The sequence below is a fragment of a genome, unplaced genomic scaffold (assembly GCF_019419815.1).
Source record: "Pyrus x bretschneideri cultivar Hongxiangsu unplaced genomic scaffold, Pyrus_bretschneideri_v1 Contig274, whole genome shotgun sequence".
Taxonomy (NCBI): domain Eukaryota; kingdom Viridiplantae; phylum Streptophyta; class Magnoliopsida; order Rosales; family Rosaceae; genus Pyrus; species Pyrus x bretschneideri.
Genome location: NW_025999584.1, coordinates 1 through 72089, shown reverse-complemented (window position 1 = coordinate 72089; position 72089 = coordinate 1). Strand labels below are relative to the sequence as shown.

At 37.1% G+C, this 72089-nt stretch overlaps 3 protein-coding genes, 2 long non-coding RNA genes and 2 pseudogenes across 9 annotated transcripts; 6 read left to right on the top strand and 1 right to left on the bottom strand.

The window, feature by feature from the left end:
• Positions 1-6125: 6125 nt before the first annotated feature.
• On the top strand, positions 6126-6887 carry LOC125479094 (receptor-like protein 18). The gene has a single exon (XM_048588127.1). The coding sequence runs from the start codon at positions 6126-6128 to the stop codon at positions 6885-6887; it is 762 nt and encodes a 253-aa protein (XP_048444084.1).
• A 4788-nt stretch (positions 6888-11675) lies between these two features.
• On the top strand, positions 11676-14080 carry LOC103929505 (uncharacterized protein At2g27730, mitochondrial-like). 4 transcript variants are annotated; one of them, XM_048588122.1, is made up of 4 exons: positions 11676-11896; positions 12102-12179; positions 13784-13812; positions 13922-14045. In XM_048588122.1, coding segments are annotated over exons 1-4 (267 nt in total). In that variant the 5' UTR covers positions 11676-11737; the 3' UTR covers positions 13923-14045. The 4 variants fall into 4 exon arrangements, with proteins under 4 accessions (XP_048444079.1, XP_048444080.1, XP_048444081.1 ...); XM_048588123.1 differs by lacking the exon at positions 13784-13812 and having other exon boundaries at positions 13922-14080; XM_048588124.1 differs by lacking the exons at positions 13784-13812; positions 13922-14045 and adding an exon at positions 13590-13779.
• Positions 14081-32698: 18618 nt separating this feature from the next.
• LOC125479097 lies at positions 32699-32809 on the bottom strand (annotated as a pseudogene).
• A 12956-nt stretch (positions 32810-45765) lies between these two features.
• On the top strand, positions 45766-48801 carry LOC103929509 (receptor-like protein 6). Its single transcript, XM_048588125.1, has 3 exons — positions 45766-47726; positions 47770-48333; positions 48492-48801. The coding sequence occupies exons 1-3, from the start codon at positions 45766-45768 to the stop codon at positions 48799-48801; spliced, it is 2835 nt and encodes a 944-aa protein (XP_048444082.1).
• An 11960-nt stretch (positions 48802-60761) lies between these two features.
• On the top strand, positions 60762-61563 carry LOC125479093. The gene is made up of 3 exons (XR_007259810.1): positions 60762-61004; positions 61188-61331; positions 61436-61563. It is a non-coding gene; the product is annotated as an uncharacterized LOC125479093 (long non-coding RNA).
• A 287-nt stretch (positions 61564-61850) lies between these two features.
• LOC125479091 lies at positions 61851-63418 on the top strand (annotated as a pseudogene).
• Positions 63419-68892: 5474 nt separating this feature from the next.
• Positions 68893-70908, top strand: LOC125479092. 2 transcript variants are annotated; one of them, XR_007259809.1, is made up of 3 exons: positions 68893-69006; positions 70114-70208; positions 70720-70908. It is a non-coding gene; the product is annotated as an uncharacterized LOC125479092 (long non-coding RNA). The 2 variants fall into 2 exon arrangements; XR_007259808.1 differs by having other exon boundaries at positions 70695-70908.
• The last annotated feature ends 1181 nt before the right edge of the window (positions 70909-72089 follow it).

Genomic DNA, 72089 nt, shown 5'->3' with positions numbered 1-72089 from the left:
AACGAGAGCATAATCAAATTACAATTTTAGCACATATTTGTTTAATAATGGAAATTTTCTAGCTTGCCCCCTGAAAAATTTCTTAGACTAAAGAATAATGTATATTTCTTCGTTTATAAAAATTTAAGTCTTTAAGCTAGCCCACCTAATGAAAATTTAAATATTTATGTTTACATTTATGGTCATTTAAGTTGTAACCGCAAGTCATTGGCTATTTGCTTCTTGTGTAGAGGAGGTTTAATAGTGATAGTATCTGCCACTTTCACTTGAGGATGTATTAGTACAGCAAGAAACCCTTATTTAATGCAAAAAAAAACCATCATTCAATGCCAAAAGTCCATTATTTTTTTTTAATAAATGATATTATCTACGTTAAGGAGGAGGAGGTGAGCTTAGCCTCACAATGGACTAGCAATAATATGGTTCAAACTCGTCTTTGGCAAGAATTGAACTTAAGACTTCTCACTTACAAATGAAGAGGAATACCACTAGACCGTACTACTAAGTGGCTAAAAGTCCATAATTTTAAGACCACACACACATACAAGGAGGAGCTATATTTGTACGCAAAACTCTATAAAGTTTCTTGTAGGTGTTGTTCCTTTCCAACCATGAATGTGAATGGAAAGCACTCAATCATAAGGCTTACCAAAAGTAAGAAAATGTTGAAAAAAAATAAAAACTATTGGAAATTAAGGTGAACCTCCTCCATCCCAAGAAGATGCATTTGTATGGGATTCCAAAATAGTTCATTGAATTTAAAAGAAAAAGAAAAAGCATTGGAGTGGGATTCTAATCCCATGGAAAAGGCTTTTCTGAAATTCGAAAGGAAACGGAAAGTAGAAGCCAACAAGAACTCGTTGGTCCCTCGCCAACTGTCAAAGTTGTCTCCTAAGTTGGTAGAGGATACTTTGAGCTCGGTCCAAATATCAAAACTGTGGTTGCTCAAGGACAGGGAACATGCCGTGTTAAAACCTTTAATCATGAAGGAAAAGATGTCTTCATTTCGTAGTAATTACATGTCAGGTAATGGATGAAGATGACGAACTACAGTGCTATTTATAGACGTGAATGAAGGCAAGCATTCTGAACTCTGAAGTTGCAAAGAAGCAGCCAAACGGCTCCACCTTCTCCCTAAGTCAAGTCAATTATCAGCTCCTATCACACGGACAAGAGTCCCATTCCAGGAAGAGATGAGCCGCAAGAAAAAGGGAGAAGAGGCCCAAAACTCAAAGTTTAATTGGTGGTTTATCAAAAATATCCATCAATTTTATTTAACGATGAGGTGGTATAAAACAGCTAAATCCCACACACACACATACCCCTTCTTTTATATCCGATCACAGGCAAAGAAAAATTTAAACGAGGAATGCAATGGATTAAACCCATGGTCCTATCAAATCATGTTATGGTGACAGAGGTCTCGAAAGCAAAGGCATACAACGCAAATGCCCATTAGTTGTATTTGAAGGATAATAGTGGTACAAAACCACGAAAGCTTTTGGTCAAACTCTCATAAAAGACTTTGGGCAAACCAATGAAAAGTTTTTGGGCAAACCAATGAATATGAAATGTGTATCATGATTAGTAGCTTTTGGTCAAACTCTCATAAAAGACTTTGGGCAAACCAATGAATAGTTCATTGAATTGCAACCCTATGAGTGGCTTGATCCCTCGCAAAGGGTACGTGGGCAATCTAGGGCACGACCTAGGTGCAGCCGCAAAATCAAACAAGCATCCAAATCTCCAAATTACGATTTATTCATATTGGAATTAAAGGGTATTTCTTGGTTAACAAATGATTGTAATTAATAGATGCATAGTCTAGACATGATCGAACTCAAATTAATAAAACCCTTTTTGCAAAAACAAACTAGTGTGAAATCGTGTTGAGTAACTTATTTGTATACATCTTGTGTACAATTTTTTTTTCTTTTCTTTTCAACATAGTAGATGGTGGGAAAAAAATGGGACCCTACTAATCATGATACACATTTCATATTTGAAAAGTTTTACACACTAACGTGTGGAACCCTTACCACTAGTCTATAAAAAAAACCTCTCTCACAACTTCACCATCATGCTAACATCGAAGAGTGCAGAACAAAACACAATGGGATTCAGCCGGTGCTTGTTTGTATCCCATATGTGTTATATACTCTCAAAAGTTGTGTTGGTTCTTCTCATTGTTGTTTCATCAGTTTCGTCATTGCAGCAATATTGTCACGACAAGGAGAGGTCTGCCTTGCTGCAATTGAAGGGAAGTTTCATCATTGATAGATCTGCCTCGTTTTCTCATGACGCTTATCCAAATATTTTGCAATGGAAACTAGCTGAGGGACGAAATGGCAACTGCTGTGCATGGGATGGCATTGTGTGTAATGAGAGGACGGGTCATGTGATTGACCTTAATGCTCTATCAACTCCAACAGCAGCCTTTCCCGGCTTGTTCAACTTCAAGTGCTGAACCTAGCTGGCAACAACTTCAGCTCCTCTCGAATTCCTACTAGCATTAGGAATTTCCCCAAGGCTCATGTATTTTATTCTCTCTTCTTCTATCTTTTCTGGCCAAATCCCATTCCAAATTTCATAATTGGCCAAATTGTCGTCCCTTGATCCTTCTTCGAATCAGTTAACCAGTCCAATTCCTTCTCTAGGAAATCTCACCCATCTCACAGAACTTTCTCTGTCTTTGAATCAGTTTATCGTGTTATGACCAAATTATTACTAAGGTTTTATGCTTTATTACCATGAGGAATTGTTAATATGCCAGCTGGCATTTAAAAGTGTAGAGGCTCTATAAAAGGAGCCCAGCTCCCTCAAATGTGGTAGATCAGAATTTACACAAAAGAAATATAAACAAAAACAATTCAAGAGCTTAGCTCTCTCTCTTCCTTCCCTTTCCCTCTCTATCCTTTGTGTTACTTGCAAGTTGATTAAGGGCTTAGAGATTTGGATCTTATCAATAGTATCATCCTTCTCGAATCCTGGTTTCCCTCCTGTGCATGCCCACCCAACCCGTCTTCCTACCATGGATGCATGTTCTTAATTCCAGATATGCCCATTGCAATCCCAATATCAGCAAGTTTCAAAACAAGTGCATCATTCAGTGGTTTCAAAGCACTAGTTGACATCTCATGAAGAGCTTGCACGATATAGGCCCTTAAGTTATCATCCAGTAGTACAACAATGCCATCAAGCAACTAAACCTTGGTGCTTTTCTCAAGCAAATTCTCTACAGCACCCTTCACTAGCAATGACTCCTCCCCTGAAACAGAGTTGACAATTACACCTGTGGATTTCTTATCATGATCAAACTCAAGGGTTGCAATTCGACATTCAAATTCACTCCACTTCTGGCAACAACCAAGCAAATCCCTTCCATTTGATGATTCCGCACCCTTGGACTCTTCGGAAATGACCATCTTCTCAACTAAAAACTTTGGAAAGGGAATGGCAGTGCTCAACCTATGATATTCAAGTAGCAAATGTGTCGATTGGAGCTTATGGATAAAACAAGGACCATGACTACAAACCAAATGGTAGTGGCAAAACTTGTAGCTTTGCGTCCTAGGCCTATTATACTACTAAAGTTTAGGGTGGATGGAATTATATACAATCCACTTGATGGTGAAATTCTTAACTGGCCAACTGGTCAAATGGATGCTAATCTTCAAATGATCGCAAAGGTAGCTGATGTCTGCAATAATGCTAGCATTGCATAAGCAGAACAGAACTATGTTGACCATGAAATGCCTACTGAGGCAGCTCCGAAGTTTTTAGTTGAGAAGATGGTCCTTTCTGAAGAGTCCAAGGGTGTGGAATCATTTAATGGAAGGGATTTGCTTGGTTGTTGCCAAAAGTGGAGTGAATTTGAATGCCTAATTACAACCCTTGAGTTCGATTGTGATAAGAAATCCATAGGTGTAATTGTCAACTCTATTTCAAGGGAGGATTCATTGCTAGCGAAGGGTGCTATAGAAAATTTGCTTGAGAAAAGCACTAAGGTTCAGTTGCTTGATGGCACTGTTGTACCACTAGATGATAGCTCAAGGACCTATATCATGCAAGCTCTTCATGAGATGTCAACTAGTGCTTTGAAACCACTAATGATGCACCTGTTTTGAAACTTGCTGATATTGGGATTACAATGCGCATATTTGGAATTGAGAACATGACCATCACAAGGGAATGTGTTGCTGCTTTGAAACAAGTTCCCACATCCAAATTTTTTTAGCCTTGAGGACAAGGCTAATTTTCAAAGGGGGGAGTATTGTTATGACCCAAATTATTACTGAGGTTTTATGCTTTATTACTGTGAGGAATTGTTAATATGCCAGCTGGCATTTCAAAGTGTAGAGGTTGTATAAAAGGAGCCCAGCTCCCTCAAATGTGGCAGATCAAAATTTACACAAAAGAAATATAAACAAAAACAATTTAAGAGCTCAGCTCTCTCTCTCTTCCTTCTCTTTCCCTCTCTATCCTCTGTGTTACTTGCAGGTTAATTAAAGGCTTAGAGATTTGGATCTTATCATACCGGTCAAATTCCTTATCTAGGAAATCTCATCCACCTCACAAAACTTGATCTGTCTTTTAATCAGTTAACCACTCTAATTCCTTCTCTACGAAATCTCACCCACCTCACAAAACTTGATCTATCATGGAATCAGTTAACCGGTCCAATTTCTTATCTAGGAAATCTCATCCACCTCACAGAACTTGATCTATCTTGGAATCAGTTAACTGGTCCAATTCCTTATCTAGGAAATCCCATCCATCTCACATAACTTAATCTGTCTTCAAATCAGTTAGCTGGTCCAATTCATTCTCTAGGAAATCTCACCCACCTTATAGAACTTGATCTGTCTAGGAATCAATTAACCGGTCATTCATTCTCTAGAAAATCTCATCCACCTCACAAAACTTTCTCTGTCATCGAATCAGTTAACCGGTCCAATTCCTTCTCTAGGAAATCTCATCCACGTTATAAAACTTGATATGTCTTCAAATCAGTTAACCAATCCAATTCATTCCCTAGGAAATCTCACCCACCTCACAAAACTTTCTATGTATACGAATCAGTTAACCAGTCTAATTCGTTTTCTAGGAAATCTCACCCACATCACAGAACTTGATATGTTTGGGAATTAGTTAACCGGTCAAATTCCTTCTCTAGGAAATCTCATCCACTTCACAAAACTTGATCTGTCTTTGAATCAATTTACCAATCCAATTCATTCTCTAGGAACCCACCTCACAAAACTTTCCCTGTCTGTGAATCAGTTAATCTGTCTAATTCGTTTTCTAGGAAATCTCACCTACCTCACAAAACTTGATCTGTCTTTGAATCAGTTAACCACTCCAATTCCTTCTCTACGAAATCTCATCCACCTCACAGAACTTGATCTGTCTTCGAATCAGTTAACCGGTCCAATTCTTTCTTTACAAAATCTCACCCACCTCGCAATACTGTCTCTGTTTTGGAATCAGTTAACCGGTCCAATTCCTTTTCTAGGAAATCTTATCCACCTCACACTACTTGATCTATCTTTGAATTAGTTAACTGGTCCAATTCATTCTCTAGGAAACTCACCCACCTCACAAAACTTTCTCTATATTCGAACCAGTTAACCAGTCCAATTCCTAATTCCTTATCCAATCTCATCAATCTCGAGGTATTTGATCTACATGATAATAATCTGACTGGTGCAGTGAAGTTCCACATGGTGTTTCACAGTCACAAGGGCCCACCAAATTAGAACTATCTCGTAACAGTGAATTTTTTTTACAGAAACAGAAAGTACGAATGCAAGCCTACTTCCAAAGTTAAACTTTCTAGGATTGGGTTTGTGCAACATAAGAGAGTTCCCAAGTTTCCTACAGTATCAAGAAACATTGGTGTACTTGGACCTTAGTACCAAAATGGATCTTGAACACAAGCACAAAGACTTTGAAGTACATGGACATTTCTCACAACTTCCCTTCAACCATTGTCCAGCCTTCAGATGCCTTTCCTTGGGTTAACCTACAAGTTTTATTGCTCAGGAACAACATGCTACATGGAGCAATTTCACCGTTGATCTACAATCTGACTTCTCTTCAATTCCTTGATCTTTCCAACAACAATGTGTGGAATAATTCCCCCTTGTCTCGGAAACTTCAGCGTTGATCTGCAAGTTTTATATCTTGGAAACAACTCTTTCAAAATATACACCAACAGAAGCAATCTGACGTTGATTGATGTTAGTCATAACCAATTGCAAAGGCAACTACCAAGGTCGTTAGGGAACTACATGAAACTTGAGTTTATTGATCTGTCATACAATAAATTCAGCGATGTTTCTCCCTTTTGGTTAAGGGCTCTTCCAGAGTTAAAACTTTTGGCAATGCACCACAACGCGTTCTACGGTCCAATTGAGGAACATGATCAGGACAATGTTAAATATTTTCCTGAGTTGCAAATTCTGGATCTATCTTTTAATTGTTTCAGAGGCAAGTTTCTATGTCAAAAAATCTTTTCCGGGAATGTCATGAGGGGTGTCACTCGAAACCAACCAACATATATGAAGGTAGACAGAACTATGGAGACTCCTAGTCTTGAGCTAATCTTTTATGAGTATTACTCAATTGCGATAACTAGCAAAGGTGTGGAGAGATATTATCCGAAGATTCAAGAAGCCCTTGTAGCGATTGACATCTCAAGCAACAAATTTGAAGGGAGTATTCTTGAAATTTTTGGGAACCTAGAGGGGTTGGTGTCATTCAATATGTCTGGTAACCTCCTAACTGGTCCCATCCCATCATCTTTCGGGAATTTAAGATGGCTTGAATCACTGGACCTTTCACACAACAAGCTTTCAGGACAAATCCCTCAAAGCCTCACGTAGCTTACATTCCTTGAAATATTCATTGTCTCTGACAACAGTTTGACAGGTCCAATACCTCATGGAACCCAACTTATTTCATTCAGTAGCAGTTCATATGAAGGAAACCTTGGATTGTGTGGAGATCCTTTGCCAAAGAAATGTGGAGATCCTAAGGCTCCTCACCTGTCGACTTCAAAAACCGAAGAAAATTATTCAAGCTCGTTTGAATTTGATTGGAAATTTGTTTTGGCTGGTCTCGGAAGTGGGTTGGTAGTGGGAGTTTTTCTTTCTAATGTGGTGATCACCAAGAAGCATGAATGGTTTGTTGAGATTGTTAAAACCATCAAGTTGATGATAGGAAATTCGTAAGTCCACTATAAGGTTATGCATTTGGTGTTGTTTTTTGCTTGTTTTATATTATTTCTTTGTACTCCTTTTTAATGTTATGTCTTCCTTTTGTTTTATATTGTTTTTTGCTTGTATATTAGTTCCACAAAAGGTACAAACCCAGCTGAGAGGCGGCATTGTTCTGTAAGATGAAGTGAAACTGGTACCGGGCAGGATCGTTTGATATGTATGGAATAATAGAACAAGAATTTTATAATTCTATCAAAAGTAAACCCAAATTTAACAACAGATAGATATTAGAAACAGTTTAACTACCAAATATGCTAGTCAAGCAAAAACACAACAACTCACATATGAAATATCTGAGTTATCTAATATGTATTATGTGCCACTAATTCACATATTTTCTTATGTGCCATTAATTCATTACAATATATTTAAGTACAGACATTTCACTATACTAACTCAATAAATTATGATACAAAAGTTTAGGTACACTAATTAGAAGAAGTTAAACAAAATTAAAAAATTAAAATATGTATAATAATAAATTTGAAATTTATGTGACGACATTAAATAAGATATCTATTAAATATTAAAAAAAATACAATATAAATTTAAATTATGTACCCAATAAAGGACTAAAATGTATATGTACTCTAACACTAGATTTTTATTAAAGTTTAATCTTTTTTTAAGAATTAGAGTTCAAAAACCCCTAATTTGTTTTTCCAGAAGTTTGGGGGTAAAATTGGAAGAAGAGTGAGCCAAAGAAGGGTAATGATAATGAAGAGAAGAACAGCAGCAATGAAGGAATACTTACCAGCAGCAACAAGTATAGCCAATGCGATGGACAGCACCTGCACACTCGCAGCCTAGTCAATCCGACAGCCAAGACGTTGTTAGGATCTGGGTCATGTAGGAGATCACCCCATCTGGTGTTGCCGAATAAAGGCCGTTGATTCTTCCCCAAATCATCGACATTGCCACCACCGTCGAATCCAGTTCATTCATCTTTTCCTTTCTCTTCTACCCTCTCCTTGGAATTCGAAACCTGCTCCAACCGTTGCCGTTGTTCGCAAATACCACAAATCTTTTGGGCATTTTTGGGATTTGGGTTTTTGAGGGGCGAATGATAAGAGAAATTGAGATGGGTCTGCGTGTGAGAGCAGCCCTAAACATATTTTCCCGCACATCCAAATTTTCCAAGAAAACTGGGAAACCGAGAAAGGGCCTTTCCTATTTCCCCACAATATTTTTCAATTTTTGTGGGTTGGGTTTTGGGTTGTATGTGAATTGGGCTGAAGAATTTGGACTCAATTAAAAGTAGAGATTGTGGACTTTGGATTTGGTTGCAAACTTGCAAGAGCTTTCCGCTTTATTAGCATTTTCCATGTCGGACTTGGACCAGAAATCGAATATTAAGTATGAAACATGAAGTGATCGCATTTTCTAAGGTGAACTTTGGTCTGACAGCTACTAAACTTGAAGTTACGAATTCAATCAAACTGTGAAATTAATTTATGTGTGTGAAGAAGTACTTAGTTGGATTATCTTTGCTTGCATGGAAGTCATACCCAAGACAACTGGATCTACAAATGTCATATAAACAACAAATAAGGGCATGTTTTCAATCCTGTTGTTGGATGAATGCCTGTCTTTTTTTTTTTCTTTTTGAACAAACGACACTATTTACACTCTTATTTTGACTCGGGAACTAAGATATATATATATATATATATATATATATATATATATATATATTTGGATTGGGAGAGGCCACATCACCTTTGCTATGAGGCCACAAACATGACCTTCTTTGAGAAATAGGCTGCCTTACATATGTAAGGACTAAAACTATTGTAATACACACATAAATACCAATACACCACAGTGGATGTAGCTCGATTACAGGTGAACCAATCTATCTCTTAGGATATGGTTCATCTGACCCGCTTCAACTACTTGTGTCCACACAAGTTCTTTGATGACTAATCATATACTAGCATCAATAGCAATAGCTAAATTTTTTTTTTTTTTTCACTTTAAAAGATTTTCTTTTTGCTCTTGAACAACTTATGTCACGCTATATTATAATTAATGATTTATATATGAAAGCATCTTAAACCTTTAGGAGTTCTTATTTACAAAAGCTCAGGGAGTTTTGTAGAAAAAACAATGAATGTTTTGTGGAAAAAACAATGAATGTGAGCGGTTATGTGAAATCTATGTGATTAACTATAAGAAATTTGTGGAGAATTTTTTAATGATATAATCCATTTTTGGATGAAATTTTCACGGAATGGGCTTCATGGAAATAATATTAAACTTCAAGGGGTATTATTATAAACCACAAGGGATTTGTGTGAACATGGAAAAGGTAATGGTAAGGAGAGTAAATTTGTAGATAAAATTTTAGAAACTAAATGACATAGAAGTTGATGATTGATTTATTACTTAAGAGTTAATAAATGTGCTCATTCCTATTGGTGACATATCATTTAGTTTACAAATTTAGTCTTCCTAACATTACTTATAGAGAAAGCATCAAGGGATGCTAGTGTAATCAAATAAAAATTGTGAGGTATAGTTAGGGTTAATATTGTCACAAACCTGCCATTTTACGCTATGAAGATGATTTGTGGACTAAAGTTTCGGCGCATATCTAGTGAGACAAGCTTTTTCTTTTGGTAATTTGATCCAACGGCTAAAACTGTTATAAATTTTAAAGTGGGCTCCTGTTTGTAGCCGTTTGATCAAATTTTAAAAGCTCGGATTTGTGGCCGTGGTGGACTTGTTGGAAGGGATCCGGAGAGGATCCCTTTCCAATAAAGAATACATTAATAAATTAATAAGCTGTCGATTATTGACAGAGAGAAAAAAACTATTAATTAATTGATTATTTAATATGCACTAAATTAATAGATTTTTCTTGTTCTAGACACCATTTAATTTAGAGAGTTTTAACGAAAAGCTTATGATACTGTTCACTTTAACGAAAAACCACATTTTTACACTAAAAAGTCAATCTTGGTACTATTCACTTTACCATTTATTTTGTCCTTATCATTAAAACTCAAAGTTTTCAAGTCATTTTCATTAGTTTTTCTTTTAATTTATGGAGGGTTTGATTGTATTTGAGATCAATTGATTATTTCATGCCGTAATACAGTTTGAGTGGTATTTTTCTTTCTACAAAGCTTGATTGCTTAAAAAAAAATGCGGGAGTTCCTGCTCTTACTCAATAACAACTTGACAAATATTTTAGTTGTCTTTTCGAGTTTTAATTTTTCAATTTTTTTTAACACTTGTCAAATGTTATTGGTTGAGACTTGAGAGTAGCAGCTCCAACATTTTATTAAACAACTAATCTTTGGTTTTTTTTTTTTTAACTCGTAAATGAGAAGTTTTAAATTTGATATAGCGGTACAAACAAACAACGAACAAACTAGAAAAATACAAACGAACAAACTATATAGGGTAAATTACATTTTCATACCTCAGGTTTGGGGTCTATTTCAATTCCTTACAACATCTTCAAAACATTTTACTTTCATACCTTAAATACTATTTTATTTCAAAATAATACATCCGTTACATTTTCCATCAATTAATCCGTTAAGTGCTGACATAGCTGCCACATATATGCCACGTGGCTGCCAAACCGAACCCACACAGACCATGACCCCCCCCCCCCTGGACCTCCATATTTTTGAGGTTTTCAATGCGGGTAAGTTTCGAAAATACTTTGAGATGAGGAGTTTGAATTTGAGATGATTGTTGGACTGATTTTGTGGTAGATCCAACTAATCTCGGATTGGATTTTTAGGGGTGGGTGATGGGGGATGGAAGAAAGGGGTGGCCCGGGTGGGATTTTGGGATGGGTGATGATGGATGGGAGAAGAGGGTGGGTCAGGGAAGACGATTTTTGGGTTTTATTTTTATTTTTATTTTCCTCTTCTTCTTCTTCGTAGGTTTTTGGGGTTGGGGGTGGGAATTGGGTTTGGCCTTTTTTTTCTTCTCATTCTCTCCTTGTTGTTGTTGTTGTTGTTGTTGCAGGTTTAGGGATGTGGGGATGGTTGCGGGGAGATGGGATGGGATGGGATGGGTTTCAATTTTTTTCTTCTTCTTCTTCTCCCTCTTCTTCTTCTTGCAGGAGGTGCAGGTCTTGGGATGGGTTTCAAATATTATTATTATTATTTTTTTTTTTTAAAATTCAGGTTTTTTAAAAGGAAATTAAAAAAATATTTTTTTGCCACGTGTCAGGGATTTGGCAGTCACGTGGCATATATGTAACAACCACGTCAGTTTTTAACGGATCAATGAATAAAAAATGTAACGGAGGTATTATTTTGAAATAAAATAGTACTTAAGGTATGAAAGTGAAATATTTTAAAGATGTTTTAAGAAATTGAAATAGATCTCAAACCTAAAGTATGAAAGTCATAGTATAAGTTGCTCTGTTACTAATTTTCTATTAGCAGTAGAAACAAACAAACGAACAAACTAGAAAGCAAAATGCGATGGCGGCAATGAGATCCGGTGGGAGCCTGGCGGCGCTAACTCGAGCGTTGATCACTCGCTCCATGGAGTCGTCTCGGGGAGCCACTCGCTACTTGAGCGCAGGCAAAGGCAAAATCCTCAGCGAGGAGGAGCGCGCCGCCGAGAATGTCTACATCCAGGTACGCAACCCCAAGCTCTCTCTCCTCTCTTTTAATTTTTTTTATTTTTTTTCAAAACTTTGTTTTATAATACTAATTTTGCAATCAGATTTGAATCTGTGTTTATGTTATTATTATGTTTTGTCCGATCAGAAATGATATTTTGAATTACTGTGATCGAATCAACTTGTTCTGGCTTTTTTTTTTTTTTTTTTTTTGGGTGAAGAGAAAGGAGAGGGAGAGATTGGAGAAGCAGAAGGCTGAGAAGGTAAAGGCCGAGAAAGCGAAAGAAAATGCTGATAAGGTACGGATTAATTCTTTATTGAGGATATGTGGATTTTGCACTGAATGAGACTGGCACAAATTTACAGAGATCTGTGATTTCTTGCGGTGTCTGCGTACTTACGAGATAGTTGAAAACTGTTGTTGCGTAATTACAAGAAATGTGTGGTTTCTTGCTGTATGTCAGTAGTGAATTGTGCATTTTAGTAAGCAAGAACGCACACACATATAAAAATGACATTTGGAAAGTGTTCAATTTCAGAAAGTGAGGCATAGCATTGCGATGTTTGATCACTCGAGTTAGTGTTATAATATAATGTGCTCGGACATTACTGGAGGAAAGGACAGGGTATTGAGTAAATGCATAATAAGAGAGAGTTCCGTCTGAGTGATCAAAATGATGAGGCTGGGATTGGAGGACTGGTATTAATTTATGCCGGCTTGAGGTTTAATTGAATAGTATCACCTGGTTGTCTAGAATAGACTGACTAGCTTATCAAGCTTTTCAATGTTGTCTTATTTTTGGTCTCCTTGGCCCATTGGCACGGATGACCATGACCTACATTTCACCTGCTTAATTAGCCTTCACATCACAGTTTTGTCAATCTGTTTTTCTTAACCAACTTTGAGACTTAGGCTTACTATTGAGAACGTCTATACTTATCATTGAGGTTTCCTGCAATCTGATCTTAAAATGTCATTATTGAGGTACATGGCATCCATTAGGGAAAGCTACATTTTTCTCTGCATCTAGTTGCTTATTTATGAATGGGTTCAATCACTTAAAAAAGAATAATAAAAAGAAAGACAGATTGCAGCTCCTTCAACAAGCGCTTTCGATAACTTCAAATTGGTTGCTTATTCTAGATGAATGAGAGAGAATTGCTGGCTCTTGGGTTCTATGTTAGTCTTACAGATGACCTCAAGGGTAAAAAGTTACGGAACATAGGTTTATAGTGAAAAGTCTGCATTTTTTTGAAAACTAGATCATTTGTTTTCTTACAAAGTGTAGAGTATCCTTGGGAAGCAGTCCTTTACATAAACCTATGTGGCCTGTTTGATGGCCTATCGATTCTGCTTGAATACTAACAAATTACACCACATGTCCCTTTCACTTGATGTGGTAGAATATTTTGTTGTTGCATCTATCACGAAATTTTAACCACAAATGCTAGAGTAGAATGCATTTGTTTTTTAATCATTTACGGTTACTTTTATGTATGGGCCATGCTATAATGAAGTTTCTCTGTTACATGTCTGGATATGAGATAAACTGTTACGTATGAGTTCATATAATACTTTTTTTACTCATGCATCTTCTTTAAATTTTTCATGAATATGGAGCATTTTAAAATCTGCCTTGATGATGTCTTGTTCTCCAGTTCTTGTTTTCGGGGAAGCTTTTGTTTCAATTCTTGCATTGAATCTGCAGTGATGAAGTCTTGGAACGAGTCTGTTATGTTTTCTTGTCCTTGACTCCCTTTACAATTTGTGAAGATGATAGCGTATCTGTTGGATTGATTGTGTATCACCTAATGTTAAACTCTGTGTAATGTAATTGAAGTTTCTACTTCCCCATTTCAACTGAAGAATATCTTCTAATTCATAAAATGTTACTTCAAGCAGATACTTGTGCTAGTGATGAGTTTTGACTGGTTTATTCTAATTTTAATCAGTTATTACTTCTAAGACATTCTTCCTATAGTATGACTGGATTTCATTCATGATTTCAATTCCGCATACACGGTCGATTCTCTTTTGCAGAAGGCTGATGGGACACATTAAAAGCTGAAATGGTGATGGGCACTTTGGCAGTACTTGAAAAGTTTTTCCTTTGGAAGTAATCATGAATACTAACAGTGTATATAACTTCTATGAGAATCGCTCTGCGTTGAGTATCGGTGTTCTTCATGGCATCTATTCTTAAACATTAATGGGATAACTTGGATTTTCTATGATCTTCCTGTCTTTTATGTGATTGTTTTTACTCAGTTCCATTGAGTCTGTTGAGAGTGTCATTTTCTGCTCGTATCGTGTTCGTGGCTTACTTTGGTTCATAAAATTCCACATTTATGATGAAACTTACATATGTTACGCTGCGGGTAACGGAAATAGGATCTCATTCAAAATTCAGCTTGCATCGCATACTCTTTCTTAGTGATTTGTTTGTTTGCTTTTGGTTGATTTGCTTATTTTCTGCTGGAATGAATATTGACGAATTGCCTAATTGTTTCGAATGTAATAAAACGTTTTAAGCCTGCTAAGTTTTGGATAGTTTTGACTAAACGTAGTTGATCCTTGTGAAATTTATGTGTTACTGGTGCTATGGTTGAATTAGGTATAGTGATATCAATGTTTTAAAAACTCGCCTCGGGGCGCGCCTAGGCGCCCTTGGAGGCGGCGCTTCACCATTTTCGCCTCTGTTTTGTGGGAGTGGGCGAAATACTCGCTTAGGCTCGTCGGGGCGCGTCTAGGCACTTGAGGCGTCAACTGGGCGTCAACTAGGCGCCCCTTTTTCTTTTTTAGGTTGCAGAAATTTGAATTTCTTTTAGTTGTAGGGCTGTTTTTGAGTTGCAGACCAAGAAACTAGCGAAGGAGATGGAGATGGAGATGAAGATAGCAGCTAGGGTTTTTTTAGGTTGAGTTTGTTTTTTAATTTTTGTCTTTAAATACTCTATAAATACTCCACTCAACTCTTTATTTTCGTCATTTATTTCATTTTAAATACCTTATAAATACTCTAGCCCATTTATTTCATTTTAAATACCCTATAAATACTCTACTCAACCCTTTATTTTCCTCAAATTCCCATAATTATTGCTTTATATCATTTTAAATACCCTATAACTACTTCACTCAGCCTTTATTTCCTTTTAAATTACTTATAATTGCAACATTAAGCCTTTATTTTGCTTGAAATTTTCCTATAATTGTGACCACGCATCCTTATTTTTCTTGAAGTTCTCTGTAATTGCTTACAATAAAATAAATAATTATAACATTTTGAGACTATATGACATAGTTTCCAATTACAACTAGATTTAGTAATAAAGAAGATGATATTATCTTTGATTTAGTTATAGTTATATTTGTTTTTACAAAGTATTATATTGTTATAAATATGTTTGCATATAATATATATTTAAATTTTAGGTTCCATGAGGCTTCGCCTCACGCCTCACGCTTTTAATACATTGAGTGATATACATGTCCTGTGTTTGGGGTTTTGTGTTGATAGTGGGTGTCGGTTTTTGTGAAATGATTAAAATTGGGAAACAATTTTCACACCCTCGTATCCTTCTGAGCAGCCGGTTTATTTATGTCCATTGATTCTACGGTTAGAAATAAACATAGTTGTGTAATGGAAGAAAAATTGTATGTGAAAATCACTTCTCTTAAAACTTTATAGATGAATTGTTTGTCTTGGTATTGAACTCCCAATCAAATTTTTATTGTGGTTTCTGCATAAAGTTTTCAATTTTTAGGTTAATTTTGTTCGCGAAGCAATGGTACCTGAACTCTAGCTTAATCAGAGCTTTAGTTCCTGAACTAACAATCCGTGAGGTAATGTGAAGCAATGATTCGTTTTGCTAACTATGTTAGAACTTCCATTCAAAATAAAGGGTTTAGAGGGACAAAAAATGAATGAAGTTCTAACGGAGTTTGCCAAAATGATCATCGTTTCACATTATAATAAGTTTGGGAATCAATACTCACGAGTTTTTAGTTTGAGGACTATTGCTTCAATTTTTTCCTATTGAGTACCTTCATTAGTTCATTTAAGAAGTTTTTATTTTTTTATTAAGTGGAAATGATATTTTAATAGGAACTTAGAAGGAATGTACTCAAGATCTTGTAGGAAAACATCTTGAACGATATTTGGAGGGTCCTCGTCTCAAAGTACATTTTTTCAACGAGCACCCTTCTGATATCGTTTAGGATGTTAAGGCTACTCCGTTGCAATGACGTGACACATGGGCAAATTCCACCTCCTGCATACGGAAAACCCAAACTTTTCTTGCACATGAGCTGCTCAATACTTCAGATTTAATTATGGGACCTCTATATATCTTCCTATTAAACGTTTCCTAATTGATTCCGCATATCCGGTCACTCCTAACATATGAGAAAAACGTTCAAGGTACATGTACACAAGTATTTATCAAATATGGCAAAAAATCGACCTGTAATTTTAAAAGTATCTGTTTTTATAAAAAAAAAAATATCATATGTAGCCAAAAAGTCATTTCAATTGACACAAATATCCTTTAGTATAAAAGCAATGTTTCGGTTATATATGAGTCTTTAGTTGTAAATGATTTCATTGATATTTGGGTATTTTTACAGAAATAGAATAGTTTGATTTCTTCTTGTTTTGATATACATTTCGTCACACCAGTAAAAAAAAGTAAAATAAAATATGAGACAAGCAAACAAAAAACAGCAACGGAAAGGCAGGTTACGTTTATCCCTATATGTTGTAAACAACTGATTAATTTAAGGAGTCATATTTCTACATGCGGTATGAACTCTACAACCAAACTATATTCTTAAGAACGTAACCCGCAACCACAATCGGGTTACATTTAACTCTATATACTGTCTCGTATCTCTTTTGCAGAGTGAGGACTGATATTGAAAAACATTTCCTTTGTTTAGTAATCATGAATAATGATATTGTACATAACTTTTGTGTGAATCGCTTTGCTTAGATTATTGGTATTCTTCGTGACATGTTTTTTTAGACACCGATGGATAAATTTGAATTCCATTTAGTCTGTCTGAATGTGCGTCATTTTTTGCTCATATTATGTCTGTGCTGCCTTTTTTCACTGATCATTAATTTCCATATTTATGAATGAAGCTTTTATATGTAAACGTGTGAAAAACGCAAATAGGATCTCAACCAAATTGCTTCTTGTAGATCCGTTCTTGCAACGCATAGCGTGGTTCTTATTGATTTGTTGCTATGGTTTTGGCTTGCTTATTTGCTACTGGGAATCATATCGACGAATGCCCTAGTTGTCTTGTATACAATAGAGGATTTAGCCTGATACGTAGTATTATGTCTATTTCCTTTGTTCCGGGTTTTTGTGCAGATGGTAGGAGTGACTTTGTGTGAAATGGTTGTATTTGTTTAAATATGAAATTTTCCTTTCATCTGTGTTTAAGTTATCTCAGACTATGGTGATATTTGGCTATCACCCCAAACCTCTTACAACATTAGTCAGACGTTGAAGTGTCATTGAACTGGTTCAAACCAATATGAATTTATGGGACTCATGGAGTTACGTAACGGAGGAAATCTTAATCTGGTGTATGACCTCTAGATCGGCCACACATGCAAATCCCCCTTCCAATTTTGCATCACCAAGGCCCACTCTCGTAGAAAAAGTGTGAAGTGTCATAGGTCAAACACAAGAATCTCTATCGCTTACAAAGTAAGCCTACTTTCTTTGTCCTAATTGTGTGAAAATTACATTATTCCAACTTGGAACCTACCACTCTTATTCCTTAAAGACTTAAAAAGTAAACTATATGGTTTTTCCTCTATTTTAGGTCATGTGTCAATGAGTAACCCACCATTTAGACAACCCTTTTTCTAATTGTTACATTTTTTTCGCTAATTGTAAATGAATGTCTAATCCATAACTTCAAGACCGTTCTTCAAATCAACGTAACACATCAATCAAGATCCTCATATATATAAATAGTTGATTTTTCAAAATTGTTGAAATTTGATTAGTTCAACTTTCTCATCTTTGGAAATTTCTATGGAAGAATAATCCTCTGGATGCCAAAAAATCTTTTGGTATAGCCAACTAATACGACAGTCTTCATTCCTAACTTATATTGTATGCGTGTTGACTGCTGAATATCTCACATCGAACCAAATTGCTTCTCATAGTTGTAAATCCGTTCTTGCGACGAATAGTGCGGTTCTTATTGATTTGTTGCTATGGTTTTGGTTTGCTTATTTGCTACTGGGAATCATGTCGACGAATGCCCTAGTTGTCTTGTATACAATAATACTATGTTTGGAGGAACAAATTTAAGATTCTTATAAGGAATTTTAAAATGACTGAAATTGAAATAACGGGATTTTATTTTCTAGAATTTGAGAATTTTCTTGTTGGTTAACCTAAAAGAAGAATGAAATTGAATACAAAATTTTTTATTTTTAAACTCTCAATCATAGAAATTGAGAAATGATACTTATTTACATGGAATTTAAACTTGGGAATTGGAGGTCCCAAATTCAAGTTTTTTTTTTCTTTTCCAATTGGAAATTCTAAATTTCTATGTTTATGAATCCAAACAAGAGAATTGTTGTATGTCAATTTATAAATTCTTAATTTTACCCAAATTCCAAGTTTATTTCACTCATCCAAACATAGTGTAAAGGATTTAGCCTGATACATAGTATTATATATATTTCCTCTGTTCCGGGTTTTTGTGCAGATGGTAGGAGTGACTCTGTGAAATGGTTGTATTTATTTAAATATGAAAAACTTCTTTAATCTGTGTTTAAGTTATCTCATACTATGGTGATATTTGGATGTCGCCCCAAACCTCTTACAACATTAGTCAGACATTGAAGTGTCATTGAACTGGTTCAAACCAATATGAATTTATGGGACTCATGGAGTTTCATAACGGAGGAAATCTTAATCTGGTGTATGACCTCTAGATCGGCCACACATACAAATCCCCCTTGTAATTTTATATCACCAAGGCCCACTCTTGTAGAAAAAGTGTGGGGTGTAAGTCATACGCAAGAATCTCTATCGCTTACAAAGTAAGACTTCTTTCTTTGTCCTAACTGTGTGAAAATTGTATTATTCTAACTTGGAACCTACCACTCTTGTTCCTTAAAGACTTAAACTGTATGATTTTTCCTCTATTTTAGGTCATGTGTCAATGAGTAACCCACCATTTAGACAACCATTTTTCTAATTATTACATTTTTTTTGCTAATTTTAAATGAATGTCACTCTCCATAACTTCAAGACCGTTCTTCAAATCAACGTAGCACATCAATCAGGTTCCTCATATATGTAAATAGTTGATTTTTCAAACTTGTTGAAATTTGATTTTCTCATCTTTGGAAATTTCCATGGAAGAATAATCCTCCGGATGCCAAAAAATCTTTGGGTATAGCTAACTGATACGACAGTCTTCATTCCTAACTTATATTGTATTGTATGTGTGTTGACTGTTGGGTATCCCAAATCCATGAAGTTTCTTGATTCACCAAGCACCCATTCACGTCCAACTACACCCCAAACTACTGTGTTTAGTTTATGATTCATATTGTTTCATCTGACTAACATTCGAAGCAGGGCCGGCCTTGAGAATTTGGGGGCCCTATGTGAGCCTTCGAAGTGGGGCCCTAAAATTCTCTAATCTCCGGTTCTTTGTATATTGATTTGTATAAAAAAAAATCGCTAAATACATAAAAAGTTCTATTTTCACGTCAAATATCATTAAAAATTAATATTAAAAAAAAAAGATAAATATACAAACATTACATGATTCACGTTTTTAGACACAAATGTACTAAATGTTTGCAGTCAAGAGTTTAAGATTGAGAGTGAAGAACAATAAAACTTGATGATTAAGAGAGTAAATAACAATAAAACTTGATTAATGAGTATAATAAATTCAACGCCAATTGTTTCTCTTGTGTTTTTTTTTTCTTCTAAAATCAACATCACACTAACGAATTGAATATTAAAAATAATCCATTGAATAAAAAGTTATTGAAAAGAAAAATATAAAATTCAAAGTTTTGATTACCTTAAAGTACAATCTTTAAGACCATATGATAGTTGGTTTAAACATTCAATAGAAATGGAGAGAATGGGAAGTTAGTTAACTTTATATGCATTTTGGACAGATGGATTGGCAGTAAATTTGAAAAACAAGAAAAATCAAGAAAAATCTAGTGACTAAAAAAGGCAGCTTGGTGTTTCAAACTCAACACTCCAATGAAAAATGAAGCCAACATTTCCACTGCACTAACAAATAAATTATGATATTTTTTTTTTTTTTTGTATTTATATGTTAATTACAGGATATAAATTTTTTTTTTTGGGCCCTTCCGAAGTGGGGGCCCTAGGCGGGTGCCTACTTGGGCTACCTTAGGGCCAGCCCTGGGAGGAGGATCCCTTTACTACCATTTGTACCAATATTCAAATTAATGCAATATACAAATTAACTTTTGGTGAAAAAAGAAAATTTTACATATAATTTTCATTAATTTTTTAATGTAGTGTACTATATACTTAGCCACTAAGTCTAATTATCTTAGTTTAATTATATAAGATTATATCTTACAAGGTAATTCTTATTAGCACTTTAAAAATCTTATTTTGAACTCTAAACTTTCTATAATTAGAAAGACAATACATATGTGAGGAGTTTAGAATGTGATTTTTGAGTGCTAATAACAATTCCCATTTTACAATTCATAAGCCATCTCTTTTTCTTACACTCTTTGTAACATCCCGTCCCGAAACTAACGAAACGTACGTATGAATTTACGATTTTACCCCCTAGTTCGTTACTTTACGTGTAGTTTTGTGTTGTGTGGTGTTGTAGGACCACACACACTCATACCCTCTCTTTCTCTCCCGGGATTCCCTCACCCTTTGTCTATTCTCTATCTCTGTCTCTCTCTCTCTCTCTCCCCGAGTTCTTCTTCTTCTTTCTTCAACATACGAACACACACACAAAAATACTCAAACCTTCACCAATCAAGAAACCAATTACACCATTGAACTCGTGAGGTTGTGAGGAGCACAACCATACCAATTTCAGGTAAGAATTCTAACGTTTTCACGTCGTTTCGACGAGGTCCGTTTTAGTTACTATTCATGCAAACCTAAACTAGTGTGTTTTTGGAATTTCTAAGCTTGTAGATGTCTTAGTAAGGTCCCAAGGAGCCTCGGAGTGTTTCGTTGGACGAGTTTGGACGTCGGGAAAGCTGGGTTCAAAGTTGGCCGAGTTTTGAGCTTGAAGACAGGTATGATCGTGTGATTTTTAGGCCTTAAAACTAGCCTATCGTGATTCTACTAGTCCTAAGCTTCATTTTGGTATAAAGATCGTGAAAAATGGTTGAAAAACGAAGGAGAAAACTAAGTTTGAAATTTTCCCAGTTTTCCGGCGCCGTCGCCGGCGCCGGAGTCTCGCCGGAGAAGAAAGGAGAATATTCCGTTAAGTTTAACGGAATATTCCTAACGACAGTGACGGCGTCAGTTAAGTTTAACGGAATATTCCTGACGGCGTCAGTTGACGCCGTCAATGTGCATGGCACGTGGCCGCGCGTGGGGGGCGCGTAGGTCCGTGCCTATTCAGGCGCGTGGGGGCGCGTGCGGGGTCCAAAAATTATTTTAAAAATATGGGTGTGATCCTGAGGTTATGTAGAGCACGTTGGTATATTCAATTGTCCATTTTGAGCAATGTATGAGAAGTTATTACGAGAAGTTGGTTATGTGCTTTTAAATTAACGTTTTCGTAGCTTTTTCGCGTATAGGTGATTCGTATTCCGAGGACGAGCGTACACACTCGAGGCAGGGGGGCTACGACCCTTCCACTTATCAGTGAGTGGGCTTTTGGTTTTCCGTATATACCTATATACATATTAATTCCCAGAAATTTAGTATAAATGCTTATTTGTTATATGTCACTCCTTTTATATAATTGGTGGTTATGCATGATTAGTTGCATATACGTTATTTATATATTCAAATATGCATATGTCTATATATGCCTATTGGGTGCTGTGGATGCCCAGGTAAGTGCCAGGTAAAGGTTATTCATATTTACATTCAGTAGTAGTTTGAAATGCTTAGAGAGCTCATAATCTGCACCCCCGGTGTTAGTGCTCCCGCCCGTGGCCAGGGTACAGTCCTTCACGTGATGTTCACCCGCACCACACGCTCAGCTTGGATCCAAGTTAGGTGCATAGGCTTGTCGTACAGACCACATTAGGTGGTTCCGACTCGTAGGTGACCCGCGATTATTCGCAGAGTCTTCACGTGATCGTAGCACTAGAGCGTATATATAATACACCCAGTCTTGTCGTACAGACCACGTTAGGTGGTTCCGACTCGTGTGCAGATTCAGTTATTGAGTTGAGATTGGAGCTCTATATGCAGCCGTACAGGTCACGTTAGGTGACTCCCGGCTGCCAGATTATATGTTATTGATGTGAATTACGCTTGAGCATTTACATTTGATTATGAGATTCCGTTGTGGCATATTCTCGAGCATGAATGGCATATTTTGGAGCATGATTGGCATATCTATACATACGTACATATGTTCATTTTCTGGGAAGTATACAGGTTTTACGGTGAGGGGTTAGAATGTATTTTGCTAAAGAGTTTTCAAAGAGCTTTGTTTTTGCCCACTCACGCTTTTGTTTTTGCGCCCCTCCAGGTTCTAGTGGTCTAGCAGGTTCGGTGGTTTTTCCCAGAGGGCGTCCCGGCATTTCTGACAGACACTCACCATTGTAGGGTCACCTTCGGGTGTATATATGTCGCATCTTTCCTTTTTGACTGCTGTAGACTTGCTCTGAAATTGTGTCTCACATACGCTAGCACTTGTTTTAGTACTTTGTATGCTAGTTTTTAATTATTCTTACTTTTATATTACTATCTTCATAGCTTCCGCACGCGCACATGGCTACGTCACCTTCGCGTGACGGCCAGCACGCCCTGATCTCGGTCGGGGTGTGTCACTCTTTTTCTAATCGCTTCTCGGACATATTTGTTTCAAGTTTGACGTCGTTTAAATTTTAATACGTATTTTTTTTTTGGTAAACAAATGGGGCTAACACCTAACAAAGAGAAACTAAAGCAAAACATCACAAGGTATAGAGATTTTAACATCTGACACCAAGAGATGACAAGAGGTAGGAGTTTGAGCGAAATAAACTGGACCAAGAGAATTCAAGTTAGCTAATTCCTCAACCACAAAATGCATCTCATCATAAATATGACCAAGTTCACAATTCAAATCTTTGTTTAACAGCTCACGGCAAGTCTCCAATTCATCAAGAGGATGGTTCTCACTCACACCTTGAAGAACTACATGGCCAATGAGAACAAAATTAGATTCCAATTTTACATGTATTTGTTTAATAATGAAAATTTTTGGCTCACCATGTGAAAATTTTCTTAGGTTAGCTGATAATGTGAAATTTTTTTTTGTATGTTTCTTTATTTATAAAAATTTAAATCTTTAAGCTAGCACAGTCGGTAAAGGTTACGTCCTTGTTCACCATCACGTGACATTTCTTATCCAATACTGCATTGTTATGTGTAATGTATTATTAAATATGAATGTCACGTGATAATGACCGGTTATTAAAAAATATATAAAAAAATTAAAATTAAAACAAATTGTGCTGACCGTGCCGCATACGCTTAGGCAAGTGGTTCTATTATTTGCCTTGAACTAGCCATCAAATTCAAGTCTACTAGAAATTGAGTTATTTATTTGAATAAAAGGAAGAAGGGGTTGACAGATTTATTTTTTATTTATTTTTTGTTGACATGCATACTGTAAGGGGTCATTTTGATGGGAAACTTGGATGGGATAGTGATGGTAGCACCTCTTGCAGGTCAATGGTAGAGTGCACTTCACTTGGACTTCTTGAATCGTTCAACTAATAAAACACGTTGAAGCGAAAGCTCATGGAAAGTTAGGGAAGTCCTACTTTGAAGAAAATTCTTTGGTTTCCTTCTTCTTCTTTTTTTTCTTTTTTTTTTAATAATAAAAACTTATTATTAGCATTTTAAAATTTTAATTGTACACTTTTCATAACAGGATTATTTCTTTTTATAAGAAACTATTATTGTTACTCTAATTCAGCAATAGCTTCTAACTCAATGTTTAGATTTCTTGCAGGCGAAGTTGTAATAGCTTCTAATTGAATGATAGGGCATGTAATCATCACTTCTCTTGGCATTGAGCGAAAGAAACATTCAGGACAAATATTGGGATGATATATGGACTGTCTGCTTTTAGCACCAATAATTTGAAACATATTCGTCTGTTTCTACAACACTCGGGTGACTAATGTTATAACACTGTTTAGATGATTAATGTTATTAAAGATATAACTAGATGAAACGACAAATTTACTCATGGGGTCCAATAATGCCATAGATACAACAAGATATAACTAAATGAAACGATAAGTTTGCTTATGCTTATGGCTAGGTTCAATATAGAAAAAGAACTTATATGGAATGAGTTCACTATCATTTGCAGAGCCACGTAAAAAGTACCATGGCTTAAAGCCTAGGTAGCTTTTAGTGTAAAAAAATAATTTTGCATGTAATTTTCATTAATTTTCAAATGTTGCGCACAATATGTACTTGGCCACTAAGCCTAATTATTTAGTTTAATTATATATAAGATTATATATTACAATTCAGTAACCATCTCTATTTCTTACACCCTTTTTCTCATCGCTTCGTGTACATATTTGTATCAAGTTTGGCCATGTTTAAATTTTAGCATGTAATTTTTTTGGTAAGCAAACGAGGTTAAACACCCAAAAGAGAAAACTAAAGCAAACCATCACAAAGTCTAGATATTCCAGCAGTGTCCGACCCTAAGATATGTCGACAAGAGGCAGGAGCTTGTTCGAATAAACTGGACCAAGAAAATATGACAAACTCAAGTTAATTAGTTTGTTCATCAACCACAAAATTCAATTCATGATAAACATGATAGAGTTCACAATTTCACTCTCTCTCTAACAGCTCACGACAAGCTTGTACTAATTCCCCAAGAGGATGGTTTTCACTCACACCTTGCAGAATCACATGAACAAGGATAGCAGAATCAAATTACAATTTTAGCATGTATTTGTTTAATAATGGAAAATTTCTAGCATGCCCTGTGAAAACTTTCTTAGGCTGAAAAATATTGTATATTTCTTCGTTTATAAAAATTTAAATCTTTAAATTAGTTCATCCGGTGAAAATTTAAATATTTATGTTTACATTTATGGTCAATTAGGCTATTTGCTTCTTGTGTAGGAGAAGCTTAACAGGGATAGTACGTGCCACTTTCACATGAGCATGTACCACTACAGCACGTAACCCTTTCACATGATAATGACCGGTTATTAAAAAAAATAAAAAATAAAACAAAAGTGCTAACCGTGCCGCAAATGCTTGGGCAAGTGGTTCTATTATTTGCCTCGAACTAGCCATCAAATTCGAGTGTACTAGAAATTGAGTTATTTATTTGAATAAATTGAGTAATTTATTTGAACATTTTTTCATTCTCAATAATTCATGAAAGAATAAATTGAGAAAAAACTTATGAATATGTTGACTACAAGAAAGACCTCACGATAGTCAATATGGAACCCCACCACCCATCAGTGATGGTGTTCTTGGACAAATCATTACTCTAGATGGTGAAGATGTAATTGAATGTGAACTGATATTGAATTATTTCCACCGAAAAATAAAAAAAAATTGAATAATTGTACAATATTTACCTTATGTAACACGGTCACTTTGTTTTCAATTGTGCGACTTGGCTCATGAGTGTCATGAGTTGGTGTTGAATGACTAATAGAGTCTCATTTTCACAAGTTCTTTTTGTGTGGCTTTCATGTCCATATTAATAACATGCATATGGTCTGTGTGAAAAGTCTGTGCGAAACCCATTTTTCTAGCTACTTTCCACCCTGAGTTGTCAGTATTGGTGGCTCTTCCTAGGTTCCTTTGTCCTATTTTTCCTTTTACGGCTGTCATGATAAGTGATAATAATATTTAAGGTTGTCCACCGTACATAAACATTATCGTTAAATCACGTTAATATTTTGTAATTTTTTAATAAAAATAATAAGATAAAAAGTAAGCATGTGAGAAAAGGAGAAAGAAGAGAATATGAATGAGAAGCAAGAGAATCCCACTTCGTATGTTCTGGCGGCCAACTATGGAGACCTTTCACACCATGTTTTAGGTGTCAGCTAACTATGGAGGTCATTCACACCCTAAGTTCCAGGACAGCCAGCTATGGAGGACCTTCACTCCATGTTCCAAGTGTTAGACATGTATGGAGGCACGCCACCCCATGCTCCAAGTGTCAGCAATCTATGGAGGCCCTTCACTCCATAATTTCAGGTTTTAACCAGCTTTGGTGCTTCCAGTCTGGCAGAATTATGTATCAACCATTTGTACTGTTTGTAGCCACGTTAAAAGCTACCACAGGCTAAATGTTCAAGGAAAAGAAATCACACGATTTGATTGAGAGTGATTGTAGCTTCTGAAATTATCAATTTTTGGGATAAATTGATTGTGGGATGTAAATGTAATTAGCTTTATTATAGGTTCTATTTACTTAGAATAGCACATAGGTTTTGTATAAGATCTTACGTTGTGGGAAAGGAATCATTTTCGAATCCCTTCTTTCTAATCCACCAAATCTGAAGACTCGTACTGTTGAGATTTGATTAAACGACTACAAATAAAGGTCTACTTTAAAAGTTATAATAACTTCAGTCGTTAAATCAATTTTCAACAATATGAATTCCTTAATTTAGTGGATTACAAGGAAGGGATCCAGAGAGGATCCCTTTCCTATCATTTGTACCAATATTCAAATTAATGCAATATACAAATTAACTTTTGGTGAAAAAAGAAAATTTTACATATATTTTTCATTAATTTTTTAATGTATTGTACTATATACTTAGCCACTAAGTCTAATTATCTTAGTTTAATTATATAAGATTATATCTTACAATGTAATTCTTATTAGCACTTGAAAAATCTTATTTTGAACTCTAAACTTTCTATAATTAGAAAGAAAATACATATGTGGGGAGTGTAGAATGAGATTTTTGAGTGCTAATAACAATTCTCATCTTACAATTCATAAGCCATCTCTTTTTCTTACACTCTTTTTCTAATCACTTCTCAGACATATTTGTTTCAAGTTTGGCGTCATTTAAATTTTAATACGTATTAGAGAAACTAAAGCAAAACATCACAAGGTATAAAGATTTTAGCAACATCTTACACCAAGAGATGACAAGAGGCAGGAGTTTGAGCGAAATAAACTAGACCAAGAGAATTCAAGTTAGCTAATTCCTCAACCACAAAATGCATCTCATATTAAATATGACCAAGTTCACAATTCCAATCTTTGTTTAACAGCTCACGGCAAGCCTCCAATTCACCAAGAGGATAGTTCTCACTCACACCTTGAAGAACTATATGGCCAATGAGAACAAAATTAGATTCCAATTTTACATGTATTTGTTTAATAATGAAAATTTTTGGCTCATCATGTGAAAATTTTCTTAGGTTAGTTGATAATGTGAAAAAAAATATTGTATGTTTCTTCATTTATAAAAATTTAAATCTTTAAGCTAGCACACTCAATAAAGGCTTCGTCCTTGTTCACCATCACGTGACATTTCTTGTCCAATACTGCATTATTATGTATAAAGCATTCTTCATATGATAATGTATTATTAAATATGAATGCCGCATGATAATGACAGGTTATTAAAAAAAATTAAAAAAAATTTAAAAAAAAAATGTGCTGACCGTGCCGCATACGCTTAGGCAAATGGTTCTATTATTTGCCTTGAACTAGCCATCAAATTCAAGCTACTAGAAATTGAGTTATTTATTTGAATAAAAGGAAGAGGGGGTTTATTTTGTATTTATATTTTGTTGGAGTAAGATTCTGTTCTCTTTTTTTTTTCTCTCTCTCTCTCTCTTTCCCTCTCCTCCTAATTGAACGGTCACGCCAACGTCTTATATTAATTTTTTATAACAAGAAAAAGATAAAATAAAAAAATGTGACAGGATGAGATGAAAAGAGATGGGAAGAGAAGTCTGTTTTATTGACATGCATACTGTAAGGGGTCATTTTTTTATGGGAAACTGGGATGGGATAGTGATGGTAGCACCTCTTGCGGGTCAATGGTAGAGTCCACTTCACTTTGGCTTCTTGAATCGTTCAACTAATAAACACGTTGAAGCGAAAGCTCATGGAAAGTTAGGGAAGTCCTACTTTGAAGAAAATTCTTTTTTTTTTTTTTTTAATAAAAAACTATTATTAGCACTTTAAAATTTTAATTGTACACTTTTCATAACAGGATTATTTCTTTTTATAAGAAACTATCATTGTTACTCTAATTCAGCAATAGCTTCTAACTCAATGTTTAGATTTCTCGCAGGTGGAGTTGTAATAACTTCTAACTGAATGATAGGCATGTAATCATCACTTCTCTTGGCATTGAGCGAAAGAAACATTCGAGATAAATATTGGGATGATATATGGACTGTCTGATTTTAGCACCAATAATTTGAAACATATTCATCTGTTTCTACAACACTCGGGTGACTAATGTTATAACATTGTTTGGGTGACTAATGTTATTAAAGATATAACTAAAGCAAAGGAGGTTAAACGCCCATAAGAGAAAACTAAAGCAAACCATCACAAAGTCTAGATATTCCAACAGTGTCCGACACTAAGATATGTCGACAAGAGGCAGAAGCTTGTTCGAATAAACTGGACCAAGAAAATACGACAAACTCAAGTTAATTAGTCTGTTCATCAACCACAAAATTCAATTCATAATAAACATGACAGAGTTCACAATTCAATATCTCTCTAACAGCTCACGACAAGCTTGTACTAATTCACCACGAGGATGGTTTTCACTCACACCTTGCAGAATCACATGAACAAGGAGAGCATAATCAAATTACAATTTTAGCATGTGTTTGTTTAATAATGGAAAATTTCTAGCATGCCCTATTGATAGGAGCATATTTAGGCGACTTAACTAGCTTATTCTTGTGCATTTGTGCTATTATTTCTTAGTTAATGTCGTATTACAACTCAATTTCGTGTGTTTTTAGGTCCTATGGGTTAAAGTATCAAGAAAGTGCATTTTGATGCATTTTGGTGCAGTTTTGGGCACTATGTGGATAGCTTGCATATGGGCCAACATGGATGGACGAATTTGGAGTTCAAGAGGCTAGAAATATGATGAGAAGAGGAAGGAACTAAGCTCAAGACAAAGTGGATAAGGAAGTAGATCAAAAGAGGAAACCCTATCCAAAACCTTATATAAAACCTTATCCAACATTATCCAAAACCTTATCTCATCCTATCTTATCCTAACCTAATCTTGTTCCACCTTAATCCTAGCTGCAAGTGGACCTAAAAACATGATTTCTAGAAGCCTTATCTAACCCTAAAAGGGTGCCACACCCTTCCCCCTTTTATCTCTTCTAGAAAACCCAAAATCAGCCACAAAACACCTAGTTTTTAGAAGGCCCAATTTTGGACGAATTTCCTAAACCTTTTTCCTTTTGGATTCTGATTTATAGGGCCTCATTCCTTGTGGATTTGGGTTTCACAAATCCTTTTATGAAACTAATTGGGCCAAACCCTCTCCTAAGTGGATTTAACTTACTTGTGCCGAACCCTAGGGCCCTAATCCATAAAATCTGCTAAGTGTAACCCTAACCTACTTAACCCTAGGACTATATAAACATAAAATCAGCCAAAAAATCGTAGACCCCTTTATGCTATTCAGAAACCCTTGTGCCGTGATAGGAGCATATTCATGCGACTTAAATGGCTTGTTCTCGTACATTTACGTTATGTTTCTTTAGTTATTTTAGTCCTTTATGCTTCTTTTGTGTGTTTTTAGGATCATAAGACTTGTTTGACGAAAGGATGCATTATGGAGTGTTTTGGGGCCTTTTGGAGCACTATTGGGCTAAGGATGGATAGCTTATGCTTGGAGCCCAAGTGTTGGATGAAATTGAAGCCTTGTATGCTCTTTGGGACATAAAACAAAGGGCCTAGCCCAATCAAACAAATCCTTTGAGCCATGGAAAACCTCTAGCCCAATCAAACAATCCATCAAAGCCATGCAAAACCACCAACACATGCACCCATCACCAAACACTTACCTTTGCCGAGCACTTCCCTTTCATTTCAGCATTTCCCCTTTGCATTTCCACCTTCCCACTTCATCATTGCACCACAAATCAACACATGCACTTTGCCTTTCATCATTGCACCACAAATCATCAACACATGCACCCTTTAATTCATTTTCAGCAGAAAATCCACTTCCTTTGCCGTGCATATCAATGCATTTCATTCATTCCACATGCATTTCAATTCACATGCACTCATCATCATTCAACCTAGTGTCACTCCCATTCTTTCCCTACAAACAATTCATTCACATGCAACCATTAAACATTTAATCATTTCACTTCACTTAATGCCGTGAATAACCCATTCCACTCCAGATTTCCAGCATCCCATAATCATTCACACCCCTTTAATTCACATGCACTCACATGCACTCACATGCATTCACACACACTTCACACAAACAAACAACTCAATACCATGCATCTCCACAATTCCATTCATCAACACATGCATTCTCTTCACATTCACCCACATTCACATTCAATCATTCACTCATGCACCCTTTATTCTTCATCATTCCAGCCATGCACATTTAATCATTCATTTCCCAACTCAATACCGTGCCTTTCACTCCCATTTCCAGCATGCATTCACATGCATTTTCAGCACCTACACACCTCACACACATGCAATTCCAGCACCAACAAGCATCATTGCCGTGTACCCCTTATGCATTTCCAGCTTTCACATGCTTTCCTAGATGTTTTCCATCATTAACAAGCCACATGCATTCTAAACAAACAGCCATATACACCTCTACTCCTCCTATAAAAACCCTTGCATTCATTCATTCAAAAACATCTCATTTTCATACACAAGATACCACAAACACTTCCCCTTTGCCGCAAATCCCTTTCAATTTCTACACAATCTCTTCTCGGCTTCATTCCATTCCATACACTCTCCCATTCGCAGAAACTGTCCATACACTCTCCCATTCGCAGAAACCATTCAACCTTAGCCGCTCAACCTTCATTTACAACACACTTGGAGCACCAACACCGAAGGCAACTCTTAAGGGATTTCGACATCATTTTTGCTTCAAGGGTTCTTTCTCCTTAATTCTATGTTCATTCATGTTGTATATTTTTATATCAAACATTCTGTAAACATGAAGTGTAACTAATTTCTTTCTAGGGATTCGATGTAGCCTTGCAAGATTGCCATGTAGTTATTTCAGAATGCTCAGTTGATCCATCTATTTCTTGTTTCATTCTCTGATTTAATTGTGACTTTGTGTGTTGATTTTAATGTTTGATCACCATTTGATTTAACCACAGGTTGTTTAGCCAAGAGTAAAGCACACATCATGCATACTCTTGGTGGATATGTGAATGAATGAAGGGAATGCTTTGCAAACAACTTGCCGAGTGTTTCCTTTGGTTTTATGAAAGTTCCTTGTGCGTGTGATGTTCTTGATTAGGGACCAAAGTTGCACATCACACTTAGGTTCATGATTAGGAACATTTGATCAAGTCCACACATCATATGGTTGATCATATCTAAGTGAAACAAACCCAAGAAATAGGTAGATGGATGAGTATAATCTGATTTAACAAGCATGGACTTGGCTTAGCAATGGTGAAACCGAATCCCTAGCTTCATCTCCATTTGTGCTATCTCATTTTATTAGTTGTTGATTCATTTATTTGTGTCTACTTCATTTTCTTGTGCTTTCAAGTTACAACAACAAATCTGCCTAAGTTGATTAGTTTTATTTCTCTTATAGAGTTCTTGCAAAACAAGTAGTTGTATAGGTCCAATTAGTCCCTGTGGATTCGACACCCTTACTTGTGCCATTATACTAAACATATTCTAGCACGAAGAAGGAAAACATCAATCAAAATGGCGCCGTTGCCGGGGACTGATTTCAGTCCCTTATAATTGCTTGTTTTGATATTAAACCTTGTTCTTTTCATTTTAAGTAGATTTCTGATTTTTATTCAAACTTGTTTTATCTTGTTTCAGGTAGTATATGTCAAATAGACTTGCTGAATTAGGCCAAAGAATTGAACGGTTAAAGGGCAACACTTTGGAAAGCTTTGTGCCAACAAGTTCCTCCATTGTCCGTGAAGAAGAGGAAGGGAAACCGTCTAGTCCAACAAGTGAAGGATCTGAGCACTTTAATTGGGAAAGAGAAGAAGAGATGGCGGGCAACCAAGATGATCTTCGAGCTTTGGAGGATTTTGCTCAACCAATCATACCAAATTCACCTTCATGCATCTTGCTGCCCACAGAAGCTAGAAACTATGATCTTAAATCTTCACATTTCCATATGTTTCCTTCTTTTTATGGCTTACCTAATGAAGATCCTTTAGCTCATATTAAAGAATTTTACAATGTTGTGAGTGGTTTACCTTTACAGGGAGTAAGTGAAGCAAATCTGAGGATGAGAGTGTTCCCTTACACCTTGAAAGATAGGGCCAAGGGTTGGTTAATGACTCTAGTACCTGGTTCACTCACCACATGGGATGCCGTGGCTAAGAAGTTTTTGGAAAAGTTCTTTTCCACTCAAAAGACAGCCACATTAAGGGGACAAATCTTCAACTTCAAACAAGATGATGGAGAACCTTTCAATGAGTGTTGGGAGCGCTTTAAAGGCCTTTTGTTGCAATGTCCACACCATGGGTTACCTCTTCACTTACAAATGCAAATTTTCTATGATGGACTAACCCAAACATGTCAATCAACTGTTGATAATGCAGCAGGTGGAGCTTTGAAGAAAAAGAATGCTCAAGAGTCATATAACATTTATGAGATGTTGGGATTTAATGCTCAACACAAAGATGTAAGGGGTAAGAGAGTTGGAGTATATGAAACAAGCTCTAATCATGATCTTTCTTTGCAGGTAGCTAACCTAGAAAAGAAGCTTGAATCCGTGCTCAACATGGTGCCAAAAGCAAGTGAAGTGTGTGCCATTTGCAACATACCAAGCCACCTTACTCATCAATGTCCATCTAGGGAGGCTTACCCCGAGTATGTCCAAGAGCAAGTGAACCTCATGAATTCTTACAATCAAAGGCCAAGGAATGATGTGTATTCCAATACATATAACCCAAGTTGGAGAGATCATCCCAATCTTTCGTGGAAGAACAACAATCAATTCCAAAACTTCCAACCAAAACCTACACTTGAAGATACGGTTAAATTGTTAGCCCAAAATACCTTGCAATTCCAACAAACCACCAATAGCACTCTCCAACAACATTCGGCGGCTCTAACCAAAATGGAAACACAATTGGGGCAGATTGCAGATGCCTTGAGCCAAAGAGAGGTTGGAAAGTTTCCAAGCCAACCCGTGATACTCCAAAGGAACCAAGAGCAAGCCAAAGCAATCACTACACTTAAAAGTGGTAAGGTTATTAATAATAGAGTTGGCAATGAAGTTACTAATGAATCTGATCATGTGAATGCAGGTGTTACTCAAGGAGAAAATGAGAAACCAAATGAGGAACCAAGCCATGCTACTCCCTCGTTTGAAGCACCAAATCTTCACAAGGCCGAGAAACCTTACACTCCACCAATACCATTCCCTGGAAGACTTGCCAAGAGCAAGCAGGATAAGTCATTTAAGGAGATTTTTGATATTCTAAGTAAGGTAAATGTTAACTTACCTTTGCTTGATGTCATTAGGAACATGCCAGCTTATGGGAAGTTCTTCAAAGAGTTAAACAACTACAAAAGGAAGTATGGACCACATGAGAAGGTAGTGTTGTCCGAGAATGTAAGTGCCGTGTTGCAAAGAAAACTTCCACCAAAGCTCAAGGATCCAGGAAGTTTTTCTATCAACATCACCATAGGAGACAAGAAGGTAGAGAAGGCGATGCTTGACTTAGGTGCTAGCATCAACTTAATGCCTTATTCCGTATACCTTCAACTAGGTTTGGGGGAATTGAAAGCCACCACCATCTCATTACAACTTGCGGACAGATCCGTGAAATATCCAAGAGGTATAGTAGAGGATATTCTAGTTCAAATTGATAAACTAATCTTGCCTGCGGATTTTGTAGTGTTGGACATGGAAGAAGCTCCTATACATGATCGAGAATTGCCTATTTTGCTTGGGAGACCGTTTATGGCCACGACCAAGACCATCATTGATGTGCAAAATGGACTCCTCACTATGACAGTGCTAGGAGAGACCGTTCAATTCAAAGTGTTTGAGTCTCTTTCACATCCTTCTTCATCTCTTGATTGTTATGCCATTGATGTGCTTGATTCGCTTGTTTTCTCTAAGTTCTTGCAGGCACAATCTAATGAACCATTACAAACTGTTTTGAGTCAATCTCAAGATGAGTTTGATGAAGAAGATGCACTCATGGAAGAAGTAGCTGCCTTGGAAGCATTGGCACCGTATCCTTTGAATATTTTACCTCTTTTAGAGCCTTTAGAACCATCGAGGTCACATTTAACCCCTTCCACTGTTAAGGCACCAAAACTTGAACTTAAACCACTTCCACCACATCTAAAGTATGCATATCTAGCTGAATTTGAAACTCTTCCAGTTATCATAACTTCTGACCTCACCCCAAATGAAGAAGATAAACTAATTAGGGTGTTAAAAGAGTTCAAATCAGTTATTGGTTGGTCTATTGCAGATATCAAGGGAATAAGCCCTACCATGTGCATGCATAGGATTCTTTTGGAAGAAGGAGCAAAGTCAACCCGTGAACCACAAAGGAGGCTCAATCCACACATGAAGGAAGTTGTGAGGAATGAAGTGTTGAAGTTGTTAGATGTGGGGATCATATATCCCATTTCTGATAGCAAATGGGTGAGTGCTATTCAGGTGGTACCTAAGAAGGTGGGAATCACGGTGATGAAGAATGAAAACAAAGAGCTTGTGCCCACAAAGCCCACGGCTAGTTGGCGTGTTTGCACCGATTACAGGAAGTTGAATTCTAGCACTAGAAAAGATTACTTTCCTATGCCTTTCATAGATCAAATGCTTGAGAGATTGGTAGGTTACTCACACTATTGTTTTCTTGATGGTTACTCAGGTTACAATCAAATTGCAATTGCTCCGGAGGATCAAGAGAAAACTACCTTTACTTGCCCGTTTGGCACATTTGCATATAGGAGAATGCCTTTTGGACTTTGCAATGCTCCAGCAACATTCCAAAGATGCATGTTGGCAATCTTTTCTGACATGGTAGAAAGATTCATTGAGGTATTTATGGATGACTTTTCAGTGTTTGGTTCCTCTTTTGATGAATGTCTTAACCATCTCTCTTTAGTACTTCAAAGATGTCAGGAAACAAATTTGGTTCTCAATTGGGAAAAGTGCCAATTTATGGTGAAACAAGGAATTGTGTTGGGGCATGTAATCTCTAGCCAAGGAATGGAGGTGGACAAAGCCAAAATTGACATCATCACCAATATGGCAGCTCCCACAACCGTGAAGGGAGTAAGAAGTTTTTTTGGGACATGCGGGTTTTTATCGTCGTTTCATTAAGAACTTTTCAATGATCACTCGTCCATTATGCAATCTGTTAGCTAAAGATGTTGTATTTCATTTTGATAAAGCTTGTATGGATGCATTCAATACTTTGAAACATGAATTAACCTCGGCCCCTATTATTATGGCACCAGATTGGTCTTTACCTTTTGAATTAATGTGTGATGCCTCTGACTATGCTATTGGTGCAGTTTTAGGGTAAAGGGTGAACAAGCTCCCACACGTGATCTACTATGCAAGCCGGACTCTAAATGATGCTCAACTTAACTATTCCACAACTGAAAAGGAGTTGCTTGCTATTGTTTTTGCCTTAGAGAAGTTTCGGTCATATCTTGTTGGATCTAAAGTTATTGTGTTTTCTGATCATGCAGCCCTTAGGTACTTGATGACAAAAAAGGATGCTAAGCCACGCTTAATTAGATGGATACTCTTACTACAAGAGTTTGACTTGGCAATTCGAGATAAGAAGGGAAATGATAATGTTGTGGCTGACCATTTGTCACGGCTCAATGAAAACCATGGAGTTGGACAACCTTTGCCTCTAAATGAATCATTTCCAGATGAACAACTCCTTGTTATTCAAGAAAAAGAACCATGGTATGCTGATTTTGTTAATTATCTTGTTTGTGGAATAATTAGAAATGACCTTTCTTTTTAGGAAAGAAAGAAGTTCCTTGCCATGGTAAAGCACTACGTTTGGGACGAACCATATTTGTTTAAATATTGCCCTGACCAAATCATTAGGAGGTGTGTCCCAGAGAGTGAGCAACAAAGCATTCTAACGTTCAGCCATACATTGGCATGTGGAGGACATTTTGGTGCCAAAAAGACATCTCTAAAGGTTTTACAATCTGGTTTCTTTTGGCCTACTTTATTCAAAGATGCTTTTGATTTTTGTTCTAAGTGTGATAGGTGCCAGAAAATGGGGATCATCAGCCGAAGAAATGAGATGCCATTGAACAACATTTTGGTGGTGGAGCTCTTTGATGTTTGGGGAATCGATTTCATGGGACCATTTCCATCCTCTTTTGGTTACTTATACATATTAGTGGCAGTAGATTATGTATCCAAATGGGTTGAAGCCATTGCTACAATAACTAATGATCATAAGGTTGTTTTGAATTTTCTTAAAGATGTGATTTTTTGTAGGTTTGGAACCCCAAGAGCTATTATTAGTGATGGTGGCAGCCATTTCTGCAACAAACCCTTTGAATCCTTGATGAAGAAGTACAACATCAACCACAAAGTGGCAACCCCGTACCATCCTCAAACCTCAGGACAAGTGGAGATTATCAATAGGGAGATCAAGAACATTTTGATGAAGACCGTAAGCCCTACAAGGAAGGATTGGTCACTGAGGTTGAATGATGCACTATGGGCATATAGAACAGCATATAAGACCCCCATTGGCATGAGTCCTTATCGCCTTGTGTTTGGGAAAGCTTGTCATTTGCCAATAGAGCTTGAACACCGTGCATATTGGGCCATCAAGAAGTTCAACTTTGATTACAAGGATGTTGGAATAGCAAGGAAGCTCCAACTTAATGAGTTGGAAGAACTCAGAAATGAAGCATATGAGAATGCCAAAATCTACAAGGAACGGACTAAGCTCTATCATGACAAGGCCATCCTACGGAAGGAGTTTCACCAAGGTATGAAAGTACTGTTGTATGACTCACGTTTGAGACTTTTTCCAGGAAAATTGAAGTCTAGGTGGGTGGGACCATTTAAGGTGCTGCAAACATTTCCCCACGGAGCTGTGGAGATAGAGAACATGAAGAATGGCACCTCTTTTAAAGTCAATGGGCAGCGATTGAAACCATATTTGGAGAAAGTGGAGGAAGAGCAAGTTTATCAAGTTGTAGATTTTCTTGAGTTTACAACACCGTGAACAAGCTACCATGTCTTGCCTAGACATTAAATAAAGCGCTTACTAGGAGGCAACCTAGTGTGGTTTGTGTTCTTTCCTCATTTTGTGTTTTTTTTGTGTTAGTTGTGTTAGTTTTGGTTAAGTGTGTTTTTGCTTACTAATACGAATGTATATGAGGGCTATGTTTGTAGACAAACTATTGGGTTGCTATGAAAAAGGGTTTTATGACACGGGACATGTCATAACTTTCGAAGGGGTGTTTATTTTTAAGTTCATGTCGGAGCACAAAGGTAAGCCGCCTCCCCAAATTTCAATTTTCTTTTATACTAATATGTTGTTAATGATTCAGGCATCCACTCTAGAATTTAAACCATTACCGGATCATTTCAAGTATCACCCTCCATTCAAAGATCAATTCCATGCCGTTTGATTTGAAAAAAAAAAAAAAAAAAAAAAAAAAAAAACATGGCAGAAAGATGGAGCCTTCACAAAGGATGTTTACGTGAAGCCCCACTACGAGGCGTCGGAGCAGAAGGCATCGAAGCGGGAGGCATCGGAGCGGGAGGCATCGGAGCTAGACCATTCCAGGCCTCAATACTTGGCCAAACGCTGGATGACCCAGGAAAAAGGTGCCTCTGGAGATAAGCCGCAAGCCTTTGACGGTCACTGTGAATTCGACCCTCAGATTCTTGCAGCTCATCAAGCTTCCTCTTCATGCCCGACGAATAGTTATTTGCAAGCACATGCAAACTTCTATTCTCGTACTTAAGCTGTTTGATCTCCTGCTTAAGACTTTCCACCTCTGTCATCAACGATTCCACTTAGCGGGACCGAGCAAGCAGGCGTTGGCCCATGTTGGACACAGAGCCTGCACATTGAACGCTGAGAGCGAGGGACTCTTGAACGGCCAACTCATCGGACCGTCCTGAAAGCAGCGTACTGTCCTTAGGAGTAAGGAGGTTCCTAGCTACTATCGTAGCTGTTGTTGCATCTGTCATCATGGAGTCTTCACCTGAAAGAGGACCATTAGAAGATAAAAAAGAAGGGCGCCATACATTACCTTGACGGGGCGCAACCGGATCGCTGCTGAGACTCAAATCTAAGCTAAGGTTCGATGGGTTAGTCATTTTTCAAAGGTGTTCAATGAGAAGGGGTGGATGAAGTTAAATCTCAAAGGGCCGGAGTCGATTTTCAAGAATGGGAAATCTTCAGAGTGTGTATGTTGGGGTGATTGATACCTCTATAAAAAGCCAAGGCGACGCGTCCATCGATTCAAAAAGCCGGAATTTCCGGCGTAAGTTAGGCGACGCTTTCTCGGCTTTTCTGAAGACGCGTTCAACTTTGTCAAAAGATTTCTTCTTTTCAGAAAACACGTGGAGGCCATCCTCGCAACTAAACATCTTTAGCCGACAAGCGCAAAGTTCGGCGACGCTTTCTCTGCTTTTCAGAAAATGCGTGCAGCTTTGTCAAAAGGAGCCGCATCCGCACTACTACGTGTCGTTCAGAAAGCGAAGGGGCGCCTGCTCGGAAATCGAAGAGGCGTATTCAGAAATCGAAGAGGCGCGCACTATTTCAAAAAGCCGGATTTGTGGGATCAAAACGTTTGTCGACAAGGGTAAAAGAACAGTACCACCACTTGATATTATCTCTATATATGTCGACCTTCGTCTTTTATGGCAAGGCAAACCTGAAGAAAATGCCCAACTCTCCCTCACCTCTGAGGGCGCACTCCCAGCAAAGCCTTTCGAAATACTCAATTCTTTCTTCTTACCCAAAGATGATACCAGATGCCTGGAGTACAGATGACCCAGGAGGAAACTGCGGATTGAAATATGCTGATTCATTCACCGCTTCTTCAAAAGCAAAGGTATCTCATATCATCAAGGTCAAAAGCAAAAGTATCTCATATCATGCTCTTTCCCTGTCTTTTTCTTTGTCCTTGTTCTTACTTGCATGGCAAAGTGAAAGAAGCAATCAGCCGGCACTTGGAGTCAGTCTTCTGTTCTGGAGCCAACTGCCTGGAATCTATTCTTGATTGCTTACCTAGCGTTGCTCTCGAGTAGTCATCTTCAACGGTTGATACACTTCCAGAGAAGGGACCACTCCTGCAAAGATTGAACAAAGAAACAGATAAAAGGGATAAGCTCAGACCTTCGGGGGAGAACAAAAGAATCCTGCTGCCCAGTTCAAGAGTAGCACAAAGGAAAATCAATGATGGGTGGAAACCAGTTCAAGAGTAAGCCTGTGGAATCACCAAGATCAATGCCTCAATGCAATTACCAAGGAGAAGATGGAATTTACACTCCATAACCAGATTTGCGTCCCTAAACTCTTCTCTTTGTTAATTACATTCTGCCATGTTTAGTATGTTTAAGTGCTTTTTGTGTGTTTACTTATGTTTTGCGTGAATCTATGCTTAAAACATTGAGGACAATGTTTGATTTAAGTGTGGGGGGGTAACTAAGTATATTTAATGCAAATTCGTGGGATTTTATCACCCATTACTTCAAATGTTGTTCCTTGCTGTTTTAAGGTGTTTTTAAGTTGTTTTAGAGTGTTTTTAGTGTGTTTTGTTTTATAACTCCGAAAATCACATAAAAATTTGAAAAACAGGTTTTGAAAAGCCTAAAAAGAGTGTTTTGAGTCGTTTTTGTGTGTTTGTGTCTTAGGGTACCTTCCAACACAATGATAAGGATTTGGTTTGTAATTGCATGACTGTTAAAAAGAGTTATAAACATAGAAAAGTTTGATTTACTCTTGGTATATGCTTGGTTATGGTTATAATGTATGACTTCACATGCAATCATAAAAGAAAAATTCGTTTTTTTTTTGTAACATGCTTGAAGGAAGGAACTCAAACAAACGCTACAACCTTGTGAGACTTGAGCCTAAACGTTCTTTGGAGAGTTATTTTCTGTGATTCTTTGTTTTCTAAAGTTGTTGCATGATCTCATTATTCCTTGCTTGGTTGCTACTTAGAATGCAATTGTATCATGATAGAACTAAATGGTAGAACTTATATCCGTTTCATTCAAAGCATGACATTGAATTGCATAACATATATCAAGATGAAGTTGTGTAGTTGCCACCATAGCCAAATAGCCTTACTTCCCATATTTTGTATATATTAGTTTTAACCCCGTTGAGCCTCGTTTAGCCTCGTTTAGCCTATTTTCTTTGCTAACCACATCACCCCTTACCTAGCCTAGAGTAGGACTTTCTTATACCCTTGTTCTTAAAGTATAGTGAGCATGACTTAAATGAATTCCTTTTGAGTTACATTATGCAAGAAAATGAGTGTGGGGGAGTAAAAGTTTGTTCTTACGTTTATATGTATGTTGTGAGATTCAAAAGAAAAAGAAAAAAAAAAAAAAAGGAGTGAAAATAAGTAAGAATGAACTCACGAGCATTGATGGTTGAAGAAAGGGTCCAAAAAGTTGAATATGACCCTAAGTTTTGTGTGACTTTCCCTTGGGTGTTCAAAGTTGACTTCTGCGTTCTTAAGGGAATTCTAAGTGCCTAATTCAATACTTGGCTCACTATTGCTTTAAGAATGTTTGTTTATCCTTCACCTTTCTTTGTTAGCCAAACACCTTTAGCTTCGTTTCAACCCTTATGCTTCTATCTTGAGTGTTATGTGTTTCAATTTGTGGAGTTTGGAATTGATATGAGCTTATGGAATCACTGGTGCTCATTCTAAGTAGTAGCATTCCATTCATGAGATCATATTCATGTCATTATCGTAAATCCAGAAAATGTTTTCCTTGTTATAACATATGTGAGTGTTCGTCTACATGTTTACATCAATCTTCTCACATATACCTAGTATAGGGTGTGTAGTCAGAAAATCTGTGTGAAAAACGAGAGTACAACTAGTAAGGAATTGAAGGAATTCTCTAAGGCATGTTACTACATTCAAAACATGGTTTTAAATGCTTAATTGTGAACTAGTATGTGGTGACTATGAGTAAGAATGTACTTAAGTGTAAAGATGGCTAAAATCTGTGGGAATAATGATTTTTAACTTGTCATGTGCATTGGAAATCCCTGAGACGATTGTTGGAAGGTTTAGGTTGTGTTTTACTTGTTCGGTGTCGTTTTGTTTTTGGTTTCTTTTGTTTTGTTTTGCTCGAGGACTAGCAAAAGCTAAGTGTGGGGGTATTTGATAGGAGCATATTCATGCGACTTAAATGGCTTGTTCTCGTACATTTACGTTATGTTTCTTTAGTTATTTTAGTCCTTTATGCTTCTTTTGTGTGTTTTTAGGATCATAAGACTTGTTTGACGAAAGGATGCATTATGGAGTGTTTTGGGGCCTTTTGGAGCACTATTGGGCTAAGGATGGATAGCTTATGCTTGGAGCCCAAGTGTTGGATGAAATTGAAGCCTTGTATGCTCTTTGGGACATAAAACAAAGGGCCTAGCCCAATCAAACAAATCCTTTGAGCCATGGAAAACCTCTAGCCCAATCAAACAATCCATCAAAGCCATGCAAAACCACCAACACATGCACCCATCACCAAACACTTACCTTTGCCGAGCACTTCCCTTTCATTTTAGCATTTCCCCTTTGCATTTCCACCTTCCCACTTCATCATTGCACCACAAATCAACACATGCACTTTGCCTTTCATCATTGCACCACAAATCATCAACACATGCACCCTTTAATTCATTTCAGCAGAAAATCCACTTCCTTTGCCGTGCATATCAATGCATTTCATTCATTCCACATGCATTTCAATTCACATGCACTCATCATCATTCAACCTAGTGTCACTCCCATTCTTTCCCTACAAACAATTCATTCACATGCAACCATTAAACATTTAATCATTTCACTTCACTTAATGCCGTGAATAACCCATTCCACTCCAGATTTCCAGCATCCCATAATCATTCACACCCCTTTAATTCACATGCACTCACATGCATTCACACACACTTCACACAAACAAACAACTCAATACCGTGCATCTCCACAATTCCATTCATCAACACATGCATTCTCTTCACATTCACCCACATTCACATTCAATCATTCACTCATGCACCCTTTATTCTTCATCATTCCAGCCATGCACATTTAATCATTCATTTCCCAACTCAATACCGTGTCTTTCACTCCCATTTCCAGCATGCATTCACATGCATTTTCAGCACCTACACACCTCACACACATGCAATTCCAGCACCAACAAGCATCATTGTCGTGTACCCCTTATGCATTTCCAGCTTTCACATGCTTTCCTAGATGTTTTCCATCATTAACAAGCCACATGCATTCTAAACAAACAGCCATATACACCTCTACTCCTCCTATAAAAACCCTTGCATTCATTCATTCAAAAACATCTCATTTTCATACACAAGATACCACAAACACTTCCCCTTTGCCGCAAATCCCTTTCAATTTCTACACAATCTCTTCTCGGCTTCATTCCATTCCATACACTCTCCCATTCGCAGAAACTGTCCATACACTCTCCCATTCGCAGAAACCATTCAACCTTAGTCGCTCCACCTTCATTTACAACACACTTGGAGCACCAACACCGAAGGCAACTCTTAAGGGATTTCGACATCAGTTTTGCTTCAAGGGTTCTTTCTCCTTAATTCTATGTTCATTCATGTTGTATATTTTTATATCAAACATTCTGTAAACATGAAGTGTAACTAATTTCTTTCTAGGGATTCGATGTAGCCTTGCAAGATTGCTATGTAGTTATTTCAGAATGCTCAGTTGATCCATCTATTTCTTGTTTCATTCTCTGATTTAATTGTGACTTTGTGTGTTGATTTTAATGTTTGATCACCATTTGATTTAACCACAGGTTGTTTAGCCAAGAGTAAAGCACACATCATGCATACTCTTGGTGGATATGTGAATGAATGAAGGGAATGCTTTGCAAACAACCTGCCGAGTGTTTCCTTTGGTTTTATGAAAGTTCCTTGTGCGTGTCATGTTCTTGATTAGGGACCAAAGTTGCACATCACACTTAGGTTCATGATTAGGAACATTTGATCAAGTCCACACATCATATGGTTGATCATATCTAAGTGAAACAAACCCAAGAAATAGGTAGATGGATGAGTATAATCTGATTTAACAAGCATGGACTTGGCTTAGCAATGGTGAAACCGAATCCCTAGCTTCATCTCCATTTGTGCTATCTCATTTTATTAGTTGTTGATTCATTTATTTGTGTCTACTTCATTTTCTTGTGCTTTCAAGTTACAACAACAAATCTGCCTAAGTTGATTAGTTTTATTTCTCTTATAGAGTTCTTGCAAAACAAGTAGTTGTATAGGTCCAATTAGTCCCTGTGGATTCGACACCCTTACTTGTGCCATTATACTAAACATATTCTAGCACGAAGAAGGAAAACATCAATCATGCCGCAACCTCCATTCTCCATTCTCAACCTCCATACACCTCCATACATCTTCCTACACATCTGCCGCACCCTTCCCACCATAATCAACCATCCTCCATCCCTCCAAACAAGGAAACACCATCCAAAACCCCCAATTCCACCACACACATCTTGTGCCGCAGCAAGGAGGAGGAGGAGGAGCCAAACCGTGCATCAAATCCATCTTAGAATTGCTGAGCGTTTAGGTGTAATCTTTCTTATGATTTCTATGTTTAAATTCAATACTTTTTGTTGTGCAAGCATGAGGAACTAATCCCCTTTTTGGCTAGGGGGAATTTCGAAACCATGGTTATATTTGCATGATGATTTGATTACTTTCAGTTGTGATTTCATGAATGATGAATTCAATTTACTTATCTGTTTTAATTAAAACTTGTTTATGCATATGAATTGAGAGTGCACACTTCATTTGCATGCATAAATATGATGCTAGGGTATAAGGAAACTTCACCTAATCGTTGGGAACTTATATTCATGAGTAGTTAAGATTGTTGGTCGCAATTATGTTAAGTAAATTATCGGCGTAAGTATCATGCGCTTTCATAGTTACGAATGCCTCGTCAACACCTATGATTTCCATAGAACCTAATGATCTTTGATTGTCTTTCTATTATGCGCTTTCATATAGAAAACATTTAAGGAATAATTTGATTGCAATGCTCTAATTCCATTCAATTCAATGACCTAAGGGAAATCTGAGAGTTAATTTAAGCGTACCTAATTAACTTGGGGTGTTGAGGTTCATAATTCATCGAATAAGCAACTGAAGATTGTGTTGTATGCAAGTATGCCATGTGTGGAGAAAAACCTCCTAGCCATCTCACCATCCACTTAATTCTATCAATTTTGCCCAAATCTGCCTAGTTTACATTATTGTTTTGTTTGTTTGATTTTCGTCCAAAACCAAATCCCCACTTGTCTTAGAGTGTCTAATTGGTCCAAATATGTTTTAGATTGTGTTTTTAAGAGTTTTGAGTCAAGTTAGAACCAATTTTCGTCCAAGTTTGTGTTTAGGCTCAAAACTGCCCAGTTTGTGTTTTTAAGGCAGTTTTGAGTGTTTTTAGCCTATTTTGAGTCTTGTGAACGTGTTTGAGTTTTTTTTAAGTGAGTTTAAGTGTTTTAAAGGTTAATTTTATTTATTTGAGTCAGTTTAAAGTGTTTAGCAATCCCTCCTAATCCCCGGTGTAAGAACGATCCCTACTTATTTATATGCTACAATTGTCAAAAGAGGGTTAATTTGTGCGTTAAGTTAATTTTCACATCACCTGTGAAAACTTTCTTAGGCTGAAAAATATTGTATATTTCTTCATTTATAAAAATTTAAATCTTTAAGTTAGTTCATCCGGTGAAAATTTGAATATTTATGTTTACATTTATGGTCAATTAGGCTATTTGCTTCTTGTGTAGGAGAAGTTTAATAGGGATAGTACATGCCACTTTCGCATAAGGATGTACCACTATAGCACGTAACCCTTTCACATGATAATGACCGGTTATTAAAAATAAAAATAAAATAAAAAAAAGTGCTGACTGTGCCGCAAACGCTTGGGCAAGTGGTTCTATTATTTGCCTCGAACTAGCCATCAAATTCGAGTCTACTAGAAATTGAGTTATTTATTTGAATAAAAGGAAAAAGGGGTTGCTGATTTATTTTGTATTAACTTTTTGCTGACATGCTGTATGGGGCCATTTTGATGCGAAACTTGGATGGGATATTAGGTTTTACACACTAACTTGCGGAACCCCTACGACCAGTCTATAAAAAAACCTCTCTCTCAGCCTCACTCTCATGCTAATATCGAAGAGTGCAGAACAAAACACAATGGGATTCCTCCGGTGCTTGTTTGTTTCCAATATGTGTTGTACACTTTCAAAAGTTGTGTTGTTTCATCTCGTGGTTGTTAGCTCATCAGTTTCCTCATTGCAGCAATCTTGTTATGACGAGGAGAGGTCTGCCTTGCTGCAATTCAAGGAAAGCTTCATCATTGACAGATCTGCCTCGTATTCTGATGACGCTTGTCCAAAGTTTTTGCAATGGAAACTAGCTGAGGGACGAAACGGCAACTGCTGTGCATGGGATGGCATTGTGTGTGATGAGAGGACGGGTCATGTTATTAGCCTTGACCTTAGTAGCAGCTGTCTCCTGGGCTCTATCAACTCCAACAGCAGCCTTTTCCGGCTTGTTCATCTTCAAGTGCTGAACCTCGCTGACAACAACTTCAACTCCTCTCGAATTCCTACTAGCATTGGGAATTTCCCTGGGCTCATGCATCTTAATCTCTCTAATTCTTCCTTTTCTGGCCAAATCCCTTCCCAAAGTTCACAGTTGGCCAAATTGTCGTCCCTTGACTTGTCTTCCAACCAAGATTCGGATGGACCATCCAATCTAAGAAGCCTCGTTCGAAACTTAACAAGCCTAGAAAAACTCGATCTCGGTTTGGTCAACATATCATCAACGGTACCCGATTCTTTTGCCAATTTATCATCTTTAATATCACTCAACCTATGTGATTGTCGGCTGTTTGGTGAAATCCCAGATGGAATTTTCAAACTATCAAACCTCAAGTTTCTTTGTATGTCCGACGAAGGTCTGACAGGTCATTTTCCTGAATTTAATACAAGCAGTCCTCTCACTTCACTGTATCTTTGCTCCACTAGCTTATTTGGAAATTTGCCTTCTTCAATCGAAAAGCTTGATTTATTAAACACGCTGGATTTGGCAGGCTGCAATTTCTCGGGTTTGGTTCCATCTTCACTTGGTAATCTTAGGCAGCTCATACATTTAGACCTTTCAGGAAATAACTTTAACGGTCCAGTCCCTAGTTCATTGGCAAATTTCACCCAACTGAAGAAGCTCCATCTTGGATTGAATGATTTCAGTGGCTCCATTCCCTCTGCTCTCAGTAGTCTCAACAAGCTCGAAGTCCTGTCACTTTTCTCTAATCATTTTAGCGGTTACATCTCGGCTTCACTAGGGAACCTCACCCACCTCACAGAACTTTCTCTGTATTCGAATCAGTTGACCGGTTCAATTCCTTCTCTAGCAAACCTCATCCACCTCAAAGAACTTTTTCTGCTTTCGAATCAGTTAACCGGTCAAATTCCTTCTCTAGGAAATCTCATCCACCTCATACAACTTGATCTGTCTTCCAATCAGTTAATCAGTCCAATTCCTTCTCTAGAAAATCTCACCCACCTCACAGAACTTGATCTATCTTCCAATCAGTTAACCGGTCCATTACCTAATTCCTTATCCAATCTCATCAATCTGGAGGAATTTGATGCATCTGATAATAATCTGACTGGTACAGTGGAGTTCCACATGGTGTTTCATAAGTTACAAGGGCTCACCGATTTACAATTATCTCGTACCAATTTGAAATTTTTCACAGAAACAAAAAGTACGAATGCAAGCCTACTTCCAAAGTTAGAATCTCTAGGATTGAGTTCGTGCAACATAAGAGAGTTCCCAAGTTTCCTGCAGGGTCAAGAAACATTGGCGTCCTTGGACCTTTCCTCCAACAATTTGCATGAAGTACCAAAATGGATGTTGAACACAAGCACAAAGACTTTGGCGGAGATGGACATTTCTGACAACTTCCTTTCAAGCATTGTCCAGCCTTCAGATGCCTTTCCTTGGGTTAACCTACAAGTTTTAGTGCTCAAGAATAACAATCTACATGGAGCAATTTCACCATTGATCTGCAATCTGACTTCTCTTCAGTTCCTTGACCTCTCCAACAACAATATGAGTGGAATTCTTCCCCCGTCTCGGAAACTTCAGTGTTGATCTGCAAGGTTTATATCTTGGAAACAACTCTTTCAGCGGCTTTCTTCCTGAAATATACACCAACACAAGCAGTCTGACGGTGATTGATGTTAGTCATAACCAATTGCGAGGGCAACTACCAAGGTCGTTGGGGAACTGCACGACACTTGAGTTTATTGATCTGTCATACAATAAATTCAGCGATGTTTTTCCCTTTTGGTTGGGAGCTCTTCCGGAGTTAAAAGTTTTGAAAATGCACCAGAACGCGTTCTACGGTTTGATGGAGGAACCTCAGCAGGACAATGTTGAAGATTTCCCTGAGTTGCGAATTCTGGATCTATCTTTTAATAGTTTCAGAGGAAAATTTCCATCTCAAAAGATCTTTTCCGGGAATGTCATGAGGGGTGTCACTCGAAACCAGTCAACATATATGAACGTAAACACAACTTTCAATGCTAATCGCAGTGTTAGTATATTTTTTGAGGAATATTACTCAATCACGATAACTAACAAAGGTGTGGAGAGATATTATCCGAAGATTCAAGAAGCCCTTGTAGCGATTGACATCTCAAGCAACAAATTTGAAAGGAGGATTCCAGAATTTATTGGGAACCTAAAGGGGTTGATATCATTCAATATATATGGTAACCTCCTAACTGGTCCCATCCCATCATCTTTCGGGAATTTAACGTGGCTTGACAAAACAAGCTTTCAGGACAAATCCCTCAAAGCCTCGCGCAGCTTACATTCCTTGACACATTCATTGTCTCTAACAACAGCTTAACAGGTCCAATACCGCATGGAACCCAACTTATTTCAATGGGTAGCAGTTCATATGAAGGAAACCCTGGATTGTGTGGAGATCTTTTGCCAAAGAAATGCGGAGATCCTAAGGCTCCTCGTCTGTCGCCTTCAAAAACCAAAGAAAATGATTCAAGCTCGTTTGAATTTGATTGGAAATTTGTTTTGGCTGGTCTTGGAAGTGGGTTGGTGGTGGGAGTTGTTCTTTCTGATGTGGTGATCACAAAGAAGCGTGAATGGTTTGTTGAGATTGTTAAAACCATCAAGCTGATGATAGAAAATTCATAAGTCCGCTATAAGGTTATGCATTTGGTGTTGTTTTTTGCTTGTTTTATATTATTTCTTTTTACTCCTTTTTAATGTTATGTCTTCCTTTTGTAATATGGTATATTAGATGGTATATTAGTTCCACAAAAGGTACAAACCCAAAAGAGAGGCGGCATTGTACTGTAAGATGAAGTGAAACAGGTACCGGGCAGAATCGTTTGCTATGTATGGAATAATAGAACAATAATTCATAATTCTGTCGAAAGTAAACCCAAATTTAACAACAGATAGATATTAGAGTTTTAACTGCCAAAATTCTAATATGTATTGGATGCAATCCAAGGTTCAAACAATCATACATGAAGTTCGTTCACACAACAATAAATAAGGGTCCATAAAAACAAAATTCACACACAAGTTTGTGCCTGAAAACCCCTATTTAACTGGGTAAAAAACCGGAAGAAATTCCAGGAGCAAGTTCATACAAAGTCATACGCATACGCTGGCTCAAATCCTAAATCTTTGTCTAAAGGAGCAACTCGTACTTTTGCTCAACTTTGAAATTCTTCAAGCCTAGGAAATGAGTAGCAATAGTGCCCGCGCGATGCTGCGGATTTTAAAATTGTATAAAACATGCAGAAAATTCTAAATACACACGATATGCAATACTATTTATATACATACAGAAATCTATTTACAACGATATGGATTGGCAGTTCTATTGCCATTGTTCTAATATTCACATCTTTTACAAATTTACATACAAAAGATAATATTTGATGTGTATTTACATACTATTTACACACAAAAGATTGGGTAGATAGTCCCTCTTGATATCCTCATGAAATAGGCAGATAATCAGCTTATTTTACCCAATCATAACCAAACTCTGTGGTTGCAACTGACTTTAAGTTGTTAATGGAACAAAGGACCTGAAGTCGAAGATATACCTGGTGAATGTAGAAATTGGCCTTGCTTTTTGCAACAAAACAATCCTTTTTTGACAGAAAATTACAGGAAAAACTTTTAGAAGTGGAAATAAAATTAAGTCAAATGATTAGGGAACCAGAAGTTTACTGGACCATACACCGAAATAAAATTTAAATTAAAAAAAAAAAATTTCTCAAATACATAGAGCATGACAATTTTAAACATACAAAAGCGAAACAAAATCATGAGAGCAAATAATAACATGAAATTGAAAACTCATTAACAATTTATTAAGCATGTATAGGTACACCCAACAGATAATCTTATTTAATCACACCATTTTAATTTATCAAACTGATTATTTAATACTGTCATGCACAACAATATTTTACCATCATGAACTCTTACAATGCTCTCTCATCCCAGTCGCATTTTTTGTTAAAATTTTGTTTGCTTTTTTCTTCCATCCATAAGTTTAATATCTTTTCACTGTTTTTCAAATCTTGACGAAACTATGAAGACACAAACAACAGCACTCAACTCCTTTTTTGACACACCCCGACCTAGATCAGGGCATGCTGGCCGTCACGTGGAAGTGACGTAACCATGTGCACAGTGCGGAAGCTAATAAAATAATAATGGAAAATAGTAATACGAATAATTAAAACTGGTTTCACATAAAATGATAATAGGTGCAAGCATAAGTGTGACGCTAAGTTCAGAGCATAAAGCCTAAAGCAGTCCAAAAGAAAATGATGCGACAACAGTACACCCGAAGGTGGCCCTACGCTGGTGATCGTCTGTTAGAAATGCCGGGAAAATCCTTAGGGAAACCACCAAACCTGCTAGTCAACTAGAACCTGGAGGGGCGCAAAACAAAAGCGTGAGTGGGCAAAAACAAAGCTTTTCGAAAACCATTTAATAAATAAGTTCTAACCCCTCACCGTAAAACCTGTATACTTCCCAGAAAATAGATATACATATATATACCAATCATGCTCAAGAATATGCCATGCCAACATCTCAAAGTAAAATGCAAGTGCTCAGGTATAAACATATCACTGTCATATAATCTGGCAGCCAAAGTCACCTAACGTGACCTGTACGGCTGAATCTAGAGCTCAAATCTCAATCTCACTAACTGGACCTGCACACGAGTCGGAACCACCTAAAGTGGTCTGTACGACAGGCCTGGGTGTAACATATATATACGCTCAAGTGCTACGATCACGTGAAGGCTGGGCGAATAATCGCGGGTCACCTACGAGTCAGAACCACCTAAAGTGGTCTGTACGACAGGACTGTGCACCTAACTTGGATCCAAGCTGAGCGTGTGGTGCGGGAGGTGAACATCACGTGAAGGACTGTGCCCAACTCTGGGCGGGAGCACTAACACCGGGGGTGCAGGTTATAAGCTCTCTATGCATCTAAAATCACTACTGAATGTAAACATGAATAACACTTACCTGGCACTTACCTGTGCGTCCGCAGCACCAAATATGCATATATATATATAAACAATTAATAATGCAACTAACAATGCATAAACAACGGTAATATGATGCATGGCATATAAACGAATAAACGTTTCACTCAATTTCTGGGAAAATATAAGTATATAGGTATATACGGAAAACCAAAAGCCCACTCACTGGTATGTGGAAGGGTCGTAGCCCCCCTGCCCCGAGTGACCACGCTCGTCCTCGAGATAGGTATCACCTATATGCGAAAGAACTACAAAAACGTTAATTTTAAAGCACATAACCAACCTTTAGAAATAACTTCTCATACAATGCTCAAATGGGGTGTATGAATACACCAACGTGATCTACTCAACCTCAGGAACATCCCCATATTTTTAAAATAATTTTTCACCGTCGCACGCGCCCCCAAGCGCCGGCCAAGGCACGGCCACACGCAGGCACGTGCCTGGCACGCTGACGGCGTCAGTTGACGCCGTCAGGAATATTCCGTTATTCCTAACAGATTCCGTCAACGACGTCAGGAATATTCCGTCAGATTTGACGGAATATTCCGTCGTCTTCTCCGACAAGCCTCCGGCGCTGGAAAATCGGGAAAAATTCAAACCTTTGTAACTTCTTCGTTTTTCACCCAAATTTCACAAAATTGGTACCAAAATGAAGCTTACAACGAGAGGAACACAATCATACTACTTTCAAGTACTAAAATCCACAAAATCTCACCTGAAAAATCACCCCAACTCCGGCTAACCTCGAAACTCGTGATCCCGACGTCCAAAACCTTCAAACGAACCACCCCGAGCCTCCTAGGGACCTCACCAAGCTTCCTACAAACTTGAAATTTCCAAAAACGTGAGAAATCACGTATGCATGAACAGTACCAAAATCGGGCATCGTGAGTTTGACGTGAAAACGAAGGTATTCTTACCTGAAATGGGTATGGTTGGACTCCTACGAGCTTCACGAGCCTGAATATGTGCTTGGTTTCTTCGATCTATGGAGGTTTGATGGGTTTGTGTGTGTGTCCGTACGTTGTATGGAGAATGGGATGGGAAAGGGAACTCGGGACAGGTGCAGGGAAAGGAGAAAACAGTGAGGGTGAGTGTGGTGCAAAACCAGCCACACCAAGCCAAAAAGAATAACTACACAACGAAAATTCACACTAGGGGCAAAATCGTCTTTTCACGCGTACGTTTTTAAAATTTCTGGGACGGGCAGTCACAACCTACCCACCTTAATAGAATTTCGTCCCGAAATTTAAAACAACCAAATAATAAACCCCTAGTGATCAAAGAACAACCGAGGATACAAATCCCTCATTCGATCTTCTGTTTCCCACGTAGCTTCCTCCATGGAATGATTTCTCCACAAAACTTTTACTAAGTTCACCGTCTTGTTCCTCAGAACCTTTTCCTTCCAATCAAGTATCGTCACTGGTTCCTCGTCATAAGTCAAATCTGGATTAATTTCCAAGGGTTAAGGAGGTATCACATGAGATGGATTAGCAACATAATGTCGAAGCATAGACACGTGAAGAAACTCGAGGGCATTTCTGCCCTTTCACTGTTCATAACAGTGAAAAACAGTGCCTACGAAACTGGGTTTTAGTATATGTATAATTTGATAAATAAAAGAACATTATTTTAATCCCTAAATAAGATAATTTTTGCAATAATACGTAAGATTAAAAACTAAAAATAGTCCTCCATGTCACATTTAGTCTTTTTTTATTTTTTTATAAATTCGACAAACTTACAAATTCAATTCGGGAAGATCCGGAGGTTGGATTTTCAATTTGTAAATTTCTGAGGTTCTCAAATGATACCTACAACAACTTATGGTAATTCATAATGATCGAACAGTCAGATCTTCGTCTACAAAAAAGGTAAATAATCTACAATTTCCTTCAATCCGGAAAATCCGTATATCAGATTTCCGATCCGTAGATTCCTAAGGTCCTTAACTAATACGTACAATAACATACTAAAATTTTTTGGATTGGAAGAGTCCACATCACCTTTGCTATGAGGCCACAAACATGACCTTCCTTGAGAAATAGGCTGCCCTACGTATGTAAGGACTCAAAACTATTGTAATACACACACAAATCTCAATACACCATAGTGGATGTAGCTCGATTACAGGTGAACCAACCTATCTCTTAGGATATGGTTCATCTGACCTGTTTCAACTACTTGTGTCCACACAAGTTCTTTGATGACTAACCATTTTCTAGCATCAATGGCAATAGCTAAAAGTTTTTTTTTTTTTTTTTTTCACTTTAAAAGATTTTCTTTTTGCTCTTGAACAACTTATGTCACGCTATATTATAATTAATGATTTATATATGAAAGCATCTTAAAACTTTAGGAGTTCTTAATTACAAAAGCTTAGGGAGTTTTGTGGAAAAAACAATGAATGTGAGGGGTTATGTGAAATCTATGTGATTAACTATAAGAAATTTGTGGAGAATTTTTTAAAGATATAATCCATTTTGGGATGAAATTTTCACGGAATGGGCTCCATGCAAACAATATGAAACTTCAAGGGGTATTTTTATAAACCTCAAGGGATTTGTGTGAACACAGAAAGGGTAATGGTAGGGAGATTAAATTTGTAGACAAAATTTTGGAAACTAAATGACATAGAAGTTGATGATTGGCTGATTTATTACTTAAGCGTTAATAAATGTACTCATTCCTATTGGTGACATATCATTTAGTTTATGACACACCCCGACCGAGATCGGAGCGTGCTGGCCGTCACACAAAGGTGACGTAGCCATGTGCACGTGCGGAAGCTAATAAAGTAGTAATATAAAAGTATGAATAAAATGAACACTAGCATACAGGGTACTAAATAGTGCTAGCGTAAGTTAATGACAAATTCAGAGCAGGTCTACAGCAGTCCAAAAGAAAGTTGCGACAAAAGTACACCCGCAGGTGACCCTACGCTGGTGAGTATCTGTCAGAAAAGCCGGGAGAATCCTTTGGGAAAACCACCGAAACTGCTTCTCAACTAGAACCTGGAGGGGCACAAAACAAAAGCGTGAGTGGGCAAAAACAAAGCTCTTTGAAAACCATTTAGCAAAATACTTTCTAACCCCTCACCGTAAAACCTGTATACTTTCCAGAAAATAAACATATAAACGTATGTATAAATATGCCAAACATGCTCAAGGGTATGCCAATCATGCTCAAGATATGCCATGCCAAAGCCTCATAATGAATGTAAGTGCCCAGATATAAACCATATCAATATCATAACATCTGGCAGCCGGAGTCACCTAACGTGACCTGTACGGCTGCATCTAGAGCTCAAATCTCAACTCAATAACTGAACCTGCCCACGAGTCGGAACCACTCAAAGTGGTCTGTACGACAGGCCTGGGTGTAACATATATATACGCTCTAGTGCTACGATCACGTGAAGGCTGTGCGAATAATCGCGGGTCACCTACGAGTCGGAACCACCTAATGTGGTCTGTACGACAGGCCTATGCACCTAACTTGGATCCAAGCTGAGCGTGTGGTGCGGGAGGTGAACATCACGTGAAGGACTGTGCCCTACTCTGGGCGGGAGCACTAACACCGGGGGTGCAGGTTATGAGCTCTCTAAGCATCTCTAACCACTACTGAAATATAAACGTGAATAACACTTACCTGGCACTTACCTGCACGTCCACAGCACCAATATGCATATATAAATGTATGCCACTAATAATGCATGTGATGATGCATAAATAATAATAATAAAGTGCATGGCATAACATACATAACCCTTTTTAATCAATTTCTGGGAATATAAATGTATATAGGTATATACGGAAAACAAAAGCCCACTCACTAGTAAGTGGAAGGGTCGTAGCCCCCTGCCTCGAGTGCGAACGCTCGTCCTCGGGGTACGTGTCACCTATATGCGAAATAACTAAAAAAGCGTTAACTTTAAAGCACATAACCAACTTCTCATAATAACTTCTCATACATTGCTCAAAATGGACAAATGAATATACCAACGTGCTCTACACAACCTCAGGATCACAACCATATTTTTAGAAAAATTTTCCTCCGCCACACGCGCCCCCACGCGCTGGCCAAGGCACGGCCACACGCGCCGGCCACGCGCAGGCACGTGTGGCGCACACTGACGCCGTTAGGAATATTCCGTCAAAACTGACGGATTCAGTTAACGGCGTCAGGAATATTCCGTCAGAATTGACGAAATATTCCGTCACCTTCTCCGTTCAGTCTCCAGTGCCGTCGCCGGCGCCGGAAAACTGGAAGAACTTCGAACCTTGTTTTCTCACTCGTTTCTCAACCATTTTTCATGATTCTTGGACCAAAAGAAAGCCTTAGACTAGTAGAATCACGTTAGACCACTTTTAAAGGCTAAAAATTACGCGATCATACCTGTCTCAAACTCGAAACTCGGCCAACTTCGAACCAGGCCTTCCCGACGTCCAACTTCGTCTAACGAGCTACTCCGACGCTCCTTAGGACCTCACTAAGACACCTACGAGCTTAGAAATCCCAAAAACTCAATGTATAAATTTTGCATGAACAGTACTCAAATCGGCCATTGTCGAATCGACATGAAAACGAAGGATTTCTCACCTGAAAATGGTATGACTGTGCTCGCCTCGACCTCACGAGTTCAATGGTGTCCTTGGTTTCCTCGATCTGTGATGGTTTGGGTGGTTTTGGTGTTTGTCCGTACGTCGAAGGAAGAAGAAGAAGAAAGGGAGAGAGAGAGACACACGGGACAGAGACAGAGGGAGAGGGAGAGTGTGACAGTGTGTGTGTGTGTGTGTGTGGTCCAACACATGCCACACCACACAAAACAACCAAAAACGTGACATAAACGAACTAGGGGCAATAATGTAATTTCACATAATGTAATTTCACACGTGCGTTCTAATAATCCCGGGACGGGATGTCACAGTTTACAAATTTAGTCTTCCTAACATTACTCACAGAGAAAACATCAAGGGATGCTAGTGTAATCAAATAAAAATTGTGAGGTATAGTTAGGGTTAATATTGTCACAAACCTGCCATTTTACGCTATGGAGATGATTTGTGGACTAAAGTTTCAACGCATATCTAGTGAGACAAGGTTATTCTTTTGGTAATTTGATCCAACGGCTAAAATTATTATAAATTTTAAAGTGAGCTCCTATTTGTAACCGTTTGATGAAATTTTAAAAGCTCGGATTTGTGGCCTTGGTGGACTTATTGGAAGGGATTTGTGGCCTTGGTGGACTTATTTCTACGGCTAGATATAAACATAGTTGTGCAACGGAAGAAAAATTGTGTGAAAATCACTTACCTTAAATTTTATAGATGAATTATTTGTCTTGGTATTGAACTCCTAATCAAATTTTTATTGTGGTTTTTGCATAAAGTTTTGAATTTTTGGGATGATTTTGTTTAGTGAGGTAACTGAAGCAGTGGTTCTTGAACTTTAGCTTAATCAAAGCTTTAGTTCCTAAACTAACAATCCGTGTGGTGATGTGAAGCAATGATTCTTTTTGCTAACTATGTTAGAACTTCCATTCAAAATAAAGGGTTTAGAGGGACTGTTAAAATGATTATTGTTCCACATTATAGTAAGTTTAGAAATCAATTTTCTCCTGTTGAGTGCCTTCATCGGTTCATTTAAGAAGTTTTTATTTTTTTATTAAGTGGAAATGATAATAGGAACTTAGAAGGAATATACTCAAGATCTTGTAGGAAAACATCCTGAACGATATTTGGAGAGTCCTCGTCTCAAAATACATATTTTCAACGAGTACCCTTATGATGTCGTTCAGGATGTTAAGGCTACTCCGTTGCAATGACGGGACACATGGGCAAATTCCACCTCCTGCACATGGAGCTGCTCAATACTTCAGAATTAATTGTAGGACCTCTATATCTTCCTAATTAAACGTTTCCTAATTGATTCCAGCATATCCGGTAACTCCCAACATATGAGAAAGACGTTCATGGCACATGTACGCAAGTATTTATCAAATATGACAAAAAATTGACCCATAATTTTAAAAATATCAGTTTTTTATAAATAAAAAAAAAATTTATCATATGTCGCCAAAAAGTCAGTTCAATCGACACATACCTTTTAGTATAAAAGCAATGCTTTGGTTATGAGTCTTCGATTGCAATTGATTTCATTCATATTTGGGTATTTTTACAGAAATAGAATAGTTTGATTTGTTTTGACATACATTTCGTCATACCAGTAAAAAAGTAAAATAAAATATGAAAAATTTCTTTCATCTGTGTTTTATCTCAAACTAAGGTGATATTTGGCTGTTGCAAACCTCTTACAACATTAGTCAGACGTTGAAGTGTCATTGAACTGGTTCAAACCATTATGAGTTTATGGGACTCATGGAGTTACGTAACAAAGGAAATCCTAATCTGGTGTATGACCTCTAGATCGGCTACACACACAAATCCCCCTTGTAATTTTGTATCACCAAGGCCCACTCTCGCAAAAAAAGTGTGGGATGTCGTAAGTCATACGCAAGAATCTCTATCGCTTACAAGGTAAGACTTCTTTCTTTGTCCTAATTGTGTAAAAATTGCATTCTTCCAACTTGAAACCTGCTACTCTTGTTCCTTAAAGACTTAAAAAGTAAAAGTACCCCACCATTTAGACAACCATTTTTCTAATTGTTACATTCTTTTGCTAATTTTAAATGAATGTCTCACTCCATAACTTCAAGACCGTTCTTCAAATCAACGTAACACATTAATCAAGATCTTCTTATATATAAATAGTTGATTTTAAATGAATGTCTCACTCCATAACTTCAAGACTGTTCTTCAAATCAACGTAACACATCAATCAGGATCCTCTTATATATAAATAGTTGATTTTTCAAACTTGTTAAAATTTGATTAGTTCAACTTTCTCATCTTTGGAATTTTCTATGTAAGAATAATCCTCCAGATGCCAAAAACTCTTTTGGTATAGCCAATTGATACAACAGTCTTCATTCCTAACTTATATTGTATGCGTGTTGACCATGGGGTATCCCAGATCCATGAAGTTTCTTGATTCACCAAGCACCCGCGCATGTCCAACTACATCCAAAACTATTGTATTTAGTTTACGATTCATATTGTTTCATCTGACTAGCATTCGAAGTAAAGTTCGGCCGAATAATTAGTTTTGCTTATGAATTAATTGGCTTTGTTAGGCAAGTTTTGGTATACCATACTAAATGCGAAGAGAAAAACTTGGGTGGGGATGACATGCTATGCAGTAAGATAAGTGATACGTATATATAGTTTCCAGGTAAAAAATATAGTGTTACAAAATTCAACCTCACAAAACATGTTACAGTAAAATAGATAAAACCAGTAGACCTTTTCAACAATGGCAGTGCAATGTACAGTCGTTAAGGCCTAAAGTCGTATAAATATGAAGTGAAATCTAACGATTGGTGTCTGAAAATGAGTTACAGAGGAGGAAGAGAAAGATGGTTAATTATAACCACATTATGGTGTATTCAAACGAAACCAAGTGATCGCCCTTCGATGTACAAAGTCATCGAAATGCTTGGAAGAGATGTTGAATGTCTGCAATTGCTTCTCAGGCCTTCTCTGTGCCCACAAGAGGCGTCTGTGACTGTAGGTGATATTAAAGAAAATAAATTGAACCCAATGTGTTCTAACATCGAGCTAACATGTTCATCATCAACTAGGTGAATATCAAATTGTTAAGAAAGTGCAATAATGTTATAATAATTAAATTCTCACTTTAAAGGGATTTAATTAGTAAAAAATTGTCGGCTGTAAATGTTGTTAAAGTTTGGATGTGTGTGTGTACAAAAAACTGAAAGTGAACAGTCACTGAAGAATTTGAGAGAATGATGGATAGTTCTCTCTGCAAAATACATAGAGGGATATATTTCTATTTCTCTCTCTTGCACACGAAATTGTGCACTGCATAACACTTAGACCTGGTTTGGTACTGAGGTGATTCTGAAAAAAGTTGGTATAAAAAAAAGCTGGGAGCTGTTTTTGTGTTTGGTAAACATTCAGCTTCAGCTTTTTTTCACAGTTTTGGGTGAAAAAAAGCCAAAAACAAGAAGCTGCAAAACCCAGCTTTGAAAATCGGCTTTTTTTCACATTTGTTTTACATAAAAGTTTACCAAACACTATAATACTGTTTTTTTTTTTTCAAAAGCACTTTTACAAAAAAGTTTACCAAACACTCTGCTACTTTATTTCACAGCCGCTTCTTCTCACAGCACAGCAGAATCAGCTTTTTTTCAAAGCACAGCAATACCAAACCAGCCATGCAGCTGGATTCTCACCATTACACCAATGAGATCTCAGCCACACATCTAGCTAGATTCTAGGATTCAAATACATGTCACTAGACATCGACAATTACAATACATGTCACTACACTTGGTAATTTATAACTCAAGTGATTACACAACTAAATACAAGACATTACTACTAATGTAATCAACTCATGGCTTATACACTAACAAATGTTTGTGCTTGAATTCATCCATGAACTACCGGTTGGTGGTATACATCTACATGTTTACTCTAATTCAGCAATTGCTTCTAACTCTAGGAGGTGCCTTTTGGGGATGCCTGCCTGTGATGTTTGTGTAAGACCTGCAGAAACAAAAGGATTAGGAGGCATCCTCAAGTTTTCTCCTCCTCCTTGCATCTGAACAACCGTTTTCATGGAAGGATGATCCACCGGGTACCATTGGATGCACCAGAGCCCTACAATTGCAAGTTGCTTTGGAATCTTACCATCCCCTTCTTCCCCGATATGGATTCGTAGGTCATCTCCTTCCTCTAGAACGTTATAAATCCATTATGGATAGAAATTTCATTGGTCGTGTCCTCTGTGGTTGAACCAATATTCTTCTTTCCTCCTATCATCTCAAGCAGCAGCATTCCAAAACCATAAACATCTGCCTTGTAAGACACATTTCCAAAATTCCTGGAAAACACTTCGGGTGCAATGTAGCCCATGGTCCCCCTCGCTGTAGTCATTGACACTATGCTTTGATCCTTGGAACATAACTTGGTCAGACCAAAATTAGAGATTTTTGGTGTGAAGTTTTGGTCTAGCAAAATATTGTGGGGTTTGATATCGAAATGGAGGATTCGTAGATCACACAAATAATTGCTTTTGCAGCACAAATTGCATTTATATAACACTAAACAAACCTATATTTTTCCTTTTTAATACTTGGTTTGATTACAGAATAACGCTTTTTGCTTGAGCTACAACAAACTCTACATCTTTCTCCATTCTAAAATTGAGGAGAGCTGCAGTCAACCTTTGCCACTCGATTTCACGCTATTTACAATAAAAAAGATTAGATTTGGGCTCAGTTGGAAAGGTAATTCTTAAAAGTTAGGAGGGTAATTTTGTCCGTAAGTTTGGTTGCCCTCCTATACACGTGTTGGCCGACCATGAGATAGGTTGCATTCGATGGGGACGACGGCTGTGTGGAGAGTCGAGGAAGATGAAAGTTGCGTGGAAAGGAAAGCAGATGGTTACCCTACTGACTCCTGTTTGGTTACCCTACTGACTCCTGTTTGCGCTCTCCTCCCTCTCAGTTCCTCTTTCTCCTCTACTGAAACCACAATCTTCCTCTCCTCGGCGCGCTCCCATGTCTCTCGCCATGGAGCCCACAAACTAAGCAAGTAGTGACGGTCACAAGACTCAAACATGGCGGATGCGTACTGGAGGTATAATGACGGCTAGCAACCGCCGCCGTCGGCGATGAATATAGCCGTCGGAAAGCGTCCTCGCTCCGGTTACGGTATGATGGATTCCTTGAATATCCCTTTTTTTTCCTCTTTCATTTTTGCGTTGGTTTGGGGTGGGATCTGGGTTTTCTCTACATTGCTTAAATTTTGCATTTTTTTTTTTCTGGATTTCAATTAAGAAATGGTAAATTTGGGAGTTTCTGATGACTTTGTTCCTTATCAGCTGCCAATACCAGTGACAGAGATGGATCTACGGCCACCACCGCCAACCACGCCGCTGGGAAGATCTTAGATTGAAAACTGGAACTTTGTACGAGGTTTCATGAATATAGGAAGTGTGCTTGCTCACTCTCTGAGTGTTTCGTTGAGGGGTGAACACGGTTATTTTTACTTTATTGTCTTATTGTAATTGTAACTGAGATTTGTGGCTTTATCATTCTTACATTCATTGCTTTTTGTTGATGAATGTAATCTGATTTTGCAGGTCAAGGTTTTTCAACAAGAAAATTAACCTGCAAATTAAATTGAGGTATGAATGAGTTTATCCAACTTTAATTATTTTGGTCTGCGTTTCCTTTTTTTTTTTTTTTTTTTTGAAATTAGATATTTTTTGTAGACATTTTTCCATAAAATTGACTAAATTACTCGTACTTTTACACATGCATCAGCTATGGCTCAATACAAGGTTTCTCTCTCTCTCTCTCTCTCTCTCTCAAAAGATTCAATTTTTGTTTCTTGGTTTTTTTTTTCTCATTGTTTCACTGGTGGGTTTTTGGTTTTTTTTTTTGTTACGTTGGTGGGTTTTTGTTTTTTTAATTGTTACATTGACCGGTTTTTGTTAATTTCTTTGTCCATTTGCAAGAATGTGTAATTTTGTTAATGAGGTGGAGTTGCAATAAGAATTGCATTGCATTTGGTTGCAGTGTGTTTGTTTCCACCGCGTTATCAAAGGCTTTATGATACAAGGTGGAGACATTTCGGCTGGAAATGGCAGTGGGGGAGAGTCAATTTACGGGTTGAAGTTTGAAGATGAAAACTTTGACATAAAGCATGAGAGAAAAGGAATGTTGTCTATGGCTAATAAAGGCCTTGACACCAGTGGCTCTCAGTTTTTCATTACCACCACTTGGACTTCTCATCTGGATGGGAATTGCGTTTGGGAAGGTGATCAAGGGCATGGGTGTGGTTCGCTCAGTTGAGAATGTGAACACGAAGGGCGGAGACTTGCCTATCCAATAGTATGTTTTTTAATCTTTATACAGAAGCAAGACTACAAGATGGCCCTCAGAAAGTATCGCAAGGTTTTGTGGTATGTGGATATATGCTGCGAGCTGGAAGAAATAGATGAAGGTAAACCAGTTGCTTTGCACTACAGAGTGTCCCTTGCTTTCTTTGATCATCTTATGACATTATCTTTGTGATTAAACAGAGATGAGCTCCTCTTTGCGGAAGACAAAAGTCCAAGATATTTACTAATAGCTCAGTAAGAATTTTCATTTATCAAATTTGAAAGCACTGGATGTTAAATGAATTCTCTTGGAAACCCTCTTGAAATGAAAGCAAACTTACTGTCTGGATAAGTAAACCAATTTCAGTTAAGCAGTGTAAATGACAAGTTGTTGAACTATGGTTATTGCAGAAAGTGTACATTTATGAGTGGTAGCGATTGACATCGAAATTGTATGATAGTAACTTAATCATACTTAAATTAAGCCTGTTAGACAAAGTGAAAATTACTGTGGGTTCTGAGTTGCTATGAAGAATCCTTGAGATGAGTGAAACCAAAAAGACAACTATGAATATGGTAATCAGGCCTCGCTTTAATACTTCTCTGAAGGCTAACTTGAATATGTTCATGAGTATTCTGTATTCTTTTGTGGTACATTGATTTAATGTTATCAACTAAAAAGAAATACATTTCCCTTTATCCACGTGATTGATAGGTGAGTTTTCTGTTCAGGCCTGCAGGTTGAAATTAGGAGACCTAGACGGAGCGTTGTTGGACAGACTTTGCATTGCGTGATTGGGAAGCTAATGTGAAGGCCTTGTTTCGCCAAGGCCAGGTAATAATCTTTAATTGGCAAGAATTCATAGAGCCTTCTGGTTGCTGTTTATTACATTTTTTAATTGAAGTAGTTGTGTCCTTTTTTTTTTTGCATGGGATAGAAACTGACTCAAATGTGGGTAAGAACCGTGAATCTCTAATCTTCTTCCTCTTTTCAGTGTCTTTTAATGTAGCTCCCAATTGATCATTTTCTGTGGTTTTTGTTTTCTGGGTTTTTTGGTTGTCTAGAAAATGCCGTAAACGAAGGAAAGTTTGAAGCATTTTTGTTTTATTTTGGGTTGTACGATTAAGTTCTCTGTATTTGTAGAGGATGTGTTTACTTCGTCTAAGCTAAACATTAAGAAGAGATTTAGTTGTTGAATGTTTGAACAACTCTTTATATGTAAATAGCTTTGTCAACAACTACTATATATTATGCAAATACTTATTTTGCATCTACGCACAATGCTTCAACACATTTAGTCCCTTATCCCAACACTAATTGTACTTAAAATTCATTTGCCATTCCCATGGCGAGAGTATAGAATTTGCTTTCCCAGAAAATTGGGGGTAAAACTGGAAGAAGAGTGAGTCAAAGAAGGGTAATGAGAATGAAGAGAAGAACAGAAGCAATGAAGGGGATACTTTACAGCAGCAACAAGGACCCTGTGTGTGTCACGCATGGTCTCTTTGATAAAAGTAAACACATTCGAAGGATAATATGCAGATTAGTTTTTGGTTGTACAAAAAGGTGAGAGAATGACGGTTTGGTCCTTTCACGGTTTCACTTGGTGAACATATGGGTGGGCATGGTTCGATTTCGTCCGGTTTAACATAAAAAACAAAATTCAGACCAAAGAATTTGCATGGATTGATTTGGTTTGGTTTGGTTTGGTCGATTTATGCATGGTACATGTCGCAACACTTGAACTAATCAATACCTATTTAAGAGAGAGAGAGAGAGCGCTCTACTTTATGTAAGACCCATTTTGAACATAAATATTAACTGATTCCACAACAATTGTGAAATGTTTATTAAATTAAACCAAATATATATTCTAAAATATTCAAACTAAACATTCACTCGTCAAAGAGAATTTGCAAATAAAAAGAAACAAAAGCAAAAATATGTTAAATTTTATAATACTTCAAGATGTTAATGCATTAAGATTAAAATCGGTCCTACAATTTTATTGTATCTAAAATTAAACTCAGGCTTTTGATGTCGTTTTTTCCTTGCTAAAAGATTCGGACATTCACTTTGTAGTAGTGGCATGTCGTTCATTAGAGCTGCTTTTCTTTTCATTGGCTGATGAGGAGCCCGTTTCCTTGTTTTCTGTTTTACTACTCTTTGCTTTTTCACTGCTTCTTCCCTTAGGTCCATTGTCAAATGTATACAAGGACACAATTTCAGGAATTTGCCCTGGAATGTTGTAATTCGATTTCGACGCCATTGTTCTAGCAAAAATTTCCACTCCTTGGAATTACAATTGTAATCGACAAACTAATTGCGAAATCCTTAAAGGCGAAAAGACAATGATGTGGTACTGGCTAAAAACCCTCCGATAGTCAAGGTAAACTCGTACAATTGAATTCGACTTAGAGCTCAAAGTATTGCGTGCCTTGTATTGTTCATGAAGGAGGTATTTATACTAGTAAGATGGACTCCTGACTCCTTGTTTAAGTAGGAGTATGTAAACTTACTCGTTTGCACACTATCAACGAGGACATTGAGGAGGAGGAAACAAGATAGATTATTTCCCTTCTTTTTTCATCTGGTTCCATTGATATCTTTCCCTCTAGCAGACAGATTCTCTAGCATAGATATAAAATTAAAATAAATTTCAAATTTACAATTAAGTTTACAAAAGTTGAAATATCGCAAGGTAAATTGTAAGTTAACTGTTTACTTACCAAGAATAAGAGTTAGAACTATTGTGATTCTTTACTGATTTTCGTTAATTAAAACATCGGTATTGAAACTTTTCTTGTTTAGCACATATGGAAACGTAAAAAGTGTGAGTTCCTTGAAAAATTAGGGATGAGATAAACTGTGGAACTAGTTGATCACAATCCCATTCTTTTTTTTTCCTAAAACTTGATTCACGACTTCTCCTATTCCAAGTAAGTAAACATGTCTAATCCTCCTTCTGATTCTCGCTTATATTAAAATAAAAATAAAAAACTGGAAGCATGTTCTTTTCTCCAACTTCTCTCTGTTTTTCTTTTTGTGCTAAAAATTGTTTTACCTTGTGTGTAAAGGAAGCACGACAGGGTACCTGTGCAGTCTAAATGCCAATCTATGTATGTGTGATCCGACCCGTTAAGTATCCACCCAAATGCTAATTTAACGTATTGGTGGGGTTGGGTTAACATGTTGGGTCTAAAATGCCAGGTCTATTATTATGTGTGATAATATATGACAGGATCACACATGGTAGGACACAGTGGAAATCATGTTATAAAACAATTGTATAATTTATTTATTTTTAATAGAATTTTTAATCCATAAAATAAGAAGAATAATATTCCTTGGGCAGTAGCTAGCTGGGAAAGGATCCTTGCCGGATCTTTTCCTAGGGATCATAGGGATCACGTGATCTTATCCGTTCATCGTATATCGTGCGTTCAGAAATCATTTCAGAATTTAAAATTTAAAATTAAATATGAATAGTATCTAACGAAAACTGACCGTACGATTTACGATGAACGGATGAGATCACGGGATCCCTAGGAAAGGGATCCGGCAAGGATCCTTTTCCGTAGCTAGCTAATTACAACATGAAAAGAAGGGGCATAAATAATCTGCTAGCTAGTACAAATTTACGGAGACTATGGAAAGTGTAGTCTAAAACCAGAGCTGTGAATAAGGATCATAGATTAGAAGAGAAGAGATTCAAATTAAAGTTGCAACCCAACATTCCATTTATTGGTGAGAGATACTGCTATCAAATTCGATAACTGATATCGCTGGTCCACGGCCTGTTATGGAATTAAGAGATTCTGTTCAGATACGCATGAAATCTAATGATATTGTTGGAGCAAATCAACTTCTCAATCCATGGAATATAACAGCCAATGCAAACATATAGCCAAATCAAACTTCATTGTTATGATTAATCTGAACGTGTACGAAAAATCGATGAAGTAATGTTGCAAACTAAAATAAAATAAAAGATAGTAGAAGATGCAAAGGACTGGTTGGTGGTGCATGCTTACTCAAAGTTGAGGACACAAAGCAGAAAACCACTCGTTTTTTGCTGTTCTAAAAAAGCAACTCCAAACATTCTGTGAGTTTATTATAAGGTTATGCATTTCCTCAACAACAGTCCTGTGCAAGGTAGTGATGAAAAACAAAGCTGAGGAACGGTAGACCTAAACCTCGAATCGTAAAGAGTGAAACATTAGTATTTATATAATGATAGTTGATCTCGAGGTGCTTTGCTCTTGCGTGAAAAATAGGATTGGCACCAAGAGCAAGAGCACTTAGATTGTCAAATAAGAGCAGCGGTGGATTATGGAGATAGAAGTGAAGGTCATTGAGGAGGTAGCAAATCCATGATACTTCAGCAGCTGTTTGGGCTAGAAAATGGTATTCACTTTCGGTTGAAGACCGAGCAACAATTGGTTGCTTCTTCAAACTCCATGAAATAAGATTGTTTCCAAAGAATATGCAAAACCCAAATGTAGAAAGACTATCAATGGGACAACCAGCCTAGTTGGCATTCGAAAAAGCAGTGATATTTGGAGAGCCTTTGGTGAGAAGAAGTCCATGATCTGGAGTCCCCTTAAGATAACGGAGATCCGCTTGAGGGCTGTGAAATGAGTTGTTCTGGGATTTGAAGATGTTGACAAACTTGATTAATGAAAAAGGTGATGTCAGGCCTTGTCCATGTAAGGTGTTGCAAAACACCATCCAATGATGTACATGATAGGGCCTTGAAGGAGCAAGTTTAGAAGCAGATGAAGGCGATGCACATGGTTTGGAATCTAACATGTTGGCTTTTGTTAGGAGGTCCTGGACATACTTGGCTTGAACTAAGAAGAGCGTGTCCGCTGTTCGATGAGTTTGAATACGAAGAAAAAAGTGCAACGGATCAAGATTCTTCATAGCAAACTGAGTATTGAGCTTGTTGATAAAAAATTCACAATGAGAAGAAGAGTTAGCTGTAATCAGAATACCATCAGCATAAACAAGTATAAAAGTAAGTGAGTGAGTGATCAACCTTGACAAAGAGTGAAGGAATTGCTATAGAGGACGGAATCCGAGAGCTACAAGACTACGATAGAGCTCCTCGTACCAAGCTCGCGTCGCTGTTTGAGACCATATATAGACTCGTGAAGCTTGCACACAAATGAGGTCTGAGAGGATCTATAATCTTTGAGGTTGAGCTACATACAAATCTTCATGAAGTGTACCATGAAGGAAGGCATTGGAGACATCCAATTGAGTAATCAACCAATTGAACTGGGGAGCTAGAGATAAAATGAGTCAGATAGTTGCTGATTTAGCGATCAGACTGAATGTTTCATGGTAGTCAATACCATGTTGTTGAAGAAACCCTTTACCAACAAGTCGTGCTTTATATCGATCCAAACTGCCAGTATTGAACTTGATACATCCATTTAGATCCAGTAATGTTGTGAGAATGAGGTGGCAGAACAAGTGTCCAGGTGTGTGTATTCTTTCTCCAATGACTAATCAAGGAATTTTACTAGAAATAGTTTCAATAACTAGGAGCGTACGAGAAATTAAACGTAACAGAAAATTCCAAAAAAATTGCGAGAGTCTTCTTCTAGTATTTGAATCAAGCTCTCAATGAAACCAACAATTTGTGGTAGTGAAAATCCGCCGTCTTCAGTCTTGACGAATTTGTATCGACAAAACAATCAACACTTTTGATCAAAGACCAAAACCTCACGCTTCACGAGGTTGGGGGGTTTGGCTAGTAGATCTCCGATGCCTAAGTCAGTTTCTCTAAAAATAGTAAGTGTTTAGGACTTGTACGCTTAACAAAAAGCTTACTAAAATTTTTATCTAAAAGTTGAAGATGGTCTAACAGTAGTGTTTTTATTTTTTTTTTCATTTTTTTTGTTTTTTTTTGTTTTTGTTTTTGTTTTTTTGTTTACCAAAAATAAAGCTATTCTTCCCGACTGATGCCTAAGAAACCTCATGGGATCTCGTGATTTCACGAACGAACCAGGATCCTCGCCGGATCCATTCCCTAGGGATCTTAGGGATCACGCAATCGTGTCTGTCATCATATATCATGCGGTCAGAAATCATTTAAAATTTAAAATTTAAAATTCAAATATAAATAGTAGCTAACGAAAACTGACCGCCCGATATACGATAAACGGACAGGATTGCGTGATCCCTAGGATCCCTAGGGAATGCATCCGGCGAGGATCCTGGTTGAAGAACTACCAGCTTCTCGAAATTTCACAAACCCCTACCATTTCCGCTGACTTCTCTAAGCTAAATCAAGCGTGCTGCTTCATCCAAGAACACGAAGTTGCTGACTTTTGTAATCGGAATCACCGACGATTCCTGTGATGTCTGGCCTCGATGTTGGTCTCAAATGACTCATCATCATCCGAGATACTTCTAGGCCCATTGCATGTGAAGATCTTATTCAAATTTGTGATTTAATACGATTGAATTTTAGTAAAATTTTCATGATTTTGTAAAAAAAAAAAATCGTTTAAATTTCTGAGCTTTGGAGGGTTCTTCATTAAACTTATGGAGCTTTTTGGCGTTTTTATTTGAGATTTAGTATTTTTCTTTCTAGATTTTGTAGAATACTTGGATTAAATTTGGGAGTTTGGTAGTGGTGTTTTTTTCTGTGCATTTTTGGTGAACTTGGTTGTAGGTTTTGATGTTTGTCTGCAGCAGGGAAAGGGACGAAAATCATTCACGCCCTCCAACAGTTCCAGACTCTGATTGTGCACCGCCAACTCGCGAACCAAGTGCTATTTCAGCACCTGCAGGAGATGAACGAAGCGAGATGGTATAGTTTTCTGTAATTTTTACTATTGCTGTGTGTAAATGACCACATCGAAATGTCTTTGATCTCCTTACAAATTCAGTTTCCTGACTTATTTTCCTTTTTTCAATTTGAATGCAACTTTGTCCAATCGTATTTTCTTATATGGTTAGCTTCAGAAACCACTACTCCACAATTCTAGAAGTTTAAAATTGCCATCTGCATCGAATATATGTAATTTAGTTGTGATGCGGAAGCTTGAGAGGTCATCTAGAAATGCAGCACTATCTAATTTAGTTGATTCAATCAAAGCATAAAAGCAAACAACTCACATACAGAAATTGTATCAAGCAACCGGTTATTTAATCAAAAGTTAAACACAGCAAAATGTTAACCCAAAACCCTCTCTTATATGGCTACATTGATGTCAACAAGCTTTTAGTTTGTTAGTCTTCACCGGTTCGGTGGCATCTCTGTAATGGTCTTCCTTATGAACCCGGTCTTCTCTCCAGAGGGTCTGCTAAGTCCGAATATTTCTACCTCTATTTATATATATACATGTATGGATAGTTGCTTCGATGTTCACTTGGTGTACATATTTTACACACAAAGCACTTTTGAAAGTTTACTGTTATTGATGTGAGTTAGTTTGTTGTTTTTAACCATTAATCGAATTTGTGGACCCTAATTTCTACGAGAGTATCTCATTATCATGGAAAAAAAAAAATACAATAAATCATAAAATTAAAGAGGAGGGCTTAATCATGACTATATTTGATAATTAATTCATAACTCTTTAATTTACATGAACAACCTTTACATTTCTGCTAAATATTAATTGGTGTTGGACGTCTTATTACACATAACACGCGATATTCTTTTTGTTTGCTAAAAAGAAAGTGATTCATTATGTATGCATGGTGTGTGTGAGTTACTATACCTGCTGCTTGATGTGGAATTTTGCTTTTTTTTTTTATATTTTTTTTAGCAATAACACATACGATCTTGGATTCTATTTCAATGAAAGCAGATCAAGTTTCAGAGTGAAAATTTTCATTGATTTTGTAGTTTTATTAGTGTGAATTATCCAGCACCACCACCATGATGTCTTTGCTAATGAGTAGTCTACAGGGTCCTTTGGTCCGAAAGAGTTTCAGCAGCTAGGCAGTTGCAACACACGTTAAGTACTTCCATGTGCCTCCTTATGCTGGGATTTTGTTAGACAGGTATGTATTTTATCTTCATATACTTCATAGTTTATTAGTTTTGATATATAATCAACTAGAAACGCATTCAGTTGAGTGAATTCTGCATTGTGACATACATGACATTGGGAGTATTGCTCTGTTTGTGATTAAGGATGGTTATGTTTTCTCATATTTACATTAATACTGTGAAATGTTGAGTAAAAATCAATTTAGGGAACTATATACTGCTAGAGATGTGCATATTAATCCCGCCTAATGTAAAATTTAGACATCTGGCATAGTGAAGATCCAATAGAGAATATGAGAAACCCAACTTAATTTTATGAATTTGTTTTGGTGCCTACAAATGAAATCTGGCATAGTGAAAGTTTGTGTACCGAAATTATGACAAATTTTCCTTCATCTTTAGATTTTCATTCAATTCAATTCATATGCAATTTAGTGTGATTCAATTCGTAAGTGATCAAATGCTGTTTTTAATTTCCTTCTTCTTTTGATTTTCAGTTCAACATTGTCGTACAAAACGAAGGAGACGTCATTAACGGAGTTACAGATTTGGGTGTCTTTAGTGAAACAAAACCGGATTGTTTTAACTTTGTATAGTTGTAAACATAAAACAATCTCTGGGATAGAGCCATAGCTTTTGAAAGACAATCCTTAAGGATGGCATACCAACATTCCCAATTTTTTCCATGTAACATATGAACGTAAATAGCACTTCCATAACACATGGATGTAATATATGTATAAATACCACTCTGTGGCACATATATTTTTCAAGACATCTACATATTCAGTAATGTTTTCAAACTCCACAGCAACGCACAGGTACTCATTTTATGCAAATCTGTTGTATCAACTTCATTGCTCAAATTAAGAATAAGTTCTCAAATTAAGAATAAGTTGAGAACGTGGCTTTTAAGAAACGAAAATGATAAAACACATACTATGTTTTTTTCCTCTTATACACCTATCTTTAATCATGTTCATTGTTTTTATTGATTTATTCAACTCATTGTTTAGAAATAAAGAAGGATGTGTGATAGGCTAATTAAAAAAGGTCTGTGAAGTTCAGTTTCCTTCAGAAACCAAGAGAAATGTAAGAAAGCGAGACACTTTACAGTTTCATCACGTGCTCTATTAAAAAAGGAACGAAAAAAATGGCATTTTAACCAAAATGATTTTGAGATTTGAATGACGTATCATTTTAGTTTTGAGATTTAAAATCACTATAAATAGTTGAGATTGTCTACCATTTATTATTTTGGTTTAAAAAACTTTGTTAAGTTGTGAGTATTTTTATCAAATCAAATTCTCCACTTGCTTTTTCACCTTTTCTCTCATTTTCCTAAAAAAAAAAAGAAAAATACTCATATGTTGTTGATTTTGGCAGTGAAATCAAATCTTCATCCATTATTAAAAACAATTTGGCGCCAAATTCAAGTAAATCATCACAAACGGTCCTGACTTTTTCCCTTCCGTTAATTTTTGGAAGGAAACTGTACATTTTGCACTTTTGAATATAAATGAAATGGATGGTTCAAAGTATGATATATACAGACAAGGCTAAATCAATAGAATTACCAAAAAGAGATACCATGTTCCATTACATGAGATTTTCAACATGATCAGCATTATAACTTGCAAAATATTCAAATGTTCAACATCAAAAAACAATATCCACATGTTTAAAAACAAGATCAAACTCTAAATGTTCAACTACAAAATCAATGTTCAACTGTTCTAATTCACAAAAAACAAGAAAGAGATGGTTGTAGCTTGTTTTCTTCCATTTGTGCAGTGACATCCAAACTACAAACTCCCTCCATACTCAAGGCTTCCAAGACTTGTCTCTCTTTGCGGGTGATTTGTATCTTTTGCTAGTAGACTGTGATTGTG

What these genes read in the sequence shown, in the direction of transcription:
- LOC125479094 (XM_048588127.1), top strand. Translation starts at nt 6,126, where the DNA reads ATGTGTGGAATAATTCCCCCTTGTCTCGGAAACTTCAGCGTTGATCTG.
- LOC103929505 (XM_048588121.1), top strand. Translation starts at nt 11,738, where the DNA reads ATGGCGGCAATGAGATCCGGTGGGAGCCTGGCGGCGCTAACTCGAGCG. An exon ending in CCGAGAATGTCTACATCCAG is followed by an intron (nt 11,897 to 12,101) that starts GTACGCAACCCC and finishes TTTTGGGTGAAG; the next exon opens with AGAAAGGAGAGGGAGAGATT. An exon ending in CGAAAGAAAATGCTGATAAG is followed by an intron (nt 12,180 to 13,539) that starts GTACGGATTAAT and finishes CTTGTTCTCCAG; the next exon opens with TTCTTGTTTTCGGGGAAGCT.
- LOC103929509 (XM_048588125.1), top strand. Translation starts at nt 45,766, where the DNA reads ATGGGATTCCTCCGGTGCTTGTTTGTTTCCAATATGTGTTGTACACTT. An exon ending in CCCCCGTCTCGGAAACTTCA is followed by an intron (nt 47,727 to 47,769) that starts GTGTTGATCTGC and finishes CAACTCTTTCAG; the next exon opens with CGGCTTTCTTCCTGAAATAT. An exon ending in TTTATTGGGAACCTAAAGGG is followed by an intron (nt 48,334 to 48,491) that starts GTTGATATCATT and finishes CTCTAACAACAG; the next exon opens with CTTAACAGGTCCAATACCGC.